This window comes from Cervus canadensis, chromosome 5 (assembly GCF_019320065.1).
Source record: "Cervus canadensis isolate Bull #8, Minnesota chromosome 5, ASM1932006v1, whole genome shotgun sequence".
NCBI lineage: Eukaryota > Metazoa > Chordata > Mammalia > Artiodactyla > Cervidae > Cervus > Cervus canadensis.
This window is the reverse complement of record NC_057390.1, coordinates 41171735-41243823: the sequence shown is the minus strand read 5'-3', so window position 1 is coordinate 41243823 and position 72089 is coordinate 41171735. Positions and strand designations below refer to the sequence as shown.

Below are 72089 nucleotides of genomic sequence, written 5' to 3'. Positions count from 1 at the left end.
TGACATTTCTGAGACGTGCAGCCTGAGGAGAGCAAACACTGAATGAGGAATCGGGAGTGCTAGTTTTTGTCCTGACTTGGTTCCTGACCTGCTCCTTCTCCCTGGGCAGCTCACCTGACCTCTCTGTGTCTCATTACCTTCCTTTCCCCACCTGAAAAATAAGGACCCTTTCTTCTACCTGCTCTGACTTGGATAACTCAGGCACATTCAGGCAATTTGCTTGGTGAGTAAAGTAGGCTGTACATTTATGATGGTGTTTTTTGTCTTTATGTGATTATAGTTACTTGACTTTTTATTGGCTCAGTAAGAACTGCTGTGAACCCTGTATTGGAGGACAAACTCTATCATATAATGATCTGCTGTTAAGATGTGATGCGATCTTTCAGAGCTATGATATAATTTCCAAGTGATATAATTTCTGAATGCAAACCAGCATTTTATCCTAACTCTCAAGATCCAGCTCTGTAGGTCCCCATTCTGAGAGATGTGTCCATCTTTCTTGTACTTTTCTGCTGGACAATGTAGGTTCTGAATATATATATATATGTGTGTGTGTATATATATATATATATATATATATATATATATATATAACACTAAAGATTGGACGCTCCCCTCCCCACCCCTAACCTACTCATTTCAATTTTTTTCATATGTCCTGGGTGGAGGAAAATCTCCTGAGGCTTATCACCTGCAGATGGTGCTTCTGAAAAGGAGACTGTTTCAAAAAGTTCCAAGCACTTAAAATGGGTGTGTAATGAGCCCTGTTTTGCATCTTTAATTATAGCATTTGCCACCACACATGCTGTAATCATATGCTTTCTCTAGAGCCAAAGCAGTGTGCAGTTCCAGGTCCATTCATTAATGAACCAGCAAATCAATCACAGATCTTGTCAAAAACATCACTGCAGCGTGGGCCCTTTACACAGACCACAGGATCAGATATACAATGGATCCCTTCTGTCCGAGTGGTGCAAAGGCCTTCTTAACAAATGCCTTACTTGGTTTGCAGGTTCTCTGATGTCTGTCTGTCTGTTTCTTGTTGCCTTTGCTTTCCCTCCCCATTTCTGTTTTAAATGGTGTCTGTTGGTTCCTTAAGAACATGCTTCTGAAATTTGGCAAGTGGAGGTTGCCAGGGGCAGATGTGAGGGCAGAGATGGAGGTTTATATGATTCCAGGAGAGTCCCTAGAAGTCCTCATGGCCTAAAAGTATCTTGTTGATTCAGGTTTCACAAAGTATAAAATTCCTCTACTGGAGCAGGCTTTTGCAGGAAGATTGCCCTTGCAAGAGAGGGAGCCTTGTATTTAGAAAGCTAATTCTTTAGGGAGGCAAACCAGAGCCCATTCACTTGTAAACATGTTTGCATCAAACTGCTTTCTCCTTGACCTGAAGGGTCCTAGAGCAAAAGAGTGAGGGTCTGTTGGGTATCAGTGTGGAGATGGCAGCTCGGTTGTGGGGGAAAGGTGAGAAGGGGTTGGAAGCCATTGACTGGTTGGAGGCCTCCTGCCAGTCATGCTGGAGCCCTGCCTTGGTGAGTAGAGATTTGGGCTAAGGTGATGAGGAGCACTGAGAAGTTGATAAAATTTGACCAACAGTGTTCAGAGTTCAGATGCTGCAACTTCTAAATGATTGACCAATGTCCCATTAGGGCCTGGGCATCTCTTTAGGAAAGTCTTGAGTTTCTGTGTGATGCACCTGATATTTCTCCAGTGTATTTATTTGTTATTATTATTACTGCTGTTGTTTAGTTGCTAAGTCATGTCTGACTCTTTGTGACCCTCGTGGACTGTAGCCTGCCAGGCTCCTCTGTCCATGGGATCTTCCTAAGCAAGAATACTGGAGTGGGTTGCCATGCCCTCCTCCAAGGGATCTTCCCAACCCAGGGATCCAACCCACATTGTTTGCACTGCAGGCAGATTCTTTACTGCTGAGCCACCAGGGAAGCCCAGAGAAGAAGGTACTGAAAAATAAATATCAGGGCACTTAAAGGACAACCTGTGCAGGTTTGAGTGATCAGAGAAGGTGTCTCAGGCATAATGATGTGTAGACATAATCACCACTATTACTGTTAACTTGTTATACTTGGTATAATAGAAATAACATGTTATCAGTTATTGATTATTGTCAGCTTCCTCTCACAAGAATGTATATTCCCAGAGGGCAACTTCTTTGTTTTGTTCATTGTTGTATTCAGGTACTTAGACCCATGTCTGGCACTTAGTTGGTGCTCAGTATTTGTTGGATAAATGAACACATTTATTCTTTTCCTTGGCGTCAGCGTCTTTCTCTCTTCCATTTCAGCACCTACCTAGTACTCACTGCTGCCCCAGGAATTCTTAGACTCGCCGACTTGGCACCATCTGTCTTCTCTAGGGCCCTCTCAGAATTGGGACAATTGCAAATATTCGATTTCCACCCCTTTTCTTTAAGTGAGAAAGCTGTAAACAGTGATATGGCAGTCTCCACTGGCTTTCTGAACGATGCCAGTGACGGTTTCTTGCAAAGGGCAAGGCCTGGAATTGAACGTAAACAAACACAGCCCACGAGTTTAAAATAGACCATTGAGCGGCTCACAGAATAGGCCCCTTGTTTTTAAAAGAGCAGTGGACGCTCTCAAGAAATAATAAGAAATAATAAGTCTGGAAGCTGGATAGAAACCTCTGATGCTTTCTGGCTGCGTTTGTCCTTCGAACTTTATTTGCGTTTGGCACGCCTATGATGGAGCCGCTGCCAGCCTCGGCCAGGGTCTGCAGGCAACGGAAAGTTTATCTGGGCTGCTGGAGGGAAGTGGAAATCTCTTTGAAAAAAGGGCATCCTGGTGGTTGTGCTCATTTCTAAGACACAGACTCCCTTTGCAGAGGCAGTTCGGTGTTCATCCAAAGAGGGGCATGAAATTTGAGGATGGACATACGTGTGACCCAGGGACATTTTCTTAACATCATGTAGCCTAGGTTTTCTTATCTGTAATGTTAGGGCATTAATACCTACCTCACAGCATTGACTTGGAATTAAATGATATGATTGTAGATTCTGTGAGTTGACGGCTTGCTCTGATGTGTTCACGTTTCTCTACCCAGTGCCTCACACTGTGTCTGAGGGGTCGTGGCAGTGCTAACTGTCTTCTACAGAGAAGCAGCCAAGGATAGCTGGGTTCCTTTGTCAGCAATCTGAAGACATAAATAGTGTTCTTTTCCCTTTTTTCCCTCCAGAATCTTTATTCTTTCTTGGAAAAAAGTAAACATACACCTACAAATAATAAATGAGTACATTTTCATTGTAAAAATTTAAACAATTAAGAAATATATTCCCAGTTCTCCCTTGAGTAACCACTGTGGGAGTGTATCCTTCTAGAGACCACGTGTCTCTATCATTCGGGTCTCTGTCTGTATAGTGCAGTCACTCAGTCATGTCTGACTCTTTGCCACCCCATGGATGGCAGCATGCCAGACTTCCCTGTCCATTACCAACTCCTGGAGCTTGCTCAAACTCATGTCCCTTGAGTCAGTGATGCCATCCAACCATCTCATCCTCTGTCATCCCCTTCTCCTCCTGCCTTCAATCTTTCCTAGCATCTGGATCTTTTCTAAGGAGTCAGTTCTTCTCATCAGGTGGCCAAAATATTCGAGCTTCAGCTTCAGCATCAGTCCTTCCAATGAATATTCAGGACTGATTTCCTTTAGGATTGACTGGTTTGATCTCCTTGCTGTCCAAGGGACTCTCAAGAATCTTCTCCAACACCATAGTTGAAAAGTTCTTCGGCACTCAGTTTTCTTTATGGTCCAATTCTCACATCCATACATGACTACCGGAAAAACCATAGCTTTGACTAGACAGACTTTGTCAGCAAAGTAATATCTCTGCTTTTAAATATGTTATCTATGGTCATAGCTTTTCTTCTAAGAGGTAAGTGTCTTTTAATTTCATGGCTGTAGTCACTATCTGCAGTGATTTTGGAGCCCAAGAAAATAAAGTCTATCACTGTTCTCATTGTTTCACCATCTATTTGCCATGAAGTGATGGGACTCGATCCTATGATCTTTGTTTTTTGAATGTTGAATTTTAAGCTCTCCTCTTTCACTTTCTTCAAGAGGCTCTTTAGTTCCTCTTCACTTTCTGCCATAAGGGTGGTGTCATCTGCATACTGAGGTTATTGATATTTCTCCTGGCAATCTTGATTCCAGCTTGTGCTTCATTCAGCCTGGCGTTTTGCATTTCTGTCTGTATATCCATCTCATCTGTATCGTTATCTCTGTTTCTATCTATAATGTATTTCTGTAGCTATATGCCCATCTGTCTGTCTCCCTACCTATCTATTTATCTGTAATAGTTAATTTTATGCATCTACTTGACTGGGTCACAGTGCACAGATAGTTGGTGAAACATTATTCTGTATGCTATATGAAGGTGTTTTTTGTATGAGAATAACATTTGAATTGGTGGGCTTCCAGTAAAGCAAATTACCCCTCATGATGTGGTGATCCCATGGACAGAGGAACTTGGTGGGCTACAGTCACAAGAGTTGGACACAACTTAGCAACTAAACCATCACCACCACACCAATGTGGATGGACCTTCAACCAGTTGAAGGCCTTGATAGAATAAACACTGATCTCCCTGGAAGAGAGTATATGCCAGCAAACTGCCTTAGATTCTAATTGCAGCTCTTTCCTGAGTCTCCAGGCTGCTGGCCTTCCCTTTAAATTTGGGGCTTACCAAGCCTCCCCAGTCCTGTGAGCCAACTACCCATAATCTCTCTCTCTCTCCACATCCTGTTGGTTATATTTCTCTGGAGAACCCTGACTAATACTCTGTTTTATTCTATCCTATCCTTTCATCAATCCATCCATCGTAGCAGGAGAATTACTGGGATACTAATTCGTGTTCCATTCTTATTTTATTATCTTCTCCCAGTTCCATGAAGGAACCAGCTTTGTATTATAAAGTCAAAGCAGAAATTGTCTGCCTCCATCCTCTCTGAAAGCTCCAGGGACTTGGTAGAATTTTTACTTGGATTTGGAGGCAGAAGAGGATGGGAAAAGAGGCAGAAGCCCTGAGATATTTAGGTAGGGAGAATCCCTAAGACCAAGGATAGGTTCTATAGGGTGAGACCCTGTCCACACCTTCACTTTTTCCTTAAGCGGGGAGACGGCGCATACATTATCTCATGTGCCCAAGGAGGTTCTTCTCTCTCCCAGAGATGACACAGCAGTTTCTGTGTGTTTGGATAATGTAATGACCAGAGCAGATCAGCGACTGCAGGGGCCATGTGCAAAGGTTTGTTTTGTATGACTCTGGAACCTTGGCACAACACAGGGTTTGGAAATGTATGGTGTAAGTCAAAGTTATGACAGATATTATTAGTTTGGTGCAAAAGTAATCGCGGTTTCCAGTGTTGAAATTTGCTGTTTGATATTGGAATACATTCTAAACAAATGTGGTTGTGTTATACATAATTTTAATGTGTATTTCTCACTTTTTTTTTTTGCTAATGACTTATTATTTGCTGTTTATATTTATTTTGGACCAGGGAAATGATGTTAGACAAAAAACAAATTTGAGTGATTTTATTTGAATTCAAAATAAGTCATAAAGTAATGGAGGCAACTGTCAACATCAACAATGCTTTTGACCTAGAAACTGCTAATGAAAGTACAGTGGAGTGGTGGTTCAAGAAGTTTTGCAAAGGAGAGACTTAAAAATGAGGAGCATAGAGGCTGGCCATTAGAACTTGACAACAATTGAGAGCCATCACTGAAGCTGATCCTCTTAATAGCTACAGAAGTTGCTGAAGAGCTCAATGTTGACCACTCTATGGTCATTTGGCATTTGAAGAAGATCAGAAAGGTGAAAAAACTGGATAAGTGGGTGCCTCACGAACTGACTGCAAATCAAAAAAATCATTTTGAAGTGTTGTCATCTTCTTTTATTTTGCACAACAGTGAACTGTTTCTCGATCAGATTGTGACGTGTGGCAAAAAGTGGATTTTATATGACAATCAGTGACAACCATCTCAGTGATTGGATCTAGAAGAAGCTCCAAAGCACTTTCCAAAGCCAAACTAGCACCAAACAAAGGTCAAGGTCACTGGTGGTCTGCTGCCATCTGATTCACTATAGCTTTCTGAATCCATTACATCTGAGAAGTATGCTCAGCAAATCGATGAGATGCACTAAACATTGCAATGCCTGTAGCCGGCATTGGTCAACAGAAAGGGCCCAATTCTTCTGCACAACAACGCCTGACCACATGTTGCACAATGAATGCTTCAAAAGTTGAATGAGTTGGACTGTGAAGTTTAACCTCATCTGCCATATTCACCTGACCTCTCGCCAAATGACTACCACTTCTTCAAGCATCTCAACAACTTTTTGCAGGAAAATGCTTCCACAACCGGCCGGATGCAGAAAATGCTTTCCAAGAGTTCATTGTATCCTGAGGCATGGATTTTTATGCTGCAGGAATAAAAAACTTGTTTCTCATACAATCAATGTGTTGATTTTAATAGTTCCTATTTTGATTAATAAAGGTGTTTGAGCCTAGTTATAATGATTTAAAATTCACAAATGTAATTATGTTTGCACCAACCTAATACATATATATATATATATATATATATATATATATATATATATATAGCTCTTCAGCTATATAAATATAAGTTATAAATAAATATAAATGATATCATTTCTGTGAAAACTGTAAATGTTTAGTTTTTGAGTTTTAAAGTCTTTAAAGTAGAACTTAGATTTTTCACTTAGTACATCTTGAATAGGTTTCCAATTTTATCTCATTCAAATATTCTATAAAATGTTCCATATTACTTATATGTCTTAACTCATAATTTCCTATTGATATTTAGATTGTTTCCATTGTTTCTTATTATAAACAATGCCCTAGTGAACATCCTTTAATTTTGAGCAGTTATTCCTAATTGCCTGGAAAACTGAGCCTAATCTCCTCCCAGAATCCTGTTCTACTTTCACATGCCCACAGGAGTCCAGCTCTGTGATGGGCTCGGTGGGGAATACAGAGCAGACAGAAGAAACCGTTGTCCCTGCTGGAGTCTATGATCTTATGAAGAAAGTAAGACCTGAAGAACAAGAGACTCCTCTCTGTAGCCACAGGACCTCATAGGGTGAAAAATCAGGCCTGGCTGCGTAATTTGGGGAGTCATAAGAGATGAAGGCTTTTTGTCTATGGGAACAAAATGTTCCTTGATTAATCCCATACCTTCCTTGGAACACACGAGCGTGTGGCAGAGCAGACTTCCCTCTATTAGTTATTCTCCAGCTGTTTACCTTTCCTTATTTCCCATTGGAATTATTACCTTTTGTAAAGAATAAAGACTTGACAGAGCTAAAGTCGCAGGCTCCAGTCCTTTGACAAGCTTGTGTATATCATTGCCCTGAATACTTTTGGACTTCTACTATATATATATATTTCCATAAATAATATAAACCATTGTTTTACGTATTTTAAAATTTTACAGATCTTTTCAACAAGATGTAAACACACATGGCCAGAGACTTGATCTTTCTTTGTAAAGCTGCCAACCTCAGTGAGCAGTTAGTTAGTGTGGTGTTCGCACTTGACCAGATGGGAGAAGATAGAACCTGGGAGGTGGCTTTGCCTTTCACATGCACCTTTCTCTTCTCAGATCCCTTCTCCAGGGCCTGACATTTATTTCTGAAGGCTTTTGAAAGACTCTGGACCAAGACTTTAGCTCATAAAAGCTTAAAGGTCTGTTCTCCAAGGAGCCTGTTTATGGAGAAACACCTGAGAGTGAACATTTAAAAGCTAAAGAATGAATGCATCTCCACTGAGTGAATTTGGAGGGTGGATGGGAACCTTTTGGTCCCCTCCTTGGGGTGCTCCAGAGTGAAACAGCATGAAGTGATGAGGCTCTATTGACCTCTCTGACTAACATTAGTTCCCAGACCTGGAGAGGAAGATGCCACTCATTGTGACTGTCCCAATTCAGGAATAAGGCTCTCTCTGACAGGGATGTCTTAGAAAATTCTGTACTTGGTCCCCTCATGATAAAATGAGGTACAACAATGCTGTCTTCCTTTTCGGACAACCTTGTTTCCAACCAGGGTAGATAATTAGAAAAGAAGAGGGTGAAAGACCCCAGCCCTCTGACTGTAGAAGCTGAGGAGGGGTCAGTTCCTTTGGCCCCAGAGGGTGAAGGCACGGCACGAAGGGTGAAGGAGCTGGGCCTTCTCTCACTTCCCTTGCTTTCCTCCCTCCCTTCCTCTTTCTTTCATTTGTTCTTTACAAATATCAAGGAATTGTCAAACTTCTTGTTTCAACTAGTTGCACTTTAGTATGATTTGATTTGAGTTGATTTTTTTCTAAGCTGAAGGAACGCTAGTTGGCACGGGTCTTTTTGTGTCGGTAAAAGGAACCAACAAAGAAAAGAGGTACGGAAAGTTCCCTTTTGATACAAGAACAATTTGTCATAAGATTCTGCACACCCAAATACCCAGACTTGCAGGGAGTATTTTTCCCATCAGTTATGCACCCAAGACTGTGTTCTTTCCCTTGTTTCCTCTCTGACACTTTTGCATGTGTGCTGAATACAATAAAGTTGCTTAGTTTCTTGAGCTTTTTTTTTTTTTTCCAGTTATTTAACAACTTTCAAGTGGAGAAAAATTTGGGTCTTTTTAATTTGATTTTTGACTTTATTTTAAATGCATGTGTGTCTCCTTTCTGTTTGCTAAACAGTAATTGCGGATCTTTCTGGCCACCTTTAATACTCCCAGCTAATTATCCTGAAATAAATCTCTTTCAAGCCCGCATGCCAGCAGTTCTGGGATCCGAGCGGTTCTTTCAGCTCCCGGCTGCCTGTCACTCAAATGGGCCTCAGCTGCAACTCCGAACGATGAGTATTAACCTCCCGCTGGGAAGATTCGCCCAATCTCCCCACTTCCAACAGCAGCTCCCAGGGCCGCACCACGCTCCTACCTGTTAGCCTAAGCTGGGATTTTCTTTTGCTAACGCTGTGATTTTGAAAAGTGGAAGAGGATTCCTGGGAGAAAGACACTCAGTTAACCTTCTCCTAATTGCCATTCAAGATGGGAAAGGGAGAGGAAGACGGTGACTGTCCCGGAGGGGCGGCTGGGTTGCGGAGTTGCCCACAGCCTCGCCAGGAAGCACTGGTCTGCTGGTGAGTGTGGCGAGGCATCTGCGTTTGCAGGATCCTACCCTTGGGCGGCGGATGGCTGATGTCTGGGGACAGGCCTCAATTCAGACCCTGTGTCTTCTCTGATGTCATCCCTCCTCCTCAGTGCTCACTGTTGCTCACTGGACTCTCCTTCTTCTTCCACCCTCTGCTAATCCCTTGCAGGTTTCCTCTTGCCTTGTTCAGCAAGATTTTGTGCGTTCTTGCTGAGCCCTGGCCTGTTTATTTGTTCAGAGTTTTGTGATTGGTCCCACCTCTCCTGGGTAAGGCCGTGTCCTCCTCTCCCTTTTGTTTCCCTTCTGATTCCAAATGCTTTCCTGCTTCCTCAGTAGGTCCTTCTGGTGAGATAGGGGAGTGGCTCTTTAGGCGGGCCCCCGAGCACAGTGGGTAGAGCAAGGTACTGCAGCAACACTGCCCGATGCCAGGTGAATGAAAGCATGGGGGAATAAATGTAGGCATAGAAACAGTTCTTGTCCCCCCGTAGTAGGCCACCTTCTTCCCAGATTGGCCTCTCTGACACCTCTTCTTTCCATACTGTGAAAGACTAGTTATCTGCTGATTGCCAGTACCCCTCCTTGTGGGAAGAATTCTGCTTCCTGGCCATTGGTTCATGACTGACTTTGGTCAGTAAATGTTAACTAAAGCTGGTGTGTGTCACTTCCAGGTGAAAGCTATGAGAACCTAGTATTCTCTTTTCCTTCTGTCAATTTTGCTGGCAAAATTTCCAGTTGTAGCTGCTTCGTGAGCTTGGATCTTGTAGTGAGAGGCCCTGGGTGATCTGTCATGGGTATATAGTGGGACAAGAAATAAACCTTTGTAGTTTTGTGCCATGGAGGTCTTGGTTTTTTTAAAAAACAAAGGCACCATAATCTAACCTATCCTGACTGATACACAAATACACAAATAGACTTATTAGGTTGGTGCAGAAGTAATCATGTGGGGTTTTGCATTGTTGAAATTTGCCACTTGATATTGGAATACTTTCTTAAATAAATATAGTTATGTTATATATCATTTTAATGCACACTTCTCGCTTTATGTATTTTTTCTAATGACTTATTGCTTGCTGTTTATTTTATATTTATTTTAGACTAGGGAAACGAGGTTAGACAAAAAGCAAATTTGAATGATGTTCTTATTTGAGTTCAAAATGGGTCATAAAGCAGTGGAGACAATTCACAACATCAACAAGGCATTTGGCCCAGGAACTGCTAACAAACGTACGATGCAGTGGTGGTTCAAGAAGTTTTGCAAAGGAGAAACTTAAAGATGAGGAGTGCAGTGGCTGGCCATAGGAAGTTGCCAATGACAGTTGAGACCTGTCATTGAAGCTGATTCTCTTACAACTATACAAGAAGTTGCCAAAGAACTCAGTGTTAATCATTCTATGGTCATTTGGCATTTGAAGCAAATTGGAAGGGTTAAAAAAGCTTGATAAGTGTGTACCTCATGAGCTGAACACAAATTTAAAAAAATGCCATTTTGAAGTGTAGTCTTCTCTTATTCTACACAACAATGAACCATTTCTTGGTTGGATTGTAATGTGTGACAAAAAGTGGATTTTATAGAACAACTGGCAATGACCAGCTCAGTGGTTGGACTGAGAAGAAGCTCCAAAGCCCTTCCCAAAGCCAAACTTGCACCAAAAAAAGGTCATAGTCACTGTCTGGTGGTCTGCTGCCCATCTGATCGACTACAATTTTCTGAATCCAAGCAAAACCATTACATTTGAGAAGTATGCTCAGCAAATTAATGAGATGCACCAAAACCTGCAACACCTGCAGCCAGCATTGGTCAATAGAAAGGGCCCAGTTTTTTTGCACAATGATGCCTGACTGCATATTGTACCACCAACGCTTCAAAACTTGAATGAATTGGGCTATAAAGTTTTGCCTCATTTGCCATATTTACCTGACCTCTCACCAACAGACTATCACTTCTTCAAGCATCTTGACAACTTTTTGCAGGGAAAGTGCTTCCACAACCAGAAGGAAGCAGAAGATGATTTCCAGGAATTTGTCAAATCCTGAAGTGCAGATTTTTATTCTATAGGAATAAACAAACTTCTCATTGGCAAAAATATGTTGATTATAATGGTTCCTATTTTAACTGATAAAGATATGTTTGAGCCTAGTTATAATGAATGCTTCAGAACTGCAATTACATTTGTACCAACCTAATATATCACCTAGAGTCAGACATCCTGGAATGTGAAGTCAAGTGGGCCTTAGAGAGCATCACTGTGAACAAAGCTAGTGGAGGTGATGGAATTCCAGTTGAGCTATTTCAAATCCTGAAAGATGATGCTGTGAAAGTGCTGCACTCAATATGCCAGCAAATTTGGAAAACTCAGCAGTGGCCACAGGACTTGAAAAGGTCAGTTTTCATTCCAATCCCAAAGAAAGACAATCCCAAAGAATGCTCAAATTACCGCACAATTGCACTCATCTCACACGCTAGTGAAGTAATGCTCAAAAGTCTCCAAGTCAGGCTTTAGCAATACGTGAACCATGAACTTCCAGATGTTCAAGCTGGTTTTAGAAAAGGCAGAGGAACCAGAGATCAAATTGCCAACATCCATTGGATCATTGAAAAAGCAAGAGTTCCAGAAAAACATCTATTTCTGCTTTACTGACTATGCCAAAGCCTTAGACTGTGTGGATCACAATAAACTGTGGAAAATTCTGAAAGAGATGGGAATACCAGACCACCTGACCTGCCTCTTGAGAAACCTGTATGCAGGTCAGGAAGCAACAGTTAGAACTGGACATGGACCAACAGACTGGTTCCAAATAGGAAAAGGAGTACGTCAAGGTTGTATATTGTCACCCGGCTTATTTAACTTATATGCAGAGTACATCATGAGAAACACTGGGCTGGAAGAAGCACAAGCTGGAATCAAGATTGCCGGGAGAAATATCAAAAACCTCAGATATGCAGATGATACCACCCTTATGGCAGAAAGTGAAGAAGAACTAAAAAGCCTTTTGATGAAAGTGAAAGAGGAGAGTGAAAAAGTTGGCTTAAAGCTCAGCATTCAGAAAACTAAGATCATGGCATCCGGTCCCATCACTTCATGGGAAATAGATGGGGAAACAGGGGAAACAGTGGCTGACTTTATTTTGGGGGCTCCAAAATCACTGAAGATGGTGACTGCAGCCATGAAATTAAAAGACGCTTACTCCTTGGAAGGAAAGTTATGACCAACCTAGATACCATATTAAAAAGCAGAGACATTACTTTGCCAACAAAGGTCCATCTAGTCAAGGCTATGGTTTTTCCAGTGGTCATGTATGGATGTGAGAGTTGGACTGTGAAGAAAGCTGAGTGCCGAAAAATTGATGCTTTTGAACTGTGGTGTTGGAGAAGACCCTTGAGGGTCCCTTGGACTGCAAGGAGATCCAACCAGTCCATCGTGAAGGAGATCAGTCCTGGGTGTTCATTGGAAGGACTGATGCTAAAGCTGAAACTCCAATACTTTGGCCACCTCATGCAAAGAGTCAACTCATTGGAAAAGACCCTGATGCTGGGAGGGATTGGGGGCAGGAGGAGAAGTGGACAACAGAGGATGCGATGGCTGGATGGCATCAGTGACTCGATGGAAATGAGTTTGAGTAAACTCCGGGAGTTGGAGATGCACAGGGAGGCCTGGCATGCTATGATTCATGCGGTCACAGAGTTGGACATGACTGAGCGACTGAACTGAACTGAACTGAATATATCCCAGTGTGGTTTCTTTTCCTTAAACTTTAAATATGTACTTTTTAACTACTTCTGAAGAAAGATCTTTTTCTAGTTAGCTAGCCCCCTATTCTTTTCAGCATTGGAAAGTAGAGATCAGAAACCCAAATCCTGGCCAAAGAGAAAGAGATATGTTTTTGTTTAGATGGCAGAATGAGACAGATGAGTCTTACGTCATCATCAGATCCCAGATAGCTCCTATGTCTGAATTTCAAGTCTCAAGATATCAAAGGAGAACCGCCACATAGGCAAGGTTGTGCACTGAACAACTAAGCGGCAGGACATTTTCAAAGACCACAGTGTGAATGGCTTATAATCCCTTTGCTGGGTTCCTCTAGCAGAAGGTCTATTTATAAGAAATTTTTGGGAGCAAGGGAGTAACTGCATTCCACCAGCAACAGAAAACTAGAGAATTCGTTCAAATGATGCACTGGAAATGGCTAAAGTCCTCAAGAAAACTATAAGGAGAGGATTCTTACCACTTTGTGTCTTTGGCGTAAGTTAAGCAAAATGTTAGTGCCTGATAGTTTTAGCCATTCTCATTTGGCTCCAGGGAGGCCCCTTAAATTTGTACTGAATTATGTTTTGGAGAATAGTGTTTCCTGATTTTCCCTTTGTGTAGGCTGTGCCTTCTGGGTCTCTCCAATAGGGGGAGCTCAGTAGATTTCACCCAACCGTTCTCTCTTTTGGGCTTTTCTTCTTTCAGTTCTTGCCCTGCATTACTTTTGTCTACTAAACCCTTGGTCTTGATTGGTGCCCTAAGATAGACTGGTGTTTCACTCCCATTAAGCATGGGCTTAACGTGCAGTCACATGTTGGTCTTGGGTTTTCTTTCTCTAAGGATGTTCTGGCTTCAAATTCCAGCATGTAGCATAGATGAATACTATTAACTACCAGAAGGATCCTTTGCTGTTGAATATTTTTTTTTTCATCTGTAAGTCATCCTCCTATTGTCTACCATGACAGTTGTACAAGTGACTTTGAATTTCACAATTTAAAAAAAAAATTATGACATTGTAATCTACTCCATCCATGGAAATGCATCACACTGAGGTTGTGAAATCAAAGAATAAGGATAAACAATCATCAATAAAAACAATAAGAAAGTGTCTTTTGAATTGAAAGACATTGCATTGTGATAGGAAGAGTTCTATTCCCAGCTCTGCCACTGATTGTGTGACCTTGCACAGCTCACTTAACTTCTCTGAGGCTCAATTTTCCTATCTGTAATATGTACAAGGATTCTTTCTAGCTTCAGCATTTTACATTTCTGGAATGTAATGTTTATAAATATTTAATCATATTAACTTCAAAAATGTATTTCCATGTATGGAAGTTTCTTAGACTTCCTGGGAGTTCTTGCTATTGCTTTTGATAACCTTTTCATTGGGCTGATTTATTAACCCTTAAAAAATTCATTCCACCAATCTTGTGAAATTAGCAAGGACAATTATCTTTATTTCACAGTTGAGACCTATTGAGATTGTGTACTTTGTCCAAAATTATATATACCTGTCAGTGGCAGAAGTGGATCAGGACTCAAAATAGAGTCTTTTATACCCATACCCTATACTAGACAAGACTGAGTTGTCTCTCCCATGCTATTACTAAAGTGGGAGTTATTGAGACATGCTCTACCATAATAACAATGTTCAATCAGTACTAGTGGAATGTATTTTATATGTTTACTGGTGAGTAAAGTGTGTTCCCTAGCCTCAAAGAAGGTATGTTCTTATGAGGGTCAGTTATATAAACAGATGTGGAAAGTGCTATGATAAGGTATTTTCAGGACTTCCTCTTCCAATCAGGATAGAATAACAGGGGCTGGGTTTACTCTCCCACCCAAGCAACTGTAAAACTGGACAAAATATATGAAATAATGGCTTTCAAGTCATTAGTTATAAGGCAACAAAGGACAGTATCCTTGAAATATGGGAAACAAATGAGATGAATCCTATGATCACTCCAGCTTATGTCTAAAAAAAGTCTCCACAGGTACAGGGAAGAAGAACTCAGTGGATCCCATCTGGTTTTCTGAGTTTAGAGTAGAAATCTTGGAAATTTATGGAGGCAGAGTCTAGAGTTCATAGGGCAAAGTAGCAGAATAGAGAGCTCTTCATAGAGAAAAAGCTCCAGAGATCTCTAGAGGGTCCCATCATATTGTCAACTGAGTGTTACTGATCATGCATGTGCGGAAGCTGTACAAGGCTATAGAAAGAATCACCTAAAAGGATTAGAGGAAGCATATCTTTGAAAATCATACAGGGGCAGGAATGGTTGCTGTTTTCATCATCTGGAGTAGAAAACTAGAGAAATCACAGGACACTGAGGAGAATATTCGGAAGAGTTTTGAATCAGTAGTGGAAAAAAATAGGCAAAAATTAAATGTTGGTCCTACCCAAGGAAGCTTTTAAACAAATAAGACATGCAAAGAAGTGGGAAAAAATGATCCATAATGAAGAGAAAAATCTATCAAAACCAACTAAGAAATTATAAAGATGATAGAATTTATAGGTAAGAACTCTAAAATAGTTATAGGTGCTTTAAATTTACAAATTAAAGAAACTAGCATTACTATTGAGCATGGAAGGTAGAGACATGGAATATATACAAATATAATGTCAGATGAAAAATATACTGGATGAGATGACCAACAGACAAAACATTGCAGATGAAAGCATCTGTGAACCTGAGGACACAGTAATAGAAACTGCAGCAAATAAAACATGGAGAGGAAAACAGGCTGAAAAACAGCAACAACAAAAGCAGAACACCTGTGAAATGTGTGACAGCTCCATGTGGCCTAATATATGTGTAACTATAGTCCTTAAAGGGCTTCCCTAGTAACTCAGTTGGGAAAGAAGCCCACTCCAGTATTCTTGGGCTTCCCTTATGGCTCAGCTGGTAAAGAACTCACCTGCAATGCAGGAGACCTGGGTTCGATCCCTGGGTTGGGAAGATCCCCTGAAGAAGGGAAAGGCTACCGACTCCAGTATTCTGGCCTGGAGAATTCTATGGACTGTACAGTCCATGGGGTTGCAAAGAGTCAGACACAACTGAGTGACTTTGACTTTCACTTTCACATAGTCCTTAAAAGGGAAGAGAGAAAAGCAGGACAGAAAAAAAATATTTGAGGAAATCATGGTTAAAATTTTCCATTAGAAATGAAAAAGTTAGTGGGAAATGGAACTTGATAGTTGTAATGTAGCATAAATGTAAAGTGGTGTTTTATCACTGAAAGGTAGCTTGTGATGAGTTAGAAAAGTAAGGTAAACTCTAAAGAAACAACTAAAATAACATAAAAATAGTTATGGTTAATAAACCAAAAAGCAAATAAAGTAGAATCATAAAATAATATTCAAGTAATCCAAAAGAAGGTGTGAAAGAAGTAAAAGAAAACAGACAAATAGAAAACCAATGGCAATGTGATAGATTAAAATCCAACCGTGTCATTGAAAGTGAAAGTGTTAGTTGCTCAGTCGTGCCCAACTCTGTGACCCCCTGGACTGTAGCAAGCCAGGCTCCTCTGTCCATGGAATTCTCCAGGCAAGAATACTGGAGTGGGTGACCATTCCCTCTCCAAGGGATCGTCCTCTCCAGGGATTGAGCCTGGATCTCACACATTGCAGGCAGATTCTTTACCATCTGAGCCACCAGGGAAGCCTGTATCATTAAGTAAATGTAAATGGTCCAAAAATTCCAATCAAAGGACAGAATTTGTCAGATTTGATTTAAAAAAAATCAAGACTCACCTCTATATTGCCTATAGGAAATATCCTTTAAAGACAAGAATAAGTCAAAAGTGAGAATATGAAAAAAATATATCATACTGACATTTATCAGAAAGAAAAAGGAAGAGTGACTGTTTTATTTTTTTATTCTATAAATTTTTTTAATTCTTAAAAATAAACTATTTTTCATTAGGTAACATATACATAGTACAAATTCAAAAGGTTCAAAAGGTCCAAAAGGTGTTTAGTGAGTATTAAATCTCCCTCTTGTCTCTGTGTCCTGACCACCTGTTTCCCCTTTTCAGAAGCAACCCTAGTCACACACATTCTATGTGTTCTTTCAGAGATATTCTTTGTATATGCAGACATTTCACCCACTTCAAACCTTGATGTACTTGTACTTGAGACACTGTTCTTGAGGACAGGCCCCCAAATTAAGCTCTATCACCTATGAGACCCAGGATGAGGGGCTGAACCCTCTGGGTTCCAGTGTCTTCATCTTTCTAACTTTAACATTGAGTTCTCCTGCAGGAGCGGCCATTTTATCATTGGACAAAAGTAGATTTCTGAAGAAAGAGTATTACCAAGAATAAAGAGTGCCATTTCATAGAGGTAAAAATGGTAATTCTTCACTGGGATATTACCATCCCAAGCATACAAGAAGCAAAAACTCTTAGTTCTCTCAGAACTGCAAGCAAAAATAGATTCACAATTATAGTCAGAAATTTTAGCTCCCATCTCCCAGTACTTAAGGACACAAATGGACGGAAAATCAGTAACGATAGGGGAAAACATTGTAAACCAATGTTTTCTAGTTGACATTTGTATTGAGTTGGCCAAAAAGTTCATTTGGCTTTTTTGGCAAGTTGTTATAGGAAAGCCCAAACGAACGTTTTGGCTGACCCAGTAGCTCACACAACCCCACAACAGCAGAAAACACTCGTTTCAAGTTCACATGGAATATAAACCAACATAGAACATATTCTAGACCATAAAATAAGCTTCAGTTAATTTAATAGGATTCAAATCAAAGTATGTCCTCTGACTATGAGGGAAATAAATTAGTGCCAAATAACAAAAAGTTATTTTGAAAATCCCCAAATGTTTGAAAATTAAAAGCACATGTAAAAATACCCATGGGCCAGAGAAGTAATCAAAAGGAAAATTAAAACGTATTTCGAATTGAGCAAAAAGAAAAACCATATATTACAATTTGTGAGAAGCAGCTAACATAGTCTTAAAGAGACAGTTACAGTATTAAATTTCCATATTAGAAAAGAAAAAATGATTATAAGCTGGGTTTTCCTGGTGGTCCAGTGGTTACTAATCCATCTGCCAATGCAGGAGAACATGGGTCTAATCTCTGATCCTGAAAAATCCCACATGACACAGAGCAAATAAGCCTGTGTGCTGTGACTACTGAAGTCTGCATGCCTAGAGCACATGTAGAGCCCATGCTCTGTAACAAGAGAAGCCATCACAAGGAGAAGTCCATGTACTGCAGTAAAGAAGAATAGCCCTCGCTTGCCACAGCTAGAGAAAGTCCATGTGTAGCAACGAATACCCAGCACAGCCAAAGATAAATAAATAAATAAATCTTAAAAATAAAGGTTACAAACCATTGACCTTCACTTTCACCTTAAGAACTTAAAAAGAGAATGAACAAATGAAACCCAAAGCAAGGAGAAGAAAGGAATATTGAGCATCATGATAGAAATCAATTTAAAAGATAACAAAAATAATACAGAAAAATAAATAAAACCAAAAACTGATTCTTTGAGAAGGTCAAAATAATTTGATAAATCTATAGTAAGACTGGTTAGAGAAAAGAGGAGTTAAAAGTAACCAGTGTCAGGAATGAGAGACAGAATATCATTATGGATTTTAAAGATATTTAAAGGGTAATAAAGGAGAATTTTATGGCAGTATATTCTGTAAGTTACATTAAATGGACAAATTTCTTGAAAGATACAAACTACAAAAGCTTATTCAAGAAGAAATAGTGTGTGTTATTTGATTGCTGCTTTTGATTCTTTGCAACCCCATGAACTGTAGCTTGTCTGGGTCCTCTGTACATGGAATTCTCTAGGCAAGAAAATTGGAATGGGTAGCTGTTTCCTTCTCCAAGGGATCTTCCTGAACCAAGGATCGAACCTGAATCTCCAGCATTGCAGGCAGATTCTTTACCATCTGAGCCAAGAAGAAATAGGTAACCTTAATAATCCTATATAAAATATTGACTTTATCATTTAAAACCTCACAAAGAAACCCCAGGGCCATGGGGCTTCATGATGAAATTTACTGAACATTTAAGGAAAAAATTAATAATGATTCTATATAAACTTTTACAGAAAATTGAAGAGAAGAAAATATGTTTCAACTCAGTCTATGAGATAGTATGACCGTGATACCATAACATATGGTACAGTCTATGAGATAGTATGACAGTGATACCATAACAAAGATATTACAAGAAAATAAATTACAGACCAGTGGTCTTCATGATCATAAGATACAAATTTTTTACCAAAATGTTAGCAATCAAATCCAATCATGTATAAAAAGATAAGGCATAATGACCAAGTGGTGTTTATTTTAGGAATGCAATGTTGAATTAACATTTGAAAATTAAGCTATTGAATTCACCAGTTTAACAATTTAAATATAATATGGTCATCTCAGTAGATGCAAAGCAGAACAAACCCAAAATGTTTTGACAAAGTTCAATTCCATTTCTGATATAAGTACTCCATAAACCAAGAATATAAGTGAACTTCCTGACAGTAATGGGCATTTGTAAAAAATCTAGAACTAACGTCTTATGTAATGATAACAGACTGAATGCTTTTCCCTAAGCTTAAGAACAAGACAAGGATGTCCATTCTTCTATTTTAACATTTTTGGAGGGTCTAGGTTGTACAATATGGGAAGAAAAAGGAAAAAAGGCCTTCAAATAAGAAAAGAAGTAAAAGTATATTTGTGCATAGTATTGTTGCCTATGTAGAAAAATTCCATAAAGCTAGTAGAACTAATAAGTGAATTTAAGAAAGCTGTAAGATAAAAGGTCAATATACATAATTCAATTACATTCTATATGCTAGCAACAAACCATCAGAAATTGAAGTAAAACATTTATAATAGCATTAGAACTATGAAATACTGTGGACATATATGATAAAAGTTGTGCAAGACCCGTACTCCAAAAGCTACAAAACAAAGCCAAGAGGAATTAAGAAAGAAATTAAGGAGGACAGAAATAACTGGAGAAATGTACCGTGCTCATGGATCAAGAGGTTCAATATTGCTAAGATGCTCTTCCAGTGTTCTATCTGTTCAGTTCAGTTCAGTTCAGTCGCTTAGTCATGTCTGACTCTTTGCGACCCCATGAATCACAGCAGGCCAGGCCTCCCTGTCCATCACCATCTCCCGGAGTTTACTCAAACTCATGTCCATCGAGTCGGTGATGCCATCCAGCCATCTCATCCTCTGTCGTCCCCTTCTCCTCCTGCCCCCCATCCCTCCCAGCATCAGGGTCTTTTCCAACGAGTTAACTCTTCGCATGAGGTGGCCAAAGTATTGGAGTTTCAGCTTTAGCATCAGTCCTTCCAATGAACACCCAGGACTGATCTCCTTTAGGATGGACTGGTTGGATCTCCTTGCAGTCCAAGGGACTCTCAAGGGTCTTCTCCAACACCACAGTTCAAAATAGTCCCTTGAAAATTCCAGTGGACATTTTTTTGGAGGGTAGAAATTGACAAGGCTGATTCTTATATTCATATGGAAATGCAAGCAACCTAAAGTACCTAATAAAATTTTGAAAGAGAACAATGTTGGAAGATTTATTGTGAAGGTACAATAATAAGGGTAGTGTGGAACTGGCATAAACAGGTAGTCATTGGAACAGATTAGAGTTGAGAAGCAGACATACATGTCAGCTGATTTCAAAGGCTGAAATTTATTGTTAGTTATAAAGAGAACACAGTGGTAAGGGAATATTCTTTTCAATTAACAGTGCTGGGACAATTGTATATCCACATGAAAAAACAGAAAGACAAAAAGAACTTCAGCCCACACTATATACGAAAATTAGCTCCAAATGGATCACAGACCTAAATAAAACCTTAAAAGAAAACCTGGAAGAAGCATACAGGACATCTTTTGACCTAGGATTAGACAGAGATTTCTTGTATGTTCATTAACATATGGATCAAAAGCATGATTCAGAAAAGAAAAAAATTGAGAAATCAAATTTAATAAAAATTAAGAACTTCTGCTCTTCAAAAGTCACTCAAGATAATGAAAAGACAAATTACAGATAGGGAGAAAATATTTATAAATCACACATCTGATGAAAGACTTGTATCCAGAGCATTTAAAGAATCTCAAGATTTATTTATAAGAAAATAATCCTTCTCCCCTTGGGTAAAAGATTTAAGTAGACACTTTACCAAAAAAGTATATATTGATGACCAATTAAGTCCATGCTTATTAGTCAACATTAGTTATAAAGTAAGTGCAAATTAAAATCACAATGAGATACTATTGTACATCTAAAAGAATGTCTAAAATAAAAGTTACTGATCATATTGAGTGTTGGCAGGATATGTAGCAACTAGAACCCTCACACAGTGCCCATGGAAATGTAAAATGATGAAACAGTTTTGAAAACAGTTTGGCAGTTTCTTAAAAGTTAAACATACATCTACCAGATGATCCATCCATTCTACTTCTAGGTATTTATCCAAAAAAAAGAAAGCATATGTTCATGAAAAAAAGTGTCTAAGACTATTCATAGCTCTCTGTTTTGTAGTTGCCAAAAATTTCAGCAACTCAAATGTCTATGAACAGTTGAATGGATTAAAAAAATGTGGTATATCCATAAAATGGACCATTACTCAGGAATAAAAATTATCTATTGATACCTACAATGTGGCCGAATATCAGAGTAATTATTCTGAGTGAAAGAAGCCAGATGAAAAAAAGAGGATATATGATTCCATTTATAAAAAAATATGGAAAATGCAAGCTAAACTATAGTAATAGAAAGCTGAGAAGTGGCTACCTGTGAATGAGGTGAAAGTGGAGACAGGTAGGCATTTGGGATTCTCAAGTGGCATGAGTAAACAATATTCTGATTTAATGATGGTTTCAGACTGTATATGTCAAAATTTATACACTTTAAGCATGTAGAGGTTATGGTATACCAGCTATACCTGAATGAGGTTGTTGAGAAACAATAAAAATATATTTAAGCTACTTATATTTCTTAACAAAATAAATACCTGGATTCAAATATTTATACTTTTGTATATTAAAATTGTGACTCATTAAATAAGAGGGGTGCTCAGAACTCTCTGGGGGTTCTAGAAGATCACAGCATATAACTGATAGTGTTTATCTAACCTTTACATTATATCATGCTATTAATTAGGCAGGAATGCATTTGCCATAGAAAGTCCATGCCAAACTCAAAGACACATTCTGATTCAGGAGGTCTGGATTGGGTGAGACGAGGAATCTGCATTTTTAATGGGTCTTTTAAGATATTCTATTGCAAGTGAGTCATGGGCCACACTCAGAGAAATATTGGTCAAAATCTCAACAACAGTGGAATCTCCTCTCTCTCTTCCAGTTTGGCTTGTGTTTGGTTCTCCATAGGCTAACTGACTTATTCTTGTTGTTGTTGTTCGGTTGCTAAGTCATTCATATCTTACTCTCTGCAACTCTATGGACTGCAGCACACCAGGTTTCCCTGTCCTTTACCATCTCCTGGAGTTTACTCAAACTCATGTCCATTGAGTCAGAGATGCCATCCAACCATCTAATCCTCTGTCATCACCTTCTCCTCCTGCCCTCAATCTTTCCCAGCATCAAGGTCTTTTCAAGTGAGTCAGTTCTTCGCATCCAGTGACCAAAGTATTGGAGTTTCAGCTTCAGCATCAGTGCTTCCAATGAATATTCAGAATCGATTTCCGTAAGGATTGACTGGTTTGATCTCCTTGCAGTACAAGAGACTCTCGAGAGTCTTCTCCAACCCCATAGTTCAAAAGCATCAATTCTTCAGCACTCGGCTTTCTTTATAGTCCAACTCTTATATCCATACATGACTACTGGAAAAACCATAGCTTCGAGTAGATGGACCTTTGTTGGCAAAGTAATGTCTCTGCTTTTTAATATGCTGTCTAGGTTGGTCATAGCTTTTCTTCCAAGGAGCAAGTGTCTTTTAATTTCATGGCTGCTGTCACCATCTGCAGTGATTTTGGAGGCCAAGAAACTAAAGTCTCTCACTGTTGCCATTGTTTCCCCATCTATTTGCCATGAAGTGATGGGACCAGATGCCATGATCTTAGTTTTCTGAATGTTAAGTTTTAAGCCAGCTTTTTCACTCTCCTCTTTCACTATCATCTAGAGACTCTTTAGTTCTTCACTTTCTGCCATAAGGGTGGTGTCATCTGAGTATCTGAGGTTATTGATATTTCTCCCAGCAATCTTGATTCCAGGTGGTGCTTCATCCAGCCTGGCATTTCGAATAATGTGCTCTGCATATAAGTTAAATAAGCAGGGTGGCAATATACAGCCTTGACGTACTCCTTTCCCAATTTGAAACCAGTCTGTTGTTCCATGTCTATGTCTATTAACAGATGTCAATGAACATATTTCTATGTCTATGAACATGTCTATTGTTCAGACAATAGAAGGCTGAGCCTTTGGAGACTCGGCAGAGACATTCTTGGGCTTTGCTTACCTACTGGCTTAGGTGTCAGTAGTTCCCTTTTGAGTTTCAAAGACTTCCTCCTACAGCTGCCCTTGAGGGCTGTATAATTTGTTAGTTGCTTAATGGATCAAATCATTCTTCTACTTAAAACATTTGGGAGGCTTTCCATGGCTGGCAGGATTAAAATCAAACTCCTGACCTATAGCTTCTGTGTGATCTCCACCCTAACTGCCCCTCCTATTGCTCCACCACCAAGTGCCAGCCACCCCTGGACTTGGCTCTTAGTATTTAAACATACCAAGAAGTCCTTTCTCCCCTCAGACATCTGTCATGCATTTTCTTCTTCCTAAAAGTTTTCTTTGGCTGCAATATGGCTGGTTTCTTTCATGGTTTATGCTTCATCAAAATGTCACCTCCTAAGGAAAACCTTTCCTGACCACACTTCCTGGAGATGGCTCTCTTCTCTCTAGTTATTCTTTGTCCCATCTCTTATCACAAGTTGTATATTTCTTATTCAACTTTTTATGTTCTCTTCATTAGGATGTAAGCTCTATTAAGGTAGGGTGATGTCTGGTTTGCTCACTGTAATATCATCATTATTGGTAGAATAATGAATTGCTCCTCCAAGATCCCCTAATTTTTGCAAACACTATGTCAACGGGCTAGATAGAGTTCTTACAGCTGAAGGTCTTGGCCATCAGTATTTTCAAAATTGTTACTAAAGCACAACAAAGCAGGGCGAAGCATTCAGTGTGGATAGAGGACAGCAAATATACATTTGCTACCAAACAAACTTCCTGGTTGTGTTCACCCAGGAGTCAACTCCCACTGTGGAGAGATAAGAAAATGGGTTCAAAAACGGAGTTCAGGGTTTAGGTGAGTCCCGCTCGGCTTTAGTCCTCTCTGGTTTTGATAGGACTCCAAGCAGGACTGGGCTCCTGGCAGTTTGGCTGGGGTAGGTCGTGGTCAGGTGATCTGTGCCTTACTGGCTTTTACAAGAAGATAGGAAATGAGTGAGTGTTTTTGCGCTTGCAGCGTGGAGAGCACCATATTTGTATGTAAGCTCTGAAGCCAGAAAGGCGGGTCATGGTCATGACTGCTCCATTTTACTACTGAGTTTGACATTTAAAATTAATGAAGGCAGGAGTCTAATGGGCGGTGTCACTATGTGCCACAGGAAGCTCTGATCCCGAGAGGTAAAAGCTGAGCTGCCTTGAAGAAGATACATTTCCTTTCTGGAATCTCTTTGACTCCACACTTTTTCTCTCAAAACATTTTCCACCTTACTTCCAGTTGTTTTCTCTTGGTTTTTTGGTTGCTTCTCGTTTCTCTCATTTTTCCTAGATTTTCCCCTTCATATCCAGCTCTATTTTATAGTTTCTCTCTCTCCATCTCTTTCCTCTCTATCTCTGTGACTCAGCTCATGTCCTTTTCAGCTTTCTTCACCTTCTTCCTTTACTTGTCTTCATTTAAGATGATCCTATGATGCCAGGGGCATTCTTCTATCATCACTTTGAACCTAGTTCAATGGTAACTGGCTATATTAATATATATGTGTATCTGTTTAAAATGATATACTTTCCTGGTTAATTGAATATATTTAGCATTGTGAGATGTTCCTCTTTATCTCAAGGAATGATTTTTGCAATAAATTCTTCTTTGATATTAATAATTTAGCTATACAAACTTTATTTTGGTTAGTATTTGCATAGTTTTTTTCCCCCATCTTTTCTTTTCAACCTTTTTGCATGATCATATTCAATCAGTGTCATGTAGGTAATATTTTTGGGTTTTTATCCTAATAGTCTTTCTCTTTTAATCAGAACATTTTATGCATTTTCCTTTTAAAGTATTTATGGATATATGGGTTTAAATATACACTCTTATATTTGTTTTATATTTATCTTACCTATAGTATTCCATGCTCTCTCCTTTCTTTTGATTTTTTAAATTATTTTCATTTTCTATTAGCTTGATACATTTTTTATTATAGTTATATTTTTGGTAATAACTATAGTAGTTACTCAAGAAATTTATACAAACATGCTTGACATAACAAGTATAAAATAAGAATGTTCATCATTTACTAGTTAAAGCAAAGACCCTAGAATAGTATATTTTTCCTCTTTCAACTTTTATGTTATTATTATTATTTTTAATTTATAGATACTTAAAATCTTATAAAACAAAATTGTTACTGTTTTGTATAGCAAGTACTCATTTAACTTACATATTTGCTGTTCCTGTTACTCTTCATATCTTCCTGCATCTTTAAGCTTTCACAATGGAATCATTTTCCTATGTATAGACATTTCCATTAGTTAAAGTCTACTGAAAAATTCTCTGTTATTGTGAAAAATATCTTGATTTCACTATTTTTCAAGGATATTTTACCTGAGTATAGGCTTTTAGGATGGCAGGTATTTTCTTAGCACTTTTAAGATATTATTAACATTATTGTCAGGCTTGTGCTATTCTGATGGGAAGTCAGATTTGTGAGTTCTATTGTTACTTCTGTAATTTTTCTTGGTTTAATTTAAAGATCCTTCTTTTTTGTTAATCACTTTTTATTTTCTGATGAGCAGATATTAAAAAAAATTATATCCTGCTTAATAGTCATAGTAAGTGCTTCTTGAATTTATGCTTCTTTGTGTATTTCAGCAGTTTTGGAAAATGCTTTTAAATATTGCTCTTCCTCCATTCTCTCTCTCTTCTCCTTCTATGACAGGAGTTATATTACTTAGACCTTTTCTTCTCATGCAATAAGTCTCAATTTATTGTATACTTTTTTCTCTATTTTCCATCCTTTTGTCTTTCAGTGCTTTGTTTTGGACATCTTCTGACTTATTTTGTAGTTCACCAATTAACTTTTCAGTTGTATTTAATCTGTTGTTATAATCTTCCATTTATTTAAAATTTGTAATTATTATAGTTTTTATACTGTATTTTTTAGTGTCATTATTTCCATATTTTTAAAGTGGTTTTCAGTTGTTTGTTAAAACTGTCCATTTTGGCTTTAAATTTTTTGAATATATTAAGTAAGCATAGTTATTTTAAAGCCTGTGTCTGATAACTATTTTCTGGGTCATACTGTATGTTTGGTTGTTTTTGATTGAATACCAGGTATTGCATATGAAAAAAAAATTAGGGTTAATTTGAGGCTTAGCATAATGGTATCTTACTCTAAAGAGGATTTAATTTATTCCTCACTGGAAGCTATGCCCTTGAAAATCCAAGATCACCTTAATCTAATCAGTGTGGATGGGTCAAACATGGCTCCTGGTCCCTGGGAGGACTGGTTGATTTTCGATTCAACCTTACATTTAGGATAAGGTTGTGTCCCTTTAGTGTCCTAACCCCAAGCTTAAGGATTTGCTAGTTCCTCTGTCTTGGTGGGTCCTAAACTTTTTTTCCCCCTCTTTGCAAGACAGTCCATCAGAAGGTCTATTAAGTTTCATACTTCTCAGCCATGTATCCTAGAGTTGGCTCAGACCCCGGAGTCTGGGTAGAAATAACCTCAAATGCCAGAACTACGGTTCTCTGGGTTTTCTTTTATTTTGGGGCTAGGTCCTGCGATTCTAACCTGTCTTAAAACATTTCCAATTTCAGATACTTTTTATATATTGCCCAGATTTTCTGGTTGTTCTCTTCATGAAGTTTTGTCCAAATTTTCTAGTCTGCCAATACAAGTAGGCACTGCTATTATGTTGCTGTGTAATCCTGGACAAATCATTTCCCATCTCTGGACCTCAGGTTTCATATCTATTTGATAAAAAAGGTTAGACTGGAAGACATTCCCAAGCCATCTCTCAGCATTATTCTTGATCTGTAGTCTGTATGCATGAGACCTGTGGGTTAGACTGTCAGTTTTTAGGGGGATGGCTTAGTTCTGCCTGCATAGTGCTGGCATCCTGCCCAACCTGGTCAAGGTAACTAGAAAGGCTTTGGAATGATGACAATGAACATGTTTGCTGCTTTGGGGAGATTGAAAACATGTACTATAATGCTAGAACACAGCTAGCTTGCAATAAATACTCTACTTTCCATACTGGTGTGAAATGTAGGCAGGAATGTTTCATTTTTTCTCTCACCCCAGAAATAGGAAGGATTCCCCAGGGTTATTTATCACAGTCAGAGGGAGACAAATAAAGAACAGGGATGTTGTTAATTTACTCAGACTCCAAACTCAAAGTCCCTTTGATGGAACAGGGGCACTGGGAGAGCCCTGATGTAAGAGTTCTGGTGAACCATCTGGAGGGTCTGCCACTCATCTTAGTCTACATGAGCACAGACACCCGCCCCCCCCCTCCCCCCGCCAACACACACACCCACCCACCCCAAACATGTGTGCCTAATGATGACCACATTACAAATGGACACATATGGTGGAAAGAGTTTCCAATAGGAATTTCAAAGCACTATCACTTTCATTCTAAAGGGATAATTTAGTTCATTTTGCCTCTGGTTCTTCATTTTAAAGAGTGGTTAGAATATCATCAGTATTTTATATACTCTTGTACCATTCCAGCTCTCAGGAAAAGTTCTTGCAGTACTACATTAACTCCTTTTGGGTTAAGAATGAGGAATCTGGGGCTAAATAGCCTAGGTTCAAATTCTTCCTCCTCTATATACAAGCGGTTGAATGTGGGACAATGTTCCTGCTTCATAGGTCTGTTGTGAGGATTAAATGAGTTTCTTTATATGAAGTGTGTGAGCTGTTTGGTGAGCTGTTCTTCGGGAAAACTGATATATTGGCCCTTCTGTGCTTGCATCTCTGAGTGTGTAATCCACAAGGCTTGAGGTAAAGTGAAATGGGTAGAGTGCTGGATTCAGGGTCATGAGACCTGCTGTTGTGTTAGATTAGTTTTTAGATTAATTTCCAAAAGGTTTGGACCCCAGTTCAGCCCTCAAACCTTGCCTGTAACATAGGACAGTTACATGCTCATCTACTTCACAGGGTGGATCTCAGATGAAGTGATGGATGTAGACATTTTTGCAAAAGCACTAAGTGCTGTATAAATGTGAGGGCCTGTCACTAATGGTGATGGAAGGGCCATGATCCTTTGTAGGGATGGATTAAATGGAGAGGCTGCAGGAGAAGTGGAAGGAAGGGTGTGGTTCCGACGTTTTACTTAAGCTTGTTCCTTTTCTGCAAAACTGGAGTCTCGGCATTCCCAGTACATGAGCTATCCTGCTGGGCTATCTGTGGGTGGGATTCTGATGGTCTCTTAGGATAAGTTTTGTGTTCCATTTCTCTTCTCTCAAGGTCTTGTCCTGGAGACTTTGAACTTGGTGTTTGGCATTGTGTCTATTTGACCCGGCAAGGTAATGCCAGACCCTGGCTCTCTGGAGTGAGCAGGAGGGTTAAAAGCCCCTCTGGAGTGACAAGGTGGACAGTAACTGTAGCATGGGAAGGACCAGGTATTGGGGCCAGACAGGGTGTGGTCAGAGCCAGGTCAGGATAAGCGATATATTAGTTTTCTCTGGCTGTAGTAACACACTACCAAACAGAGTCTTCTCTTACAGTTCTGGAGGCTGGAAGTCTGAAATCACTGTCAATGGGTCAAAATCAACTAGTCAGTAGTCTCATGCATCCATCAAGGGCTTTTAGGGATAAATCTGCTCATTGCCTCTTCCAACAACTGGTGACTGGTTACAGGTATTCCTTGGTTAGTGACCATGTTGTTCTAGTCTCTGCCTCCATGGACACATTGCTTTCTTCTTTTCTGTCTTTCTTCTGCCTCTTTCTTCAGTTCAGTTCAGTTCAGTTGCTCAGTCATGTCCGACTCTTTGCGACCCCATGGACTACAGCACACCAGGCCTCCCTGTCCATCACCAACTCCTGGAGTCTACTCAAACTCATGACAATCGAGTCAGTGATGCCATCCAATTATCTCATTCTCTGTCGTCCCCTTCTCTTCCTGCCTTCAATCTTTCCCAGGATCAGGGTCTTTTCCAATGAGTTGGCTCTTCGCATTGGTGGTCAAAGTATTGGATTTTCAGCTTCAGCATCAGTTGTTCCAATGAATACCCAGGTCTGATTTCCTTTAGGATGGACTGGTTGGATCTCCTGGCAGTCCAAGGGACTCTCAAGAGTCTTCTCCAGCACCACAGTTCAAAAGCATCAATTCTTCAGCATTAATTTCCAGCATCCATACATGACTACTGGAAAAACCATAGCTTTGACTAGATGGACCTTTGATGGCAAAGTAATGTCTCTGCTTTTTAATATACTGTCTAGATTGGTCATAACTTTTCTTCCAAGGAGCAAGAGTCTTTCAATTTCATGGTTGCAATCACCATCTGCAGTGATTTTGGAGCCCCCCAAAATAAAATCTGTCACTGTTTCCACTGTTTCCCCATCTATTTGCTATGAAGTGATGGGACCAGATGCTATGATCTTAGTTTTCTGAATGTTAAGTTTTAAGCCAACTTTTTCACTCTCCTCTTTCTTAGGACACTTTTTATGGCATTTAGGGTCTACTCAGATAATCTAGGATAATGTCTTCATCTCACAATTCTTAATCACTATCTGCAAAGACATCTCCCCCACAAAGGTAACATTTATAGATTCTAGGGATTAGAATGAGGCTGTCTCTTGAGGGGAGGTATCATTTGGGAGGCCATAGTGAAAGCCGGAGACAGGCCCACACAGGAGATGCCCAGAATGGAGGCATTAGTCATCAGAGGACCTGTCTCAGTGGGGAGAAGAAATTAGGCAAGATGGGAAAGAAACATACCTACAGGGTAAATAATAAGGAAACCTTTATAACTGCCTGAATTACAATAGACACTGAATGAAATAATGATTTTCATCAGATACCTACTAGGTGCTAGGTACTGTTCTAAGGAGGCTGGAAAGAAAGCAACACGAAGTTTGCTTTCATTTGTAGTGAATGAATGAATGAATAACTGAGGATATTCCTTGCTCAGCAAGGAAGGTCTTTGTTTCAGGTATCAAGACCATCAAGAAGAGCGGTCCGAGGATGTGCAGTTAGAAATCATAGCAGGTGCTCTGGCTGGAGTGGGGTGTGTGCAGTGGAAGAAGGCCGGCCATCACACATTTGGAGGAGGGGAAGGGGTATATTTCGCTGAGTGGTTCTTGGCCCAAGCTGCACATTGATCATCTGGGATGCTTTAATCAAATGCCTGGACCAACCCTCAGAGATGCTGATTCAGTTGGTCAGGGTATCGAAGTAGTGTAGCCTCCCCAGGTGATTCTAATGTGCAGCCAGGGATAAGAACCAGGGTTCTTATTTGTACTGGTTCTTGTTTCTTAACTTTGTTCTTATTTCTTACTTCTCTTTGTGCTGATTGCCTTATGATTTGGAGCCAGATCTGGCATGGCAACCCACTCCAGTACTCTTGCCTAGAGAATCCCATGGACAGAGGAGCCTGGTGGGCTGCAGTCCATAGGGTTGCACAGAGTCAGACACTACTGAAGGGACAGCACGCACACATGTTGGCAACAGAACAAGGCTCAATGAGTGCCTTTAAGTTGTGTGATCTAGGGCATATTATGTAACTTCTCTGGGTCTCCATTTACTCATCTATAAAATGAGGATAGTAATATTTATACATCTCTGTAAGGATTAAGGAAGAAAATATTTGCAAAGGGCCGACTGTGATGCTTGGTACATGGTGAATACTCACATGTGATCCTTAAAAATTTTCACTAAGTTAGGGATTATTTGTGCCCATTTTATAGATTTGGGAATTGAGGATTAGACACATCCAGTTAACTTGTTCAGAGCCACATTATTAGCAAATTTAGCCCAGACCTCCTTTTATGACCTAATTCTACCCACTATTGTAATAGTGGTGTGTTAAAGCCCAGCCACCCCACTCTTTCCCCTTGACCTCTGTGGCTATGAATGAGCTGGCCACTGCTGCTGCTGGTCTGTTAAGACCCTGGTTTCCCCTCAACACCTAGGAATTTAGGGTGGGAGAGAAGCCTATGTCACCATCCCTCTTGGCTCCATCTCTTCTCTAAGATAGAGTAGACGTAAGAATGGCTCAGTTGGTAAAGCATCTGTCTGCAATGCAGGAGACCTGGGTTCGATCCCTGGTTTGGGAAGATCTCCTGGAGAAGGAAATGGCAACCCACTCCAGTATTCTTGCCTGGAAAATCCCATGGACAGGAGCCTGGTAGGCTACAGTCCACAGGGTCCGCGAAGAGTCAGACACGACTGAGCGACTTCATGTCTTCTAGAAGAATGCTGTAGGCTAAATAACAACCCTCTAAAAATATCAGGTCCTAATTCTTGGAACCTGCCATTATTTTATATGGCAATGTCTTTGCAGGTGTGATTAAGGATTTTGAGATTAGAAAGTTGTTCTGAATACTGCAGGTGGGTGGGTGGGAGGGGCCTAAGTACTATCACAAGTGTCCTAATATGAAAGGCAGAGAAAAGGCTCAAGAGGAAGGGCATATATATATATATATCTGTGTGTATATAGTTTTGACTCATTTGCATTGTTATATGACGTAAACGGACACAACATTGTAAAGCAAATTTTGTGGCCCAGTTAAAAACCATTGTAAACCAATTAAAAAGTAAAATAAAAAATAAAATTAAAAAGGCAGAAAGAGTTTTGGCACACATACAGAGGAGAACAAGATGTGACTCTGGAGGCAGAGATTGGAGTATTGTGGTCACAAGCCAAGGAATGCCTGCAGCTGCCAAAATCTGGAAGAATGGATTCTCTCCTCCTCTCCCTGAAGCGGGTTTTGGCCCCATGTTACTAGTTTTGGACTTATGGCCTGTAGAACTGTGAAAGAGTAATTTCTGTTGTTTTGAACCACCTGGTATGTGGTAATTTGTTACAGTAGCCATAGGGAAGTAACACTCGAGGTTCTCTGTGGGCACCCCAGTTCTCTCTGTGTGTGGGCGTTACTCTCAAGTCCCAGTGAACCCAGGAGGGGTCTGCTTGGATTTTTTTGGGTGCCTGGTTGCTGTGCCAGCAGGCAGCTGGTGCTCTTGTAGCACGGGAGCAGGAGAGTTCACCTCATCCTCATACCCCTGTCCTTTCCGACCAGCCAAGCCTCTGGCCGGGAGCGGATATGAGTCGGTTATGACTCTCCTGCCGGAGGAGACAGACAGCCTCTCTAAGAGGTGGGGTAGGGTGCAGAGCCACAGGGACTGATGGCTCCCATTCCCTGCCTGCTTTTTGGCATTGAGGGTCCCCGGCTCAGTTCACCCCCGTCTTACCAGCCTTGTTGCTCAAGGGCAGGGACTTTCTGGAACAATTTTACTCAGTGCACCAGGAACAAAGGAGAAACCAAATGCCTTGCTTAGGAGCGACCCATATGGAGGAGGCAAGGCTAGGCCCAGTGACAGGATAATTGCTTAAATATCTGCTCTAAGTATAAAGGCAGACTCTACCTCCAGCTGGAGTTCAAGTTCCCACAGGTCATGAAAACAAAGAGGGGAATGGGAGAATTAAAGAGGAATAGAAATGGAAATGATTAGGAAAGATTGCCACTACTTACAGTGGGGGAGGTGGGGAGATGGGAATTAACCCTTTTGGGGTTGTGCAGTAGGGTGTGGGCTCCCAGCTCTTGGGAAAGCTGGAGGCCTGAGCCTGCGGGTGACATGCTCTGCTCCAGGGCAGCTCTCCCAGGACCCAGAGAAGAGACGGGTGGGGCTTGTTCAGGCGCTGGGCTGTGGGCAGTGTGACTTGGTAATGGCTTTGAGTGGCGGGACTGAGTCTGTGGGCAGCACATTCAGGTTTCAATTTATCACAATCCCTCCTTTTTCGCTCTCCTCTCCTGGTGGCGATGCCTCCTCATGCTTCATGTTTCTGCTGACCCAGCTTTCTGACACCCCTTCGGTGGGGTGGGCATGCCCTGTCCTCACTCCCACAGCATCCTGTTTCTTCTTTGCAATCCTCAGTATGTTGATAATTGTTAAATTAATTGTAGTGATCTTATCTCCTCCATTCTAAGAAGCACACATTTTCACCTTTTCACAGTTCTGAATTAGGTCCTGTCTCACAATCAGTCAGCAAATTTAAGGGATGTATTAGACATGGCTCCCCAGAGAAATAGAACCTATAGGATATATATCAATATATCCTGTTACATATTATATCCTATCTATACATTTATATCCTATGTCTGTCTCTGTGTATATATAGAGAGATTTTTTGGCTCATGTGATTATGGAAGCTGGCAAGTCTAAAATTCGTGGGATACAACAGCAGGCTAGAAACTCCGGCAGGATTTTTGTGTTGCAGTCTTCAGGCACCGTTTCTTTTTCTTTGGGAAATCTTTACCCTTAATGCCTTCATCTGATTGGGTCTACCTATATTATAGGGAGTAACCTGCTTTACTTAGAGTCAACTGATGGTAAATATTGATCATACCTAACAATGACCTTCACAGCAATATCGAGACTAGTGTTTGATTAAACAACTAGATACCATAGCCTAGCCAAGTTGATACATGGAATTAACCACTACAGTGGGGGTAGCCGTTTGTTTGTTTTTTTGGCTTATTCATTCCCTCCTCCAAAATATCTAGTGTAAAAGTGTGTACAGTCTTCCTGAATGTCTGAAGAATTGGGCTATGATGGCATTTGTTTTCGGTCTGCCCTTCAGTAGGCCGTGGGCCTGTTAAAGGCAGAGGTCTACCTATTTTGGTCACCACAACATCCTCAATATTGGTTAATTCCCTTGACTGGCTGCTTGGCTAAACAGTAAAAGATTTAGATTTGGGTGCTGCTCTGACTTTTAATTTCCTCCTTTTGGGAGTGTCTCAGGACCTTTTTCCACTTCCTTTCCGCTTTTGTGCGGACTTGCATACTCCTCCTCGTCTCTTCATCCCCCTGTCTTTCTGGCTCCTTGTTTCCCATCCCTTTTATTTGGCTAATGCTCTGTGCCTAATCACGTTAGCCAGCATTGGCATTATAGAGATGTTTGCAATCCAACCCAGGTCTGATTATGAGCTCCAGCAGCCCCAGGCTACTTTAAGAATGTGTTGATTGGTGGGGGTTGGGAAGCCCCCAGAGGGGGCCAGCATTTTTGGCTGATGGAGCCGCCCACATGTGTGTCTGGGCACCGCAAGAGAGCCTGGGCTGGTTGGGTTTTGGTTCTCTCCTTGATCAGGCTCCTGGTGGGGTATTTATCCTGGCTGGGTGTCTAAGCCCTTCCTGATTGTATTAAGCCTCATGAAAGTGAGGCCCCAAACAATCCAGCTAGTGTGGCTAGTGCTGTAACCACAGCAAAGTGTGCCCTGTATTTCTTGTCATTCTCTGTTTGAGCTCATTTCAACTTTCTCCCAGCACTGGGAGTATAAAGAAACTGCCACGTGTTTCTCTGGTTTGCAAGCATTACCTCATTTCCCTTGTCTCGGATATTAATTCAGAAATATTTATTAAGTGATTTCAGGATTTGGGGCAATTTTGAAAGCATTCAGTTCAGATTCCAAGAAGGATGCCATGAGTTTAAAGGAAATTAGCTACCTCTCTCTTTCTATTTTCTCAAAAGCACCCTATATTTTTCTTTAGTACATTTTGCTTTCTTGTCATTGTTCCTTTAATTATTTACAATCATTCCCTGAATGTCTGTCTTCTCTATCAGTCTTTTACAATTTCCATCTGGACAGGTTCATGAGTGGTGTCTTCATCACTGTATTCCCAGGGGGAGGCACAGTAAGTTCTTGGCCAGCTATTGCCTACATTTTGATTGACAGAGATATTGCATCCTACCTGGAAGGTGTAATTATATTTTTGAAAGTTTGTACATAGCACAGAGGAATATGTAGTTGTACATAGTTAAGGATCCATAGTTGTATTCTTGGAATCAACTTAAAAGCCCATGCTTTATCACTCGAAGAGCCTTAAAGTGTTTCTTCCTTGCATTTCTTAAAATATCTGAGACATGACTACCTGAGTCACCATTCCTAGAGGGGCTGGTGTGAAATGAAATTACTTTGGGTTGTACGGTTGTGAAGAGACACATTCCCACTTGTGTGTATATTGTAGTATACTGTACTTTGCTAAAATTGGGGACTCTGTGAATCACACTTCCTGGACTCATATCCTGGTCCTACCAGTTTCTAGATGTTCCGCCTGAATGTTGTATGGCCTTCAGCACAATGCTTGCCATCCCTATGCCTTAATCTATTCATCTATGAATGGGGATAATGATAGTCCTCACCTCATAGACTTGTTTTGGGATTGAGATAAGTAATATAGAGCACTTAGGTCAATGTGTAGCTCAAAGTAACCTAAATAAATGTCAGTAATTATTATCATTTCTATAAGTGTGTGGTAGTAAAATTGTCATTGCATGCATGGTGAGTTAAAAAAGGGAGCTTTTTAGGAGGGAAACTCTTGTCGCTGAAAACCACATGGGCTACATGGAAATGTAAGTGGGCTCTGATGTAAGTAGAAATAATGCTGATAGTCCAGGACATAGCACTCTAGAGAAGGGTCAGTATAGAGAAAACATATAGTTCTTTAGCCATTGGCATGGATGAGCCAAGCATTGGGATGACAGAATTTAAAAAATGAGAGATACATTCAACCAGTGACTAGGAGTGTTGGTGGAAGTTGACTCATTTGGCATCTGAGTGCTTCCAACCATGCTCACCTGGCTTCAGCACAAATGGTCATTTCAATCCAAAAGTTCAGTCCAACCAACATTCAAGGAGAGCTGGTGGCTTGCCTTTGTGAAGTCCAGGCTCCAAATCATCATCTCGCCTGGCTGGCTGTTTGTTGGGATTGGGCAATTCTGACGGTGGCATCTGCCAGTCCCCCCCGCACAGTTATTGGGGTCAGAATCTGCATTGTTAACCAATCACTCGCAGCACCCCAAACATTTCTGACCTCAGAATACGCTTATAGCAAGACAGATTGATCAGAAAGTGTATTGTCCTGACGTTTTTAGCAAACACAAATGACTAGCCGTAAATCCACAGTGATACAGCTTTGTCATCACATCCCCCAATTCATTCTATAGAACGGGCTTGAAATATACTGTTGGAAGTAAAAATCAGCCTGGCGTGTTCCCTTCCTAGTCTTCCTCTCAACTTGGCCCACGGGACTGTTTCTGGCCAATGAGGACTAGCTTTCCTTTTTTTTTTTCACCTCTTTGAAATGAAAGACTTAGTTTTAATTGACTGAGGTATAATATTATTATATTAAAAATGATATATTACAGATAGTAATATATATATATTTTTCATCCCAAGTAACTTTTCACACCAACTGGGTTATTTGATATTTTCAACCACCTTGTGAGGTAAGTTTGGTGGATAAGGATATTATTAATTTCCTTTTGAACTTGGACACTCAAGGAGGGATAGTGATAACTTACGTTGGTGAAACTGGTGTTATTAATAGCTAATACACTGCGGTTACCTTGTACCAAATACTATTGTAAGTGTTTATTTAATCCTCAGAGTGAGCCAAGGAAGAAGTCACTGTTATTATCCCTGTTACATGGATGAGGAGACTGAGACTTGGAGAGATGAAATCAACTGCCCAAGATTATAGCTGGTAAGTGATGGAGCTGAGATTACAACCCTTGTAATCTTGGCTTCAGAGTCTATGTTCTTTTTTTTTTTTTTCTTTTTATTTATTTATTTATTTTTGTCATACATTGATATCTATGTTCTTATCTGCTGTCATATGTTGGATGATACAGTCCTCGGTCTCAGGGATTTTCAGGCGATTCTTGCTCTGGTTACTGTCTCCTTTTACCAGTTTCCTATCTTCTTTAAGGATCTCCTAATCTTAGATGGATAATGTATGTTCCAAAATGAATAGAAATATGTTTATTTCTTTATTGTAACAGCAAGAGCAGTAGCTGGAGAAGAAAACGGGAACCAGCTTCAAAATGATAATGAGATGAAAGATCGAAAGCTTATGAGACGCTTATGAAAGTGCTGCTGAAACTATTGTCTCATTCTTGGTTGTTGCCAAGGACTCCTGTTTGGCTTCCTGCTCTGTGTGGTTTATTCTGTCGAAGTAGGAGGAGGCATATCAATGCTGAAGTCAGACTCACTGTGGGGATGGGGAGGGTCCTTGTCAGTTGCATTTTCTTTCTTTGTAAACTTCAGAGACGTGTTGGCAGCAACCCCCCGATTTAAGATCTTGCAGGTAAGGGTTTTAGAACCCCTGGGAGAGCCTGCTTTTCTGGTGAGCTTCTAGGTTTGTGGGATGTAGAATTCATGTAAAAACTATTCAACTCTTCTGAAAGAGCTATTAAAATTAACTTTGATTTGACTATAGGTGGTTTTGGTGCTAATAGCTTAGGGCATGCTATTCTGAGATTAGGTCTTTATTGCCAGGGATCAGATGGAACTATTCAGGGCGCTTGGAACTTCTCAGGTCAGATGGAACTTTTTATTTATTTATTTGATATAATGAGAATGCGCAGAGAAAGATGCAGCTGACTTTTGGTTCTTTGGAGCAACAAGTTTTTTTGTGATTGAAGTAATTCATTTGTTACAATCAGTGTACAGTTTGGAAAAGATACCATCTTCTAAGTGGGAGATTTTCTCCCATGGAAGAGATTTCTTTTGGTTGGGTGGGACTGGGATGGGGGAGTGAGTAGGAATTTTCGAGGCTTCAAAATGCTAAGAAGTTTGTTTCTTGTGGGACTTCACATGCAGCAGGATAACTGACTCAGATAACTCCATGGGGGCCTCACCTGGGTTTCCTATATGGGGTCTAATTTTCTTCCTGCTTGAGTTATTATGTAATCACATTATGTTGTCAAAACTTGGACAGTGGGAGAGAGTAAGGTAATAGAGAAAGACCCAAATTCCCTGGGCACTTCTGCTTAACATGACTTTTATGACCTTTGGCATAAAGATTAACCTGAGCACGCCAACTTTGTCATGTCTGCAAGCTTGTGTGCATGGGCGGACAGGGTGAGATGGGAGTGAGTGACATTAGATATGTATTATAGTAGGCACAACGCCAAAGTAGACAGTTGAAAAATGAAACTGTTTGCCAATCTAGTTTATTTGACATCTTTAGACAAATAAATGGTGTTGCTTAAGAGAATTTTGGCTTTGAAAAATTAGAATTGATAATCATATGGATTTGTCTGTTGTAAATGTTATGCGCCTATAAATCCAAAGAAGGGGTTTATATTCATGTGTTGACACTCCCTGCAGGTAATTATAAACACTGCCCTCCACAGAGACTGATATCTTTTTAAATTTTTATTGATTTATAAAATTATAAAACTAGTGTAGCAATAACATTAAGTGAATTTAGAAGAAAAAAAGAAAAACCTCTAATAATCTTACTATTTGTATGTTGTAACTTTTTTCATGTTTGACTTTTACTTTTTTTGCTGTTGGCTTGTATATTTCTATAGTGTTGGAATCCTAGCTACCCAGACTTTACCCAATTTACTCAATAAAATTTGCAAATTGGAGGCAACTTCAGTAGTAGATCCATGGATAGTTGAGCTAGAAGGGGCATTTGAAATCCTCTGGCCTGATCTTGTTCTGCAGTTGAAGGGGCAGAAGCCCAGAGAAGCGAAGGGATTTGCCTGAAGGACAGAGATTGGGAATAACTGAGGTGGGGCTTTTTCCAACACAGTGTTGCTTCTTCACACTCTGCAATCTCTCTCTACCTTAGTCTTGAGACTTTCCTTCAACACCACAAGTCTCGTCAGCTTATGTGTGTGTATATGTATGTGTGCATGTATACATATGTATATGAAATATATATTTATAGATATGAATTGCTATCTAATATATGGACAGACTTAATTATAGCAAACTACAGTTTCATAAATGATTATAAAAATTGAAAAGGTTTGAAAAGTAGTCATGAGACTATGGAATTTTACATTTCCTCACATAACAAATCTCCTATAATGTTTTTCTTAAGGTCTTATGCTACATAATGCCCCTTCTAGCTCATAATGTTAGGTTATTTATAATGGAATGCCACTGCCTAGAAATCTGAAAATCTTACTGGACCTGGGAAGAAGGCCCAGGAGAGATGGAAAAGAGGGGGAAGTTATAGGGTGAACTCATTACAATGGACAGTTGTTTCCTCAGAAACAAAAGTGAAGTTAATACAAACTTTTTTAAAATGGCAAAACCACAAGTGTATTTATTTGATTCTAAGTGGTAATAAAGATTGACTTCCCAGAGTTGGAGGGTCTATTTTGTTTTTCACTCCTGGTCTTTAATATTAGCCTTTAGCAGAAGTCTATTGAAATGGTAGTCACCATCTTGGAATGTTTTTAATACGTCTGGATTGTTTCCTCTTTTAGGTATAGTTAAGCTATACCTTTGCAAATGAAAAACTATGGAGAATTAAAAAGAGAATGAAAAACATCTAGTGAGATTTACTTGAAAGGTAGATTTGTGGATAATTTTCAGGAGGGGAATTTTTTCCCCTGGCTATAAATCGATTTTGGTAGTTGAAACTATCTGTCAGAGGCAAATATTTTTCAAATTTCAAATCAGTTCCTTGAAATAACACTGCTTGTTCTTTGTTAGAGGATGCTCTTTTGGATTCCTGAGTTCAAGAATAATAACCTATCCCTAGCACATCGGCACCCCCTGTCACAAAAATAAGTGCCTAATAAATATTTCCTAAATGAATGGATTTTGTTCATTGTTTCTTTACTTTTTGACCTGTTTCCTCTGTTGGTACTCTCTAGAAATAGGTCTTCTATATAGTATCTGTCAGGTAGACTATGTCACAGTGACGAACATCACTGTGACTTTACATTCATGCTGCATTCTTGGGCAATGGGGAGACTCTGCTCATCTTGAGGATTTAAGGTGCTGGAGGCTCCATTTCAGCCTGTCCATCCCACATCACTGCTGTAAGGAAGAAAGAACATCGAGAATTGTGTCTACTCAGAAGAGAAATTTATCACCTTCACTATTGGCTAAGGCAAGGCACATGGCCATACCTAGATCAGACTCTATCATGTTGTTTGGAAGCAGGCTCAGAGTAAGTGGAAACTGCCCTGATGATCACAGTGTGATTATAGGTAATGATGGAGATTTGTGTGGACTTTTCCCTGAAGCGTTTAAAGTGATCTCAGTATTTATATCTAATCCACGATTAAGAGAGATAGGTAGGTTGCTGGTATCACTACTCCTGGAGGAAGTGGAAGTGGAAGGACATAGGGAGGAAGAATTAGTGACTTACCTGAAGCCACGGAAGATCTGACACCTAGACCCTCAGATTTCTAATGTAGTATCTTTAGAGCCACATTCGCGAATGGCTGTCCTTAGTCTCTTCAGGAGTATCTCTCATTTTTTGAAATATCTTGATTCCAAGTCTCTGTGTGGTGATGGGTGAGTTTGCAGTTTAAGTGGATTTTTGGACCATTGGCCTTTTCTTTTGGAGCAACTCTGGGAGGCTAAATTGTGTAGACTAGAAAAAAGAAAACATGGATTAAAATGAGGCAGGGATGGGTTTAAATTTGAATTCCATCTCTCTACTGTTTGGCCTCAGGGAAGTAACTTGTCTGAGACTCAGTTTCTTCCTCTGAAAAATGAGGATAGTGTTTTCCACCTTGCAGGTTGTGGTGATGAAAGAGGAAAGGTTGTGGAAGGCATAGCACCATGCTGGGCATCCAGGAGAGGTTCTGTATGTGGGACAACATTACCTAATTCTTCAGTGCTTTGGTTGCCTACATTTTGAGCCCCAGAGCAGGCCCAGGAATATTGGGCCACTGTTCCCAAGCAAGGCTGATATTGTTTCAAGATAAACAACTTGGTTTCTGTCTGTTGTAAACTCCTCAACTTATTTTGCTAAAATATCATCAAGTCCTAAGTTCCTTCATACATTTCAGGGTATTTTTGTTTAGTCTTATTTTCTCCCCAATTCTTGGAACAGCTTTTAGGGCAACCCAGTAGTTATGGTATGGGCAAGGACGCACCAAGAAATTACTGAAGTCAAACAGCAGCTTCTAGAAACTACCTCATCAAAGTTCCAAGAAACTTTTAGATATTTAGTGCCAAGGAGCCTTCTCTTACTTGTGGGTGAACTCTTACAATGGGGAAGCAGAGAGGAGCTGCAGCCCCGAGCTGGCTGCCTTGTTGAAAAGCATAACTCTGCTCTGGGCAGAAGATGGTCTGGTCTTGCCTTCTCCATTAATAGGATGCCAACCTTTGCCAACTTCATCTGTTGTGGTTCGTGTGGGAGGGCTCACATGTTTCAATGGTGTTGTTGGGTGCTGTGGCGGTCTGATTTCACTCTGAGTTTCTATTTGCTTTACTTTCAAGGTGAATTGCAGTGAGGCTGTTTGGACCAAAGTCAGGAGGGTTTGGGAAAAAGAAAACAAAACATCACTTTGATTCAACAGTTGCTTAGTGAGTAGTTGCTGACCAGGAATCCCCTCCTTGTTTTGACTATTATAAGCCAAAAAAAAAAAAAAGAAAATTCAAACTGGTTTATGAGCATAGATACCATCTCAGTGTTTTTAAGGCCCACAAATAAATCTAATCTTTCAAAGTGTGTACCTGTTGGTAAAGAGATGAGATTTAAAATATATGTCACTTAGCAACTCAAAATCCAAACTAGTTAAAACTCCATCCCTTAGTCTTGATTTTAAATATCTCCCGTCCTCTCGTTTCTCCCTCTCACTTCCAGTTCTAGCTGCCTTCTTTCTTCTCTTCCTTTCTCTGAGATGCTGAAAAGGATTTATGTTTAGTAAGTCAACTCAAAATCTGGAAGGTTGATGCTTTTCTTTGAGATGCTTGAAATAATAATAGCAAAATATGATCTTTGCTCAACACTCCCTCCCCCACCTTTCTCTCCCACCTTTTTTTTTTTTTTGTAATATACTGGGAAGAAAAAAAAACTTTCCAAACACAGAACTTTATGGCCAGAGACAATCTGGCTGCTGGAATAAACAGTCTGCTCCCTCGTTTACCATTCCATCATGGGCTTAAATCCTGAGAAGCTCGCGGCTGCCCGCAATAGTTCTTGCTTGGCAGCAGGGAAGTCTGCCAACATCCCATCAGGCTTGTTTCTTAAGCAAAGTTGTATAAGTTAACAGGTTTTATTGTTGGGGGTAATCTGGGGTTGTTCTTACAGGAGGAAGGGACGAGGCCCCCAGAGTGTTTGCCAGCAACAGCCCTTGGCTTTACTCATTCCTGCTCCTCATTAATTTGTGTGAGCTCAGCTTGGATAACAAACTGTGGGGCAGGGGGATCCTATTCAGCCAGGCCTGGCCTTGGTAAGGCCTGTGAGCTAATTGCTTTAATTGAGTGGGAGGGGCTGCCTTCCTCTTGATTCTGTCCCTTCCCGGCCTTCTTTGGAGTGGAATGAATGGAGGCCCACTTTAGCTCCTGCTGGCAGTGTGGTGGCCGGCTGGGCCCTGGGATCCACTGCTGGGATCCGCATCTCACAACTGAGGCTCTGATCCTTCATTGTGTGAAGAGGTATTTCAGTGGTGCTCATTCTGCGCTTTGCTCTCTTGCTTTCCTTTTGGGTTGAGAAACAGTCTTATCTAATTTATAACTGGGAAACAGCATTAAGGATGTGTTAGCGTTCTGGTCCGGATGGACAGATCATTTACAACTAGCACAATCTATTACCAATGCACGCTCTTTAGGACCTGCTATGCAACAGGCATGTAATGAAGCATAGGAAACATGGATTTCATTTCCAACCCCCAAAAGGAGAAAATTATTTTGAGGCGGAAGACTCACCCCAGGTGGGGGGCAAGGGGTAGGGGCTTTGGGGAAAAGGGGAAGGGTCTGTCTCTTTAAGACAGACTAGGAGGAAAACCAAAAGTCATCAACTTGGAAAGTAACAAATGAGAGCCCAGAGCTGTGGAGCTAATGTGCAAACTTGTTTCTGTCCTCTATGGCGCCATCATTTATTCAGGAGGTAGAAGCAGAAGACGGGGACTTGCATTTGCTTGATACTCAATTATACATTAGTGTACATCACTTGGCAATCTGTTCATATCAATTTAATTGGATTTTAATATTGCCTCTGATCTTGTTGTCCAATTAACAGTACTGGCTGGCAATAAAGCAGAACCACACACTATGTAACACCTTTGATCCCTGCCATATGGAGCTCTTCCATTGATTACCACATTTTCAAAAAATTTCACTCTCTCAATATGGGCTGTGATAAATGGGAGAAAAAGCACATCCCTGATGTGATAAAAATTTCACTTCAACTCGCAACTTCATTTATTTTGTTGACATTCGGCTCTGATTAAGAACAATAAAAAAATCATGCCCTGAATATCATATGCAAATACAACCCTGGGCATGAATCTAATCATGCCATGGGAGCATTACCATGACTAGCCTGGCATCAGCTCAATTTTTTTTAAAGTGACAGCATACACTTCTGGGCTAGCTGTGCAGAGTAGTCGCCACCGCTATGTCATTTAATAAACATCTGATGTTTTGATTCCCACCAAGGCATGGAGAAAGCATCTGAATTTCTGCCTTTTATTATGAGGCCTCTGTGTTCAGGTGATGCCTGGCATTGACCTTCCCTAGGGCTTCCTTGGTGGCTCAGAGGTTAAAGCGTCTGCCTGCAATGCAGGAGACCCAGGTTCGATCCCTGGGTTGGGAAGATGCCCTGGAGAAGGAAATGGCAACCCACTCCAGTATTCTTGCCTGGAGAATCCCATGGATGGAGGAGCCTGGTGGGCTACAGTTCATGGGGTTTCAAAGAGTCAGACACGACTGAGCGACTTCATTTCACTTACGGTGGCTCAATGGTGAAGAATCTACCTGCCAATGCAGGAGATGTGGGTTCAATCCCTGGGTTGGGAAGAGCACCTAAGGAAATGGCAACCCACTCCAGTATTCTTGCCTGGAGAATTCCATGGACAGAGGAGCCTGGCAGGCTATAGTCTATGGGGTCACAAAATCGGAAAAGATTTAGTGATTAAACAATAACAACAACAACAACACCTGTTTCCTTACTTCTTGCTCTGGGAGAGCCAGGCAGCTGGGAGCTGGGATGGGGCAAGGTTCCTGGGTGACCCCTCAGGCTTCCACCTCTTTATGGGGCCCTCTCTCAGACTGGGTGGGGAGATGCAGCTTTGGTTTGCGAGGGGCTGCCATGCCAGGGACAGGACCTGTCTGCTCTGAGGAAGCTTGTGAATGCCTGTATGAGCCAGCTTCCTGTTTGCCTCTTGGAGTTATTCAAGCAATTACAGCTTAATGCCCTGGAGACACTCCCAAATGACAGGATTAGCCCCCAAGGGAAACAGGCTTCTGTTGTGAAGGATTACATCAATGTTCTAAAAGGCCCTTCCACAGCACTGAGGAACCACTGATCCTTTTCATGCCTTTGCAAGAAGGTTGCCCATGTCCAGGGCTGGGAAATGCCCGAGAGTCCCTGTCTGATTGTGGGCTCTGCCCTCATGCCCTTTCTCCTTGTCCTGCTCTGGGACAGGCTCCTGGATCATCTCTGTGCCTGTGCTGCTGGGTGTGACCAAGCTGGTACTGGGGAGTTAGACTGCCTGCCTTAGAGCAGGGCCCGCCACCCCAGTACTCACGGGGACGTGGGAGAGAAAGAGGGTGGACAAGGTGGCCATGCCCAATGGCAGATGCAGTCCGGAGCTGCCTGGAATCCTGACAACTTTGGAATGTGGGTGGGGGGCTAGCTTGTCTGTTACATATGTCATAAATTATTTCTTGACCATTAGCAGTGTTTCTGCCTCATAACTGTTCTTCAGGCATATTAAATCAGCGAGAAGGAAGAGCGTGCTAGGACATCTGGGGCTGCCAGATAATTCAGTTAATTTCTATTCCCTTGAACCTAGAGGTGTTAATTTGGAAGCACAACAGAAGAGTCTGAAGAATGCTAATACGTCATTTGAATGATTAATGCAATCAGGGGGATTGGGGGACCTCTGTTTACTCCTTAATTTTGACATGGTGCAGTAAGGAGGAGAGTGGCTGATTTTCCAAAGTTAAGGGCAAGTTGGTTTCATTTCAGTCACGTGGCCTGGGCTGGGGTTTGGGGAGCTGGGTTTACTCAGAAGGGCTGTATCAGGCGATGGGGGCCAGTTTTGTTCGTATAATGGCTACCGCCAGGAAAACAGATGAAATTGTTTGTGATCTGATGAGCTGTGTCCTCTTGGGTGAAGAAGCTCCCAGAAGCTGCTGGGAACAGCAAACAGAAGAAGAAAAAAGAAAGAAAGGAAAGAGACAGCCTGGAAAAACCGAGCTGAAAATAGGTGATAGCCTTATAATGTACATGTATTTTTATCTGACATTTCCAAATTGAGTGGCTTTCTTTAAGAGAAGGAAAATATTTCCAAACTTATTTAAATGGAACCTTATTAGGGAAAGCTTAGGACTGAGCAACTATTTAGAAATATATTTTGAGGAGAGACGCAAAGGAAGACCTTTAATTCTTAGCAGACTGTAGGCATTTTAAAGAAGTCTTGTGTCTATTTATTGTGCTGCCTGTGATTAGAGGCAGCTTATGACTGTGATAACAGGAAATTTCAAAGGGCACTTTCCCCCCACCAACCAGACACTGTACTATCTCCTTTTTAAAACAAAGAAGGTATTGTGAGAGTGAAAGGGATTTGGCCCCAAGCACTAAACAAATTCTAGAGAGCAGAAAAAACCCTGTAATTATGTTAATAGTAAATTAATGTTTTGCCATTTACCCATATCACCTCAGAATAGGTGTTGTTCAAAAGTACCTATTGGAAATATTCGGCAGACATGCTGGAGAAGGGGAGAAGTCAAAATGTTTAATTTTCTATAAAACCTTGTGTTTAATTTACAAACGGAGCTTTCCAGTACAGGAAATACTGTTTTCTTGGGGGTGCCACCCAGGAAAGTGCTTCAGGAAGCTGGGACACATGGCCACCCTCCTGAGAGTGTCTTGTGGTTTAGAGTTTCCTTGTGTGTCAATGAGCAGGATGGACAGTAGCAGATGGGCAAAGAAAAGGACCTTCCCATCTCAGAATTCTTTGACTCAGTGACCAACTTGGCCATCTTGAGCCTATTGCACAGTGAATGTTGCCTCTCAATAACCTCTGTCTTTGGCTTTTAGTCTTAGATGACTCATAGATCTCAGTTTAAATAGAGCCCTGAGTTGAACAGACCTCAATTTTGATGTTCATGGGATCAGTTCATAGGAACTTCTTTGTGCAAATCAAACACATAGATTGATAAACATTTATTAACTGTATATGCCATGAAATGTGCTGAGCCCTTTCTGGAACATAAGCTTTTTCTCAGTAAATTCTCAAAACAACCCTGAGAGGCAGGATTTATTACCCATATTTTACCAAAGAGGAAATTAACACTAAGTAACTTGCCTAAGGCCCCAGCTGAGGAAGTTAGGGGTATAGTTTCTGAACAGGCTGTTCTAGGGACAATTGTGAAGTAGACAGTTCCCTTGATACCCTAGACACCCTCTCTTGTATATTTTCCCTCTTTTAGTGATGTTTCCGCTATCCTTTAGGCATCCAGTTATGTATTATGCTCTGTATTTTCATCAAAACCTACTTTCAAGAAAAGACCTTACATTCTTTAGTATGAATTTAAACCCAAGTCAGAAACTGTGCTAGGCTTTTTTTAAAAACACATGATTTTTCTTGATTAATTCTCAAGGGATCTCAGTATTTAAAATTTTATAGCTAATAATGGAATAAAATATTCTACCTGCCTTAGTGGCTGAGGCATTAATGAGTAGGAACAATTAGGGTAGATTTGCCTTAATCTTTCAAGTAAAGTAAATGTTGGCTTTTTCTGCCATATACTAGCTAGAAGCACTCTAGAAACCAGCGTTTCTGATAAGCCTGACTATGGACAATGGAAATTGTTTTAAATAAAGCACTAGACTAGGAATGAGCAAGCCTGGATTTCAATCCTCTGTCACTAAAGTGTGTTTTGGGGCAGACAAGACTGGAAAATAAAAGGATTGGATCGTAGCAATGCCCCCTCTACACCTCCTCATCCATAACAGACATTATTAATTAATCTTGGGGTGTATCTGATCAAGTTTGAATGCCATTTGGAATCTATCTCTACCAATCCTCCAAGCAGGATTACTTATCACTTGCAGTTGGCGCTGAAGACGAAACCTATTGCCACCCAACGGCTAGATGGTATCCAACGTTTCTTCCAATTAAGAATTCTGTTAGATCTTCAATGGAGGGAAGTAGACTAGGTCCATGCTTTCCAAACCTGTCTGAGCAGAAGCACTGGGGGCTTTGTAAATTCACCTCTTCAGTCATATTCTCTAGGAGAGGAGTTTGAGAATCTGTATTTATCTAAAGCTTCTCTGGTGATTTTGATATAGCCAATCTATAGACTGGCATTTGGGCCCTCCCACTTTAGATGATGTGATTCAGAGTTTCGTTTATTTTAATAATGAGAATTTTCAAGTTGAAATCATTGGTGGTTCTAGCAGAGCTTCAAAATTTTTTTGGATGAATTTCTACTTTTAAGTTTGCTTTCTGTCTTCAGTCTTCTGAAGAGTGCTTTGGAGTACAACCCACATCTGGACTTGTAGTGTTCTGCTGACTGGGTTCAAGTATTAGACATGCAGACTTATCAGCTGTGTGGCCTTGAACAAGTCATTTAACATAGGCAAGTGATTTAATCTTATCTTCCCTAAAACCAACATCAGAATACATACCTGGTATTGTTGTTGAAATTCTAAGATTGATATTGTGAATATCAGTTATTGAGCACCCACCATGGACCAGATAGTATAAATTCAAGTCTAAATGGAAGAAGAATAAATAGAAACATGGTTTCTGAATGTCTTCTAAACCAGTGTTTTGCTTTTCTTACCACAATCTCTGGGTTATAATTAGGCACATAGGTATACACAGACAACTGAAACAAAAGTTTCTCAAAAAATATTTGTCCTTGCTGTGTGTAATACTGTTTACGATTTCCCATTTAATTCCATTAAACCCTGCACATTAATGCCTTGTGCATTAATCTGACCATGACCCTGCACATTAATGTCCTAGACCACTTAAGGGTCATTAGCTGTACTACTAGACCACTCTCTTCCCAAATTGATCTGATTATGACCATCCACCCTCTGTGTATATACTATTTCCAGTGATGGGAAACTCTTTGAAGCCAGGAAAAATATCTCTCAATTCGCTCTGTGTTCATGCTATGCTAAGTCATTTCAGTTGTTTCTGACTCTGTGAGTCTATGGATTGTAGCCTGCCAGGCTACTCTGTCTGTGGGGATTCTGCAGGCAAGAATACTGTAGAGGGTTGCCATGCCCTCCCCTCCAGGGGAGTCTTCCTGACCCAGGGATTGAACCTGTGCCTCTTATGACTCCTGCATTGGCAAGCAGGTTCTTTACCACCAGTGCCACTTGGGAAGCCTCCAATTCACTCTAGCTAATATTAATTGAACATTGACTATTAACAAAGCAGTCAACTATTTCCATACTGCTGTTTTATCTAAAGGCCTGCACATTGAGTACCCGGAATGCTGATTGGTTTCCCACCATGCTCTTAGCTAATCCTTGGCTATCCAGGGCCTACTCTGGTACTGCTGTCTATTCTGGACTATGAAGTCCTCATTCCTGTCAAAGCTCAGCTATCATGTGACCTAGTGTGGATAAGTTAATTACAGCCAGGAGGTTCCTGACTGACAGTGATGGATGTTGCCTTGCAATTTAAATAGTAACCTTTGGAGACTAAAATGAGAAATTATCTTATTAGACAAAGCTAGTAAAGAGAGAATTTTTGTCATGACAGAATCTTGGAGCCATTTAAAACTTTCTATTCTTGGGCATCAGGACCAAGAAGTTAGACATGAGTATGTAGTTGTACGTTGGGCCCAAACTGGACTTGCGTTGTATTCTGTCATGAACATATCAAAGTATAAGGGATGCTTCCGTGAAGCTTCCGTTTTCATTTAGAGGGCAGAAGTGACAATTCACATATGCATTCTAAAGTGTGAGGCCTGACCAAGAATAAATTCTTGGATGAGGGCTGCATTAGTAAACACATTCATGCTGTGGTCCATGGGGTCGCAAATAGTCGAAGATGACTGAGCGACTGAACAACATGATTCACGTTTGAGGCAATGACAATGCACTTATGTCGGGAAGCACCATGCCTGAAACTCAGATTTGTGTCATCAGGGCTGGATTTCTTCATATTGATTAAACTGATTGCTGATTGAATTAGCTATATTGCCAGTGAAGAACTGATCCAAAAGAATTTCTGATTTAAAAGAGAACAAATATTAGTTTGCTGATTTGATTTGAAATGCACATGGATGTCCTTGTTAAGCCATAGGGAGGTTTATGTTGCTCTCTTCCTGGGGGTAGAGTGTAATAACCACAAGATTAACTCTTTAAATCTGCCGTAATATTGCAAAAACTGAGGATACATGAGGAGGAAAAGGAAAAACACACATGTATTGACACAAAGTGCATAAGGGAAATGGCAGAGAGGGAAGGCGGAAGGGGAAGAGAGAGACAGAGCAAGAGAGGGAGGAGTTATAAATGATTCCTTGAGAGACATGATGAAACCTAGGGATTAACTAGGCTGAACACCAACAAGTGTGTACCATTACCTGGTATATTTGACTAGAATGCTGGTAATGATAAAAGAAAGTTTCTGATTTAAGGATCAGCCAGTTGAGGGACCTTAAACCAGTTAATTGACCTCTTGGAACCAGTTTCCTTCTTTAGAAAGTAGAAGGGTTAGTTGACAGTTTCTTTTTGACGCCTTTCTGCCACTTGAAAGTGCTATTATTCTAGGGATTTGTGCAAGTTACACATCAATGAAACATTACAATGGCTTCTAAGCAATGGCTTCTAAATTCATAAATTTATTCATTCAACAAATATTGAGTAAGGGCCTACTAGCACTTTAGTTCCTCCACAAAGTCACAAAAGTTTCTCAGCTGTGTTCCCTACTACTTGGCCTTTACACTTTTCTGAGCTCAATCAAAACTCGGGTCATAGCGGGCTAAGGATAGATTTTGTCTCAGGAAGGTGGCGGGGTTGTTTCAGGACTCAATGTCAAGCCTACTTCAGGCTACAGACTGCAGACATTCTGCTTTCTTTTTCTTCAGAGGAGCAGTAGCCAGAAAGGATCTTCCTGCTGGCTTCCATGGGGCAGCTGTTGACTGATTGGTGAGAGGCGAAGAGAGGGCGGAAGGAAGAGGGAGGAAGGAGAGGCAGGTCATCCTTCCCAGGGGCCAATCAGCCATGTACATCAAAAGCAAACAATGACATCAGTAAACCCTGGTCTTACTAATATAAGGAAATAAGATTCTTAGGTACTTTGAAACTCATCCTTTGGGGTCAGCAAGTCAGAAGTAGAGAAAGAAGATCTCAGTGGGGGAACTGATTATAAGACATAAAATAATATGTATCTATATGGGAGAAAATACTGAAGAAATAAATGTGAAGATGTAGCATGAAATTCTTAAGCAAAAACAGAAAGATGAAAGATCATGTCAGGCCAGCTGAGCTCACAGCCTTTCTCACTGATTTTGCTGCATATTTTAGGATACTGTTGCCTTAGTATTTATTGCCTGTTGACTTAGTATTTATTTTTCCATTGTCTAATTTTACCCCCTAACTGGTAATACAGAAACTTATCAACTTTTTTAGAACCAATGAATTGTAGGATGAAATATGTAATAAATATTGTCATGTTGAGGTAATATAAAATTACAAATATACATAAAAGGGTTATTTTAATTATCACCTTAGTGACAAGTAGACACGATGATAAGTTTGAGTTTCTTAAAACTTGAACCCTTTGTTTGTTAGGAAAAAAGTTATAGATAATCAAGGTTACATAATTTATTTAATTTTTAAAATTTTTAATAAATCCATTCAGTTCAGTCACTCAGTCGTGTCCGACTCTTTGTGACCCCATGGACTGCAGCACCCCAGGCTTCCCTGTCCATCATCAACTCCTAGAGTTTGCTCAAACTCATGTCCATCAAGTCAGTGATACCATCCAACCATTTAACCCTCTGTTGTCCCCTTCTCTTCCTGCCTTCAATCTTTCTGAGCATCAGGGTCTTTTCCAGTGAGTCAGTTCTTTGCATCAGGTGGCCAAAGTATTGGAGTTTCAGCTTCAGCATCAGTCCTTCCAATGGATGTTCAGAACTGATTTCCTTTAGGATTGATTGGTTTGATCTTCTTGCTGTCCAAGGGACTCTCAAGAGTCTGCTCCTATACCACAGTTCGAAAGCATCAATTCTTTGGCACTCAGCTTTCTTTATAGTCCAACTCTCACATCCATACATGACTACTTGAAAAACCATAGATTTAGAGGTAAAGATATACATATACAGAAAAGTACACAATCATGTATTAAACATTTCTAAAAAATAGATTTTATTTTTTAGAACAGTTTTAGATTTTTAGGAAAATTGGGAAGATAATACAGAGCGTTCTTGTATATCCCACACCTAGTTTTCCTTGTTAACATCTTATATTAGTATGGTATGTTTGTTATAATAATTGAGCCAATATTGATGTATTCTTATTAACTAAAGTCTAAAGTCTATACTTTATTCATACTTTCTTACTTTTAATATCATGTCCTTTTTCTGTTCTAGGGTCTCACCCGGGATAACCACCACACAATAAGTTATGTCTCCTTGGACTCCTCTGTGACAGGTTCTCAGAACTTTCTTGTTTTGAATGACCTGGACGATTTTGGTCAGGTGTGTTGGGGAATACCCCTCATTAAGAATTTGTCTGATGCTTTTCTCACAGTTGGACTGAGGTTATTATAGTTTTCTGGAAAGAACATCACAGAGGTAAATTGCCATTTTCATCACATCACATCACATCACATCACATCATATCACATCACATCAAGGGTATATACTATCAACATAATTTAATCACTCGATATTGACCTTGGTCACCTGGTTGAAGTAATACTTGTTTAATTTCTCCACTGTAAAATTACTCCCTGCCCCTTTCTATGTTGTCCTCTTTGGAAGTCACTATGTGAAATCTATATTAAAGGAATGGGGAACTATGCTCTATGTGCTTGAGGTGGGGAGTATTTATAAATAATTTGGAATTCTTTTGCATAGGAGATTTACATATTATATCCAGTTTGGTTATTTAGTATGTACTCATTTATTTTCTACTTTGGTTTATGATCCAATACTATTTTATTTTGTTTTTCAAAGTATTTTAATTTTGGCCACTGGGAGCTCTTTTAGTTGACGCCTGTGTTCCTGTGACATAGCCTCAGCATTTTAAAATGTCACCTCTACCCTAGCGTGTCCCTACTTTTTGACACTACCAGGTATTCCAGACTTGTGTATTTCCTGCTCCATTCATAGAATTGAGCTTTTCTCCAAGGACCTCTGTTTCTATTTACTGGAGAATGGTATTAAAAGCCAAGATCTGTATGGTAGATAAACTCATTGCTACTGTGGTGATGTTTTTCCTAGGCTCTCTCAGCTGGCAGGGCAAGGAAATATATATGCACATACAAATCCATATATGTATGCATACATCTATATATATTTCTAAGTGTAACCGTCTATATCTATATTAGGTTAAACTTAAGTTTATATTGATGTCTGTAACTCTAATTCATTGCCACATGGATCATTCTAGCATTCTTCTTTGCTTATCTGTTATATACTCACTCCAACAGCGACAAACCTGACTCCCACCATTTGCCATCCTTTTACTTAATTGTTCAGTTCCTGTATGCATGTATAGTCATATCAGAATTATTAACACTTATTCCTGTGGAACACAGCATTATCAACTAGAGTACAATGCTTATATACAGTTCCTTTTTGCCTTTAGTCTTCAAAGTTCCACTCATTTCCAGAGTTACTTGGGTCAGTAACCTTTCCTTCTGCCTCCTTCAGTGATGTTGTTTCATGCATTTGTCATACAGTTAGATTCTTTTCTTTATATTCCTTTGTCTGTATTCCATCCTTGGGATCACCCAACTTCCTGTATGATTTTTAAAATTCTACATACATTAAATTTCATACTTTGTGCTTTAAAAGTCTATACATTTTGACATATGTCATGTATCCATTGTTACATTATGTAGTAAGAGTTACAGCCCTAAAAATTGCCCTGTGCTTCCCCTATTTAGCACACTCCTCTTCCTCTGAACTCCTGGCAACCAGCGATCATTTTACTGTTTTCGCAGATTTGCCTTTTCCAGAATGTCATATAATTGGAATCATACAGTATGTAGCCTTTTCAGACTGGCTTCTTGTACTTAGCACTATGCTTCCAAGTTTCATTCATGTCTTTTGTGGTTTGATGCTCATTTATTTTTATTGCTGAATTGGCATATCACAGTTTATTCGTTTACCTATTGAGGGCATCTTGGTTGTTTCCAGTTTTGGGGGATTGTGAATAATGCTGTTATAAACATTTGAGTACAGGTGTTGGTGTGGGCTTAAGTTTTCAAATCAGTTTGGAAAATATCTAGGAACATCATTGCTGAATTGTATGATAAGACTATGTTCAGCTTTATAAGATACTGCCAAACTGTCTTCTGCAGTGACTGAAACTTTTTGCATCCCTATTAATAATGAATGAGGGCTCCTGTTGCTTTATATCTTTGCTACCACTGATATTATCAGTTCTTTTAGTCATCCTAATAGGTATTTAGTGGTGTCTTATTGTTGTTTTAATATGTAATTCTCTATTGATATATGATGTTGAACATCTTTTTGTATGCTTATTTGCCATCTGCATTTCTTCTTTGCTGAGGTATCCAGAACTTAGGTTCATTTTTAAATTGTATTTTTTACTTATTGTTGAGTTTTAAGAGTTTTTGTACATTTTGGATACCAGTCCTTTATCAGATATGTATTCTGCAGATATTTTCTTCCAGCCTGTGATTTGTGTATTGATTCCCTTAATGATGTCTTACACAAAGCAGAAATTTTAAATTTTAATGAAATACAACTGTTCTTTCATAGACTGTTGTTTTGGTTCTATGTAAAAACTCGTTGCCAAACCTGAGAGCACCTAGATTTTTCTCCTGTGTTTTCTTCTGGAAGTGTTATAGTTTTCAGTTTTATATTTAGGTCTACGATTCATTTTGAGTTAATTTTTATTAAAGGTAGTCAGTCTATGTCTGGATTTAATTTAATATTTGAATGTCCAACTGGTCAGCGCCATTAGTTGAAATACTTTTTCCATTGAGTTATGTTTGTTCTTTTTCTCAAAGGTCAATCAGCTAGATTTGTTTGGGTCAATTCTGGACTTCCTATTGTGTTTTATTGGTCTGTGTATCTATTCTTTTGCCTGAACTACACTGTCTTGATTACTGTAGGTTTATAGTGAATCCTCTACTTTGTTATTATTCTTAGTACTGTATTGGTTTTTCCAGGTCTTTGCCTTCCCATATAAACTTTAGATTCATTTTGTCATTATCTATAAAATAGCTTATTGTGGTTTTGGTTGGGATGTGTTGAATCTGTAGATCAAGTTGGGAATAATTGGACCATGAACACAGAATGCCTGGCAATTAATTTAGGTCTTTTTTGATTTCTTTTATCAGAATTCTGCATAAAACTTATTTTTTCACATGCGTTTTTTGCATTTATTGTCAAGACTATATGAGTTTTCCTCATTAGCCTGTTGATGTGGAGGATTACCTAATTGATTCTTGACTGTTGAACCAGTCTTGTTTACCCAGAGTAAATCCCACTTGGTTATGGGTTTAAAAAATTAAATTAAAAAATAATTAAAATTATTTTTATACATTTTTGAATTTGATTTTCTAATATTTGGGGGAGGATTATTGCATCTAGGTTCATGTGAGATATTGATTTATAGTTTTTCTTTCTTGTAATGTTTTTATTTGGTTTCAGTATAAGGGTAATGCTGGCTTCACAGAATGAGTTAGGAAGTCTTCCCTCTGCTTCTTATTTTCTGAAAAGATTGTGAAAAATTGGTATAATTTCTTCTTTAAATGTTTGGTAGAATATTTGGTGAAACCAGCAGGCCATTCGGCTTCCTTTTTGGGAAGATTTATTAACTATTTCTTTATAAAATATTGGACTACCCAGATTACCTGTTTCTCCTTGTGTAGGTAGGCTTTATTATCTTCTGTCTTTCAAGGAATTGTTCTATTTTATCTAAATTATCACATTTGTTGGCATGGAGTTGTTCAAAGTATTCCTTTATTAAACTTTAATGCCCATGCAATTAGTAGTGATAACCCCTCTTTCATTTCCATTGTAATTTGTGTCTTCTCCCTTTTTTTGTTAGTCAAACTGGTAGATTTTTAATAAGTTTATTAGTCTTTTCAAAGAAAAAGCTTTTGGTTTCATTGACTTTCTTTATTATTTAACTGTTCTCAAGTTCATTGACTTCTGCTTGCATTTCTAAAGATTTCTTTTTTTCCACTTGTTTTAGGCTTAAATGCTCTTCATTCTCTACTTCCCTAAGATGGAAGCTTATATTACTGATTTCAGATGTTCCTTCTTTTCTAATATGTGTATTCTGTGCTGTAAATTTGCCTCTAAGTACTGCTTTTGCTGCAGCCCACAAATTTTAACAAGTTGTATTTTCATTTAGATCAAAATATGTTTTATCTTGAGACATCTTTTTTGACTCATATCTTACTTAGAAGTGAATTGTTTAAACTCTCAGTATTTGTGGATTTTCTGGCTATCTTTATTCTCTGATTTCTAGTTTAATTCTATTGTAGTCTGAGGACATATTTTATGTGATTTCTGTCCCTTTAAATTTGTGATAGTATGTTTTATGGTCCAGAAAGTGATTTCTCTTTATGAATGTTCCATGAGAGCTTGAGAAGAATATGTGTTCAGATGTTTTGGAGTCAAGTATTCTATAAATGTCAGTTATATCAAATTGATTATAGTGTTGCTTAGGTCAACTATATCCTTACTTATTTTATGATTCCTTGATTTATCAAGTGAAAAAGCATGTTTGAAGTCTCCAACTATAATAGTGGATTTGTCTCTTTTTTTATGATTCTATCAATTCTATCTCAAGCATTTTGACACTGTTGTTAGGTACATGGATATTAAGGATTGTCTTGTCTTCTTGGAAAACTAGCTCTGTTATCAGTGTGAAATATCCTCTTAATCCCTGATAATTTCTTTTATTCTGAGGTCTACTTTGTCTGAAATTATTATAGTTACTGAAGCTTTGTTCTACATTAACGGTTATCATGGTAGATATTTCTTCCTTTACCTTTAACCTACTTGAGTTTTTATTTATATCAAAAGTGGTTTTGTAGACAGTCTATAGTTTTGTGTTTCTTAAAAAATCTACTCTGACAATCTTGTTTTTCAACTGGTATATTAAGATCAATATTCACATTTAAAATACTTATTGATACAGGTGGAATTGACTTCTATTTGTTCCACTTGTTTATTACTTGTTTTCTCCCTCTCTTTTTCAGCCTTTTCTTGTTTTGATTGCATTTTATATGACTCATTTTGTTTTCTCTTTGAGCTTATTATTTTACCTCTCTGATTCATTTTATTTTTTCTCTTTTTTCTTAAAGGTATTTCAATTATTACCTTTAAACATGTTTTTTTTCCCCCTAGAGTTTGCAATACACTTTTACAACTAATATAAGTTTATGTCAAACATCATTATACAACTTCATGTATAATGTAGATACCACATAACAGAGTATCCCCAATTCTTCCCTTCCATCCTTTATGACATTCCAGTTGCTTATTTTATTTATCCATATGCTACAATCACCCAATACATTGTTACTATTATTAGTTCAAACAAATGGTGTATTTTAGATCAGTTAAGAATAAGTAAAATAACAATCACCTTACATTTAAAAATTTCATCTCCTATATTCTTCCTTTTGGTCTTCCCTTGTGGCTCAGACAGTAAAGAGTCTGCCTGCAATGCAGGAGACCCAAGTTCCATCCCTGGGTTGGGAAGATCCCTTGGAGAAGGAAATGGCAACCCACTCCAGTAATCTTACCTGGAGAATCTTACCATGGACAGAGGAGACTGGCAGCCTACAGTCCATGGGGTCACAAAGAGTCAGGCGCAACTGAGTGACTAACATTTTCACTTTCTTTCACTCTTCCTTTTATTATATAGTTCTGAGTTCATGACCTATATAATTTTTCTTCTCAATAAAGAATATCTTTTAATATTTCTTAGAGGAGAGGTTTGGCAGTGAATTCTCTCAGTTTTTTTGTTTGTCTGAGTGTTTGTTTCTCCTTCACTTTTGAAAGAAAATTTTGTTGGACGTGTAATTCAAGTTTGGTGTTTTCTTTCCACACTTTAAATACTTCACTCCATTCTCTTCTAGCATACGTGGCTTTTGATGAGAAGCATGTTGTTATTCTTTTAAATCTTGTCCTGTTCCTCTACAGGTAAGGTTTTTTGTTTTGTTTTGTTTTTTAAGTTTTTTTCCTATTGTCTTTGGCTTTCTTCAGTTTGAATATGATATATCTTAGATGTAGAGTTTTTTTTTTTTTAAATTTATTCTGTTTGGTATTTGCTGAGGTTTCTGATCTGTAGTTTAGTCATTAATTTTGTTTAATTCTTGTTCATTATTATAGTAGTTCACCTTTATCAGCAGTTTTGCCTTCTGTGGTTTCAGTTACTTGTGGTCAACTGCCGTCCAAAAATATTAAAAGGAAAATTCCAAAAATAAACAGTTCATAAGTTTTCAGTTGCACTCTTCTGAGTGTGAAGATATCTTATGCTGCCCTGTTGTGTCCTACCTGGGATGGGAATCATCTTTTGACCAGCATGTCCCACCCATTGGTCCCTTCATAATTTTCTTGGTTATCAGAGTGACTGTCATGGTGTCATTGTGCTTGTGTTCAGGTAACCCCTATTTTAATTAATAATGAGTCCAAAGTGCTTGAGTAGCAATGTTGGCAATTTGGATATGCTAAAGAAAAGCTGTAATATACTCCCTTTAAGTGAAAAAGTGAAAGTTCTTGGCTTAATAAGGAAAGAAAAAAAAATAGTATGCTGAGGTTGCTAAGCCTTATGGTAAAGATGAATCTTCTCTCTGTGAAATTGTGAAGAAGGAAAAAGAAATCTGTGCTAGTTTTACCATTGCACCTAAATGGCAAAAGTTATGGCCACAGTGTATAGTACTTAGTTACTATAGAAAAGGCATTAAATTGTACAATATTATATTTAGAGAGAGAGGGAGAACTACCACATTCTCATAACTTTTATTATAGTATATTGTATAATTGTTCCATTTGGTTAGTTATTGTTGTTAATCTCTTAATTGCCTAATTTATAAAGTAAACTTTATTATAGGTATGTATGTATAAGAAAAACATGATAGACCCATATAGGGTTTGGTATTGTCCATGGCTTCAGGCATTTACTGAGGGTCTTAGAACATATTCTATGAACTGATGTACTTCAGATATTTCTTCTGTTTCATTTTCTCTTTCTTCGCCTTCTGAAATTCCAATTATGCTTACATTACACTTTTTAAAATTGTCCCACAGTTTTGGATATTCTGTTTTTATCATTCTTTATTCTCTTTGTATTTCAATCTGGGAAGTTTCTGTTGACACTTCTTTAAACTCACTGATTCTTTCCTCAGCCATATCTAGTCTAATGATGGGCCCATCAAAGGCATTCTTCATTCCTGTTCAGCACTCTTGCTTTGTAGCATTTATTTTTTATTCTCTCTTAGAGTTTCTGTCTCTTTGCTTACCTTGCCCATCTGTTCTTGCATGTTGTTTGCTTTTTCCATTGGCACCCTTAAAATATTAATCATAGTTATTTTTAATTCTCTGTCTGATAATTTCACAATCTGTTTCATATCTCAGTCTTGTTCTGATTCTTGCTTTATCTCTTCATACTATTTTTTCCCATTGCTTTTTTTTAGGATATCTTGTAATTTGTTAAAAGTTAGATGTGATGTATTGGGTAATAAGAACTTGGGCGAAAGGCCTTTGGTGGCTTCCCAGGTGGCTCAGTGGTAAAAAATCCACCTGCCAATGCAGGAGACTCAGGAGATGCATGTTCAATTCCTGGGTTGGAAAGATCCCCTGGAGGAGGAAATGGAAATCTACTCCAGTATTCTTACCTGGAAAATCTCATGGACAGAGGAGCCTGGTGGGCTACAGTCCATGGTGTTGCAAAGAGTTGGACATGACTGAGCATCCACACACACATGTAAAAGGCCTTTAGTGTGAGATTTTAAGTTAACCTAGCCTAGAGCTGGGTTATGCTGTAGCTTTAGGTACCAAGAGGCTTAAATTTCTCTGGTGTACTTGTGTTTGTTTCTCCTGTTTTGGAGCAGGGAGGGGGCTTTGCTTAGAATTCCTACTCAAGTAGAGTATGTGCATAGACACTCTTTCAACAGTAATCCACTGTTATTCTGGAGTCTTCCTGATATGGTGGCAAGATGTGTGGGGGAGTGTTCTATAATGTTATGATAAAATATTAGTCTTTTAGTGGACCTGTATCTCTGGGCCTTTGCAGATGTGTTTTAATTTCTTTCTTTCTTAGGTGAGACAGGAAGGCTCAGGGTGCTGGTGTTGGATAACTGACCTTTCCCGTATATGGGATAAAGCTATATGAAGAGTAAGGAAAAGTCTTTCCTAGAGAATAGGCCTTTGTAGGGAGAAAAACCTTGACATGTTTCACCTTCTTTTCCCATAGCTTTTAGGGTCTTCACTGTGAGAACCTGCTGGGGGTCCTAGAAGTAAAACCCACAAAACCTTGGGGGTCTGAGACTGTGGCCCACAAAACTTTCTCACTCTCCTGCTAGTTCACATTCAGCCTCCAGCAGTTTTGTCAAAATTATCCTGTAATTGTTTCTTTTAGCTGTGGCCCTATTGATTTCTGCTCCAGGTAGGCCGATCTTGGCTATGACTCTGTTTTCATCTATAAAGGTTTGAGTTTAGACTGTTTCAGATGCACAAAAAATATGATTACAAAATAATCTTGTGGTCATAAATTTAAATAAAATTTTTTGTGGCTGTAAATGTATTTTGTCTTGATAAGCCAAAGTGATAATGCAGTAAATCAAAACTATTAAAAACTCATTGAGAAAATTCTAAAATTTCATAAGACTAGTGAATTTCTAGCCACCATTTATCAAAGAAAGGACCTGATGCCATTGGATTAACCAGCAGCTCAAACAACTGTGTTACGATCAATGGTGGTATGCTTAATGAAAAATTGTGTCTCCTAAAAAGCAGTCAGTTGATTGTACCCAATGAATGTTACAGAAACTTAATACAATAGAATTGTCTGTGCTCTACAAAAAGTCATAATTCTCTCTAATTCTTTCTCAAATGAGGCAGAGCACACCTAAATAAATAGTAAGATAAATTAGAATGTTTTTGGGTCATATATTCTTAAGTGAAAAAAGGATTGGCCTGTTAATTTATTCTATTAAAGTTGGAACTTTTTACTGGTGTCCTGTTAGCTAGAAAAAGTCAGTGCCATTTAAGCAGGCTTCATGTGGTCTTCATGTGAATAGCACTCACCACCCCTCCCACCCCCCAGTTACTGTCTCTCATGAGTCCCCATCATACAGTCACAGAACTAGAAGGAGACCCACGGAATATAAAGGGACACATTAGCATGTAAAGGCTGGTGCCTGCCCATCTGCAGAGGAAAGGTCACAAAGAAGATATTTGCAATGAGGGAACAGCAAGTTGTGACCATTCGCCAGATCTGTACCTGTCAGACAGAGGTTGACACCTGTGACAGGTACATTCTGGTTTCCACGTGCCTGTGCAGAGTCAGACGTGCTCACAGCAGCATGGCAGCCAAGTGTCAAGTGCCGCACTTCTCAGCATGGAGACACTCAGAAACCCAGGCTGGCAGAGGAGCTCAGGTTCAGCCTCTCCAAGGGTGCACCATGCAGGAAAGCCAGACCAGGAGAGGGTTCTGTTAAGCCCTGTCTGACAACAGGTACAGGAGTCGTGCATGCTGACGTGCTTCATCCTGGTGCTTCACACTCTGGCTTCTCCCTCACCTGGCCTCGCATGGTGGAGGGACAGCCAGAGTGGCTTCTTGTCCCCTTGCTGTTTGTTCCAGGTGGGGTTTAGTGAGAGGGAAGACAGGGGATAATCGTGGAGCAGAAATGAAGGTTGTGTGTAGAATTAAACTGAGCCTGCAAACTCAGGCTACAAATCATCTGATAAACTAGATCATTCCTTGAGATTTCAGAGTTTCCACAAAGAGAGTATGGTGATAAAAAAAAAAAAAAATCTAGAATCTTTAAACCAGAAACTAGGTCTTGGTGGGCACTTTTTCATGTGGAGACTTCAGATAGACCCTTAGGAAGTGACTTTCCCAGGACCAGAGGTACTCCTTAAGAGAAGGAAGGCACTTTCACCCCCTTAGGTGTGACTCTGGGCCTTTAGGAGTACCCTCAACATTACCTTGGGCCTGGAAATGGTGGGGGGCTGACATCCTAGTTCCAGAGGCTGATGTTTTTCTCCCAGCGTGGCATTGCAGGGATCCATGCACATTCTCTTGTGACCTTTCTCATGACCCAGAATGGGTGTGAGATGTCCTCGGGACAGGAACGTGGTCTCAAACTTCTGCACCTGAGACACTGGCTGTGTTCTTAGCAGGGAGCCAAGCAGGGCAGGTAGGAGAAGGCGTGGCCTGACTCCCTACAGAACTGCCTTTACTGAAATGTTCTGTAGGAGAGCTGACTTAACGGCTCTGTGCAATGTGCGCTTAGTCTCTTATTCTGGGGATGTCAGATGTAGTGTTGTTATTTCATTTGATGTTTTTCTTTTTAATTTCGTGGACATAATGAATCTGATACATTACTTTTTTTTCACTCCCTCCCTCTCTTCTCTCCTGCATCTCCCCTCCTTTTCTTTTTTGTTAGAAAGTTCAGAACTTCCAACCTGTGGCCTACCAGACATAAAAGCATATGTCGTTAGGGTACACATTTTTCCTGGCTTCATATTTTATCCCTTTCATCATCTAGGATAGCCAACTTCTGTCCTTTTTAGAGGAAGGCCAGTATGAATACCCAAATTGGTAAATGAGCTTCCTCACCCAGACATTGAGCTGGGACATAAGTTTTTCGTAATGGGCTCTGAAAACTTGGCTAGAGCAGAGTGTAAACTTTGATGGACTCAAAAGGCTCGAGGGTCTGATTTATGAAGACGTGAGAGGTAAGGCCTGGTGGGACTCTGACCCACTGACTTGGACATACTCATTTTACCAAGTGGTTTAGGGAACATGGAATTTTGATGTCAGAAAGACATCTGTTGTGTTTCTGGTAGGTCCTGGTGTCCTTACCAGTAAAATGGAAATAGGAACCTGGATATGGTTGTTCTGAGTGTTTAATTGAAGAGTCTCTGCAGCACCCAGCATGTTGTTTCCTCCTCCTATTGGGATAAATATGTTTGGAACGTCCCTGCTCTTTCCAACCTCTGGATGTTGGTACCTTCCTTTGTAACAATCCTGGCACCCCGGGGGCTTGGCCGGAAATTCAGCTTGTGTTCGAGCCTGTTTAAGGGGCTTTGGCTTTCATCTTCAGGGGCTAAATGCCAGTGGCTGCTTTTAATGAAACCAAATCCTTCCTAGTTCTGTGTGATTTGGGGATTTGCTTCCTCAGCCTGGGCGGCAGTCAGATACATTCTGTTTTCTTTATTTTCTGAGTGACCCCAGAGCACTTTGTGATTCTAAAACTGACCTACTGGGAGAAACAAAATAAACTCTTCCATTCCATCTTCTCTTTCTCCCAACATGTTTGGGAATGATCTGACTTAATATACCTCCCCTCCAGCTTGCTGGCTGTGGAGTGATAACAGCTAACATAAGTACATTCATCATTTACACATTCTGGGCAGACTCTGCTGTTCATCCTAGACAAACTGATACCTTCTCTAGCAATTGGTGGCTCGGGAGTCAAACACAGAAGAGAGAAGTAAAATCACTGAAAAAACCAACCAAACAAAAATATTAAATCTTTTAGTCCCCAGGGAATATGTATCCCATCTCCATTCCTCATCAATAAATTATAATCTCTTCACTTCAGAAATTGGCTGTTGGTATATAGCACAATAAATCCTTGATTTGGTGCTTTCTGGTGGAATGATTTTGGGGAGACGATGGTTTGTAATGAAAACAGTGAGGTTTATATATTGGTTAACTTCTGACATTTCTTTTTTCTCTTTGGGCCAAAAGCAAGAATGCCTTCTGAAAAGGGGGATTGGCTGAAAAGAGAAGGGAGAAGACAGCCATCTATAAGTCAAGAACAGAAGCCTCAGAAGAAACCAATTTCGTCAACACCTTGGTGTTGGACACCCAGCCTCTTGAACTGTGAGGAAATAAATTCGCTAAGCCACCAAGCCTGTGGCATTTTGATAGGGCATCCTTAGCCAATTAGTTCAGTTCAGTTCAGTTGCTCAGTCATGTCTGACTCTTTGCAACCCCATGGACTGCAGCACACCAGCTTCCTTGTCCATCATCAACTCCTGGAGCACACTCAAACTTATGTCCACCAGGTCGGCGATGCCATCCAGTAATCTCATCCTCTGTTGTCCCCTTCTCCTCTGGCCTTTGATCTTTCCCAGCATCAGGGTCTTTTCCAGTGAGTCAGTTCTTTGCATCAGGTGGCCAAAGTATTGGAGTTTCAGCTTCAGCATCAGTCGTTCCAATGAATATTCAGGTCTGATTTCCTTTAGGATTGACTGGTTGGATCTCCCTGCAGTCCAAGGGCCTTTCAAGTGTCTTTTCCAACACCATAGTTCAAAAGCATCAATACTTCAGCATTCAGTAGTCCAACTCTCACATCCATACATGACTACCGGAAAAACCATAGCTTTGACTAGATGGACCTTTGTTGGTAAAGTAATGTCTCTGCTTTTTAATATGCTGTCTAAGTTGGTCATAACTTTTCTTCCAAGGAGAAAACATCTTTTAATTTCATGGCTGCAGTCACCATCTGCAGTGATTTTGAAGCCCAAGAAAATAAAATCTCTGTTTCCACTGTTTCCCCATCTATTTGCCAAGAAGTGATGGGACCGGATGCCATGATCTTAGTTTTCTGAATGTTGAGTTTTAGGCCAACTTTTTCACTCTCCTCTTTCACTTTCATCAAGAGGCTTTTCAGTTCTTCTTCGCTTTCTGCCATAAGGGTGGTGTCATCTTTGTATCTGAATTATTGATATTTCTCCCGGCAATCTTGATTCCAGCTTGTGCTTCATCCAGCTTGGCATTTTGCATGATGTATTCTGCATATAAGTTAAATAAGCAGGGTGACAATATACAGCCTTGACATACTCCTTTCCCGATTTGGAACCAGTCTGTTGTTCCATGTCCACTTCTAACTGTTGCTTCTTGACCTGCATACCGATTTCTCAAGAGGCAGGTCAGGTGATCTGGTATTCCCATTTCTTGAAGAATTTCCCCCAGTTTGTTGTGATACACACAGTCAAAGGCTTTGGCATAGTCAATAAAACAAACGTAGATGTTTTTCTGGAACTCTCTTGCTATTTCGATGATCCAGTAGATGTTAGCAGTTTGATCTCTAGTTCCTCTGCCTTTTCTAAATCCAGCTTGAACATCTGGAAGTTCATGGTTCACATACTGTTGAAGCCTGGCATGGAGAATTTTGAGCATTATTTTGCTAGCGCGTGAGATGAGTGCAATTTAAACATTCTTTGGCATTGCCTTTCTTTGGGATTGGAATGAAAACTGACCTTCTCCAGTCCTGTGGCCACTGCTGCATTTTCCAGATTTCCTGGCATATTGAGTGCAGCACTTTCACAGCATCATCTTTTAGGATTTGAAATAGCTCACCTGGAATTCCATCACTTCCACTAGCTTTGTTCATCATGATGCTTCCTAAGGCCCACTTCACATTCCAGGATGTCTGGATCTAGATGAGTGATCACACCATCATGGTTATCTGGGTCATGATGATCTTTTTTGTATAGTTCTTCTGTGTATTCTTGCCACCTCTTCTTAATATCTTCTGCTTCTGTTAGGTTCATACCTTTTCTCTGCATTATTATGCTTATCTTTACATGAAATGTTCCCTTGGTATCTCTAATTTTCTTGAAGAGATCTCTAGTCTTTCCCATTCTATTGTTTTCCTCTATTTCTTTGCACTGATCACTGAGGAAGTCTTTCTTATCTCTCCTTGCTATTCTTTGGAACTCTGCATTTGAATGTCCTTTTCTCCTTTGCCTTTAGCTTCTCTACTATTCTCAGCTAGTTGTGAGGCCTCCTCAGACAGCCATTTTGCCTTTTTGCATTTCATGTGCTATCAAAAGAGAAAAGTTTGAAATTGGGGTAGTCTCAGTGGAGAAGGAAATGGCAGCCCACTCCAGTATTCTTGCCTGAAGCATTCCACAGACAGAGGAACCTGGCAGGCTACAGTCCATGGGATCTCAAAAAGTCAGACACGGCTGAGTGACTCACACACACACACACACACACGCACACACACACACGTTTCTAAACCAAGTGGTTACCGGCCACCTCAGTCCAGTCACACTGAAGTCTCCTCATCAGGCCTGAGCTATGGCAGCAATGTTGAAGCTGCAACCTTCCCTTTCCTGTGAGACCATCAGTTCCATTCTTGCTGACATGAGGCATTTGTGAAGCAGCAACCCCTTTTGTTTGCCAGCATCCTTCCCAGGGTTTGAACCACTGACCTCAACATTATTAGTGAGTCAGATTATAGTCAAGTGTTCTTACTCACATACCCAGACAGTCTGTGTATAATTAACTGTTACAGTAATGATGATGATGATATGAAGCACTGAAGGGCCTTTGGAATGTAGGGCCTATAAAAGTAGAACATTATTTTTTGTTATTATAAGCCAGTACCTGGATACCTGGATAAAAAGGCCATTTCTCACTAGTGTAATAACACATGACCATAAAGTACCTAAAAATTTATTTTTTCCCCCTTTTTAGAAATACGACCATGAAGTCATTATCATTATAATTAAATCTTACCTTAAAAATACTATCCAGGATCTGCATGGAGATATATACTACCCTTTGCACAGTAAATGTTCTCATTGCCTCCTTTTAAATGGTTTATGAGGACTGCATCCTTGGCACTTTTTCATGGAGACAGGACTTTGTAAACATCTGTTTTGGGAAAGGGAAATCATCTATAAAATATAATCAGCCAATAATGCTGCACCTATCTACAGTGGGCAAGTTTCAGAAGTGGAGTTGGGGCAGTGCATGCTCTACCCAGAGAGCATTCTCTATGAATCAGGAAAATTTTATTAGCCAAAGATGTAGTAACATTCTAAGCCAATTTGAAGGGCATATGTAATAGGTGCGGCAGATGTTCTAAGTGGTCATGAATTATTTGGAAACTGTCTCCATAGGGACAAAGAGACCTAAAACTGGGGGACTTTTTTCTTTCCTTCCCTCTCTCCATTCTTTCCTTTTTCTTTCTGCCACTTTAATGGATTTTCAGAGATTTTTAAAGAAATTTGGAAGGAAAGTATCCAAATAAGTATCATGAAATATTCTGCCTCTAAAGTTGGGGAAACCTAGGTAAGAGGGCTGCCGAACTAAGCATGAAATAAATTGTTCTTCTCCTCTCCTCCCTCCCTCCATTCTGTCTCCTTCCGTCCTGCCAGACTTTGTTCACAAGTCAAAGAAGGAACAGAGTAAAGCAGATTGCAGAAGAATCTTTTGGAACTTATAGCAGATTCTGATAAAGTGTGGTAATTCTGAAAAATCTTAATTATTGTCTTACCAGTGATTTCAATAAGTGGGTGTGTGAGGAAAGTGAAGCCAGAAACAGAGCAATTCAGTTATAAAAGGCCCTGAGAACTGCACAGACATCTAGTTGGAGGCAGGCTACTCACTCAAATACCCACATGAAGGGGACAGAGTGGGAGAAGATTCTTGGTCCAGCAAAGAGACCGGGTATATGGGAGTCTATTTGATGCCAAGTCTTATTGAAAGTTCTTTTCATTTCTCTGGTCTTCATTGTTCTCATCTAAGAAACAGGTGTTACATGACCATCATGTCTGTACAATTAAATTAATAAAAACAAATTTGTGCCTTGTCCTCAAAATATCCCCCCAGGATGTAAAATTGGTGCAGCCCATATGGAGAACAGTATGAAGTATTTTTTTTTTCCTTAAAAAACTAAAAGTAGTTACCATATGATAACTCCAACAATCCTACTCCTGGACATAAATCTGGAAAGGATAAAAGCTCTAGTTCAAAAAGATACATGCACCTCAGTGTTCATAGCAGTTTTATTTACAGTAGCCAAGACATGGAAGCAGCCCAAGTGTACATGAAGAGATGAATGGATAAAGAAGTTGTAGTTTGTGTATATAATGCAATATTAGCCTTACAAAAGAATGAAATAGCACCATTTGCAGCGACATGGATGGACCTAGAGACTATCATACTAAGTGAAGTAACTCGGAAAGGGAAAGACAAATATTATGTGATATCACTTATTTGTGTGTGGTAGTCACTTAGTTGTGTCTGACTCTTTGTGACTCCATGGACTGTAGCCCGCCAGGCTTCTCTGTCCATGAAATTCTCTAGGAGAGAATTCTGGAGTAGATAGCCATTCCCTTCTCCAGGAGATCTTCCAGACCCAGGGACTGAACCTGCCTTGCAGGTGGATTCTTAACATCTGAACCACCAGGAAAGCCCCATCCAGAATCTAACCAATCTCCTCTCCTTCTGGTTTCTAGGCTCTTCATCCCTACCCCACATCCCCCTCTCCCCACTCCGATTTACTTTCTCACCACTCCCTAATATTTACTCTTAACTTGAGTCAGGCTTGTGTTTCCTCCCCATGTCCTTCTTATTATCTCTGTGTTCTTGTTCATGCTGTTTACTTTTTCTGAGATGATCATAATATCCCTAACATTGTCCCTAGATCTGCCTCCCTCCCTCCCTTCCTCCCTTCCTTCATCTTGAGTAACAGGTACTATGTGTCAGATGTCGTGTAAGTTTCCAGTGGAAGGATATAAAAAAAGCTTAGGCAAGATCACTTCTCTTTTGATCTCTGTGGCATTTTCTGTCTAGAAGGGGCAGGGAGATGGACACTCAGTCAACACCAAACAAGTCACTGGTGTCATATGTCACCTTTCTCTGTTCCTACCTCAGCTCCATAGAAAGTCTGTCCTAACGTTGTCCCCCCACCTGCCATCTGTCTCCTGTGGACTCACACCCAAGTCTAGTCATCTGATGGGTAGCTACCTGTTTCTCTTCTCCTTCTGGTTTGTCATGGCCACTTTCTGGGCCTTGACCTCTGGGCCTTTGTTGCTGAGTGCTACCCCTCTGTAGATGCCCTCCCCACCCCTACCTCCTTGAACCCCAAATGCTGCTTCATCTGTGACTTTCTTGTGGTACAAACGGCACTGACATACAGTGATAGAGGAACCTAAGGAAACTGTGTCCGACATCTTGCAGAGTGAGTGGAATGAACAGAGCTTTGGGGTTTTACTCACAGTCATTTCTGTCCCTGGGAACTAGACACAAGTCTAATGGGGGCTGAGATTGAGACATCCCACCCTGCTTGGTGATGCTCACCCTAGTGATGAAAGTTCTATTACCTGACTGCATCTCCCTTAGGAACAGTTCTAACTTAGGAAGCTCTGGCCCCATCTGTTCACCAGATAAGCCCAAACAGATCTGAGTCTCAGCAGTGCACTCAGCCTGCCTCAATCCAGAGCTCCATGCTACTTTGGTTATATCCCAAGTATTGTGGGAGTGGGCTTTTCAGGTAGCACAGTGGTAAAGAGTCCACACACCAATGCAGGAAACACAGGAGACATGGGTTTGATCTCTGGGTCAGAAAGATCCCCTGGAGTAGGAAACCCACTCCAGTATTCTTGGCTGGAAAATTCCATGGACAGAGGATCCTTGTGGGCTATAGTCCATGTGGTTGCAAAGAGTCAGACATGACTGAATGACTGAGCATGCATACACATTAGGGAGTAGAGGAAGATATTTCTTGAGGGAGTGAAGGAAAACATTAGTTAGGAGGTGATGGAGAAGGTTTATAAAGGTAAATCACTAGATGATGAGTGGGGAAAAGTCAGCTCATTAGAAGGAGCAGCATGCTCAAAGCCACAACAGCCTGGAGGAACATGGAGTGAAGTTGTTCATGGCTAGGGGACAGTGTGTGTTTTAGGAAAAGCGGGGAAGTAAGATTGGGAGGCTAGATTGTAACCAGGCCCATAAAAGGTCTTATAGCCCGTTGTAAGGCATTTGGACTGTTAAGTGTGTGTGCTCCATAGCAAAAGAGTCAGTAATATTTGTTGTATTTAAAATGCCTGACTGTGTGTGTGATTCAGGTTCTACTTCATATATAGACTCATTCTATTTTTTCCAGTTTTATTCTAAGGTCCTAACATTAATAACCTAAAGAAGAAAAATTTGACCTAGCTTAAAATGATGACTTGTATACCTTGATTTCCCAAACAAAGGGAAGAAAACCCTCCTAATTCTTGGATTTTAAAATTCTACAGGGAAAAAAAATGGTTGAACCCAAAACGTATAGCCATGGATGGTAATTTTGTGCATACTGAGTAATTTCCAAGTTCTTGCAGGTGGCATGATAAGACCTTTTCAGTCTTCATCTTGTGGGGATCAGGAAGTATGCATTTGACTTATTGTCATATCTTAGATGATACAAAGGGAGTTGGATCCCTTAGCCATATGCTATAGTTCAAGTAATGAACATTTGTTGAATACTTTCTTTATTCATTATGATGATGCCATTGAGGGGATGGGACCAGGCCTTCCACTTCTGTTGTTTTTCCCACCCCTGGACCAACATGATGTTCTGTACCTAGTTGGTCTTTAGAAAAGATTCCCCTCCCATTTAGCAGAATGGAGATGGTAGGACACATAAATGTCCTCGAATGCTGGAGAATGCAAGGGTTTTGGAGTCAACTAAGGCTGAATGTGGATCACTTTGCTGTGCTGGCTGTTAGGTGTTAATTTGTCTCTTTTGATATTCCTGTCCAGGAAGTGGACATAAGAATGTCTAATATATAGATCTAAGGAGAAGGTTTAATAGGATAATCTATGAGCCATGTTGGGTACATAGTAAGAACTAGACTACTAAAATCAACAAACAGATGAACAGAAACAGAATCCAAGAATGCCACAATGAGCCATAGAGATAAGAACAACAACCCTATATTCCCCTTTCTCAAAAATGTGGCCTGTGTCTATAAAACAAACACTTGATGGTTTTGATTTATTCAGAACTCAATCTTGTTTCCATATGTTGGACAGGGAAATTCCTTCTCCTTTTCCACTCACTGAGTAATCTCATCAGACTGCATGAAATGCTGTGTCCAGATCACTGAAGATTGGCCTCATCCCAGGAGGGGCACATTATTGTACTTCTTTTGGAAAAACTGACCTGAAACTATGATAAATGAGCACCCCAGTTATCCCTGGAGAAGACATTAGTTGTATACCCCAATAGCCCTGGTCATTTGTGCCCTGCTTTTCTGAACAACAATACCGGCCAGACTTGCTCCTTGAACCCGTTTGTGGGAGGGGAAGGTGAGGCCTGGGCGGATCTTGTCAGCCCCTCTGTGGGACTTACTGCCTTGACAGTCCTCCATGAGCTTAGTTGATACCAGATTTTGAAACTTTTCGGCCCTGAATCTTAATGTTTGAACCATTTTGTTCTTCAAATGACACTGAAGGGAGTAAAATTCACCACAGTGTTGGAGCCTGGTATCCTGGGATCATGGAAAAGGGAATGGCTACCCACTTCAGTATTCTTCTAGTATTCAGTATACTTGGAGAATTCCATGAATAGAGGAGCCTGGTGGGCTACAGTCCATGGGGTCCCAAAGAGTCGGACACAGCTGAGCAACATACATACAACACACATACATATATACACACACATACATACACATTCTGGGGTCAGGACTTTCCCACTGGGGACTCGTCCTTGGCTAGCTCCTCCTTCTTTCTCTCATTGCTTTGTGCCCTCAAGTGTCTAGGACCCCAGCTGTCCTCACTAAAGACCCAGGGCAAACTAATTCAGACTGAAGTGTTTGTGACTTAGTGTTTTACCCTTCCCAGGGGTATTTGAGCCACCCTAATTTTATTTCAACAAACATTTGTTGAAGTTCTATGTCACTCAAGTGGGATGCTAGAGATACAAGGATAAAATCAAGACAGAGAGTTTGACATTGTTGTCCAAGAGTCTAATTAGAAAAAAGTCATATGTAAGTGATTAATTTCAAAGCTATGTAAAAAGTGTGTGTGCATGGGGGCTTCCCTGGTGGTTCAGTGGTAAAGAATCTACCTGCCAATGCAGGGGACATGAGTTTGATTTCTGGTCCAGGAAGATCCCACATGCAATAGGACAGCTAAGCCCATGGGCCACAACTACTGAAGCTCCCACGCGTAGAGCCCGCACTCCACAAGAGAAACCACTGCAATGAGAAGCCTGCACACTGCAACTAGAGTAGCCTCTCCCTCACTGCAACTAGAGAAGGCTCTCACGCAGCAAGGAAGACCCAGCACAGCCAATCGCTAAATAAATAAATACGTTAAAAAAACGATATTAAAAAAAAAGTGTATGTGTGCACCCTATATGCAAAAGGTGTTAATTTTGCTCACGAATTTTTAGATGACCCATGAGGAAATGACAATGTAGAGCTGACTCTCTGAGGGCGAAATGCCAAGAATCCTGATGGAAGAGGCCAGGATGCCTTGTGAGCCCTCCCTGTTGCCAAGCCCAGCATTTCCTCATTATAAACTGAACTTATAAAGCCAGTACCTGCCTGTACCCTCCCTTATCATGAGGGTGGAGAAAGGTTCCTCAGGACAGAAAGTCACCTT

At 40.0% G+C, this 72089-nt stretch overlaps 1 long non-coding RNA gene and 1 other non-coding gene across 3 annotated transcripts; both read left to right on the top strand.

Annotated features, from left to right (window-relative positions):
* Positions 1 to 36830: 36830 nt before the first annotated feature.
* LOC122441286 lies at positions 36831 to 57639 on the top strand. 2 transcript variants are annotated; one of them, XR_006269319.1, is made up of 3 exons: positions 36831 to 36878; positions 51893 to 52000; positions 57601 to 57639. It is a non-coding gene; the product is annotated as an uncharacterized LOC122441286 (long non-coding RNA). The 2 variants fall into 2 exon arrangements; XR_006269320.1 differs by lacking the exon at positions 36831 to 36878 and adding an exon at positions 37436 to 37481.
* Positions 43848 to 43919, top strand: TRNAC-GCA. Its single transcript has one exon. It is a non-coding gene; the product is annotated as a tRNA-Cys (tRNA).
* Positions 57640 to 72089: the final 14450 nt, after the last annotated feature.